Source organism: Lissotriton vulgaris, chromosome 2_1 (genome assembly GCF_964263255.1).
Source record: "Lissotriton vulgaris chromosome 2_1, aLisVul1.2, whole genome shotgun sequence".
Taxonomy (NCBI): Eukaryota; Metazoa; Chordata; class Amphibia; order Caudata; family Salamandridae; genus Lissotriton; species Lissotriton vulgaris.
In genome coordinates, this window is record NC_141687.1 from 1,339,664,646 (window position 1) to 1,339,736,734 (window position 72,089).

Here is a 72,089-nt window from a genome sequence, read left to right on the forward strand (position 1 = left end):
AGATATGACTGTTCCTCCTTAGAGCATAGCGACCGGGAGGATGGACTGACATAGAAACTTGACGGGTTAGTACTGTATGACGGAATTTGACTCGAACCAGCACGCCAGATAGTGCAACTATGACGTTTAACTAGATAGGGAAAGGACACGGAAAAGTCCCGGGGCAAGGGTTACCCAGGCACCACCCGTCTGGGAAAGTAGGAATGTTGTTAATGTTCAAAATGTAAGGATAATCAAGTGGATGAAATGGACACTTGTAACAGTTCTAAACCATTGGTTTAAAAATACTATGGTATCCTCAAAAAACTCAATGTGTGCTGGTAGTGCGGTATATATCTTTCATCCGCCCCTGCATTGTAGTTTTTGGCAGTTATCATCGGATACCATAGAAAGTGGTGGGTGCCTGCCTCATCCAGAGGCTCCTCTGGTCTAGATTGCAGTGTCCAGAGATGAAAATTGGGGGGGGGGAGGATAAGTGCAAAATAAGAAAAGGATAAAATAAGATCGACACCTAAAAAATTTTTTTAATGGATTGGTGAAGATCTTGTTAATTAAAAATAGATGAGTACTTGTACTAGATCGAGTTACTAGATCTAGAAGTGTGGATTCCCAAAATGTGTCGACATGTTTCAGCCCCCTCTGGCTCAAAGGAGTCTGTGGGGCTTTCGTCAGGACAGAGTAGACAAACAAAACATAGAATTTGGAATTTACTCACACATTTTGTGTAGTGGTATTGGATAGAGGGTAAACATTGACCACTCGGAACTTTTTAACCTGTAAAAGATATAAACATAGACATATTGTACAAATGTTATTATCCTCAAGACTCATTCTGCTGAGATGGGTAGGGGGGAAGGCTGCAGAGTTAGCTGTGGTCTAATCTGCTTGATGAAAGTCTTATTAACAATACGAGCATGTAAATTAACATGGTGAGGAGAACCGTGTCTAGCAGAGGAAAAAGCGGCAAAAGTCAACAATTGTCAGGGCACAAAATGGTTGCTGTATAGTAAGCAAACATCAGTAATAGAGACTTGGTGGCCTCAATTGTATCTATGTTCCTCCAAATTTCGCTGGTCAGAATAGAGGAGGAAGATGTCAACAACTCAAAACTCTGGTGGTGGTCTAGCGCGTGGAATCCCATGATGTAAAGTGATTCTACTCATGCGTCAAGCGCGTGGAATTCCCATGATGTCAACAAAAGGGATTCCTGTGTGGATAGAGGATTCTACTTATGCGAAATATCGAGAGGCTTCTAACTAGCAAATCAAATTGTCTAGGCAAATAGCTATCTCACATAAGGGGAACAAAGGTTCATAAATAGTCAGTACTGAACCCCACTGGCATAAATAGCGTCTAGTTGGAGGTAGCGCTATCTAGGTAGATGTTGCACTGGTACATATTAGAATAGGAGCTAGGAAATGCAATAGAGTCCCTAAGTGATGGGGTGCTCGCTGCGCGATTAAAAACTCACTCGTAGAGAAATTACTCTTAGGAAAAATAGAGCGTTAGACTCACTCGTGAAACACAACTTATTCAAATCTTACCCCGAGTAGTTTGGATATGCGCTTTCAACAGGGATGCCCAGAGCTGCAGAAAGGGGGGGTAAGGAAAATGTAAGCGTCTCCTTACCTATTAGGAAGAAAGTTACTTTCCTGTGTAAACGAAGCCGCCATTACCCGCGTGTATTGCTGTATTGCCGCTTGTGCTGACTCTGCCCCCGGATGTGAAACACACGTCAGGAGGGCGTTTTTAAGCGGTGTATTTTCTTGTTTAAAGTGAAACTGTAACTTTATTCGCTACGTTGAGGGATGAACAAACAAACGATGATGGTGAAACTTAGTTTGTGTTATAGGAAGACAAAAAGTAAGTCTTCACGATTTCTGTTTGTTAACTGGCAATAAAAAAGAAAGAAACATAGCGCTGATAGGTACGACATGAAATATCAGCAAAGCTCAGTATGGACATCTTTGTTATGTCCTAAAAAACCATCATGATTTTAAAGCGATATTTTAGAGCAGGGATGAAATGAACCTAGTGTGGTCAAATTAATGAACTGCAAACTGATGCCAGGGTATGTTATCGTTCAGACCCACAACGTTGGTTTTCAAACGGTCTACCCATCTCTGCTCTTTTTCGTAAAGCTTTTTCTCAGCATTGGCATTTTTTTCGGTGAGCATTTCAATTACAGTCCATCTGATGTCATCACAGGAATGGCCAGCTTCAATAAAGTGGGCGCAGAGTTTGGTGGTGGTCTTTTTGAGACGGATGTTACTTCTGTGTTCTCCTATTCTTGTTTTGACCTTCCTGCAGGTCATCCCTATGTACAGTTTTTTACACGGACAGTTGGCCATATATATTACATGGGAGGAGTTGCAGTTGGTGTGTTGTTTTTGGGTCCATAGGAGAGTCTCTGAAAGTTGTAATTGTTTGGTGTGAGTTGTATATTTGCAAGCTGCGCAATTACCACATGGGTAATGTCCGTTTATTGGTGACATGGTAATGTTTCTGGTTACCTCTTGATTTTGCGTAGTTTTAGGTCGTGTATGGACCAGAGTGTCCCGTAGATTTTTAGTTCTCCTATTCGCAAACCGAGGTTTAGGCCAGTTGAATTTCCCTGTGTTGAGGATATTCCAATTTTTGTTTATCAGTTTTTGGACCTCATAGGTGGAAGGGCAAAATGTTGTCACGCAAGTCATTAGATCTGGTATGGGATCCTTTTGATAAGTTTGAAGGAGGCATTCTCTGGGTTGATTATTCGCACGTTTCATGCATTTGTGAATAGTAGTTTGAGTGTAGTCTCTCTGTTTCAACTTCTCACTGAGTTCTATAGCTTGGGCCTTGTAGTCTTCAGGTTTTGTACAATTACGTTTTATTCGTAAAAACTGGCTATAAGGCAAGTTGTCCCTCAAAGGTTTTAGATGGTGGCTTTTGTAAGATTGTAGACTGGTTTTAGCAGTGGGTTTGGTGTATGTTTTGGTTTTCAACTGGTTGTCTTCAGCAAAGATAGTTAGATCCAGGAAATCTAAGGATGAACTGTTTGAAGTATATGTGAATTTCAGCCAGGGATCTCGTTCATTGAGCCAGTTTATGAACAACTTCAAATCAAGTTTTATGTCCCAAATAAGGAGGATATCATCTATGTATCTCTTCCAGTATAAAATACTGGAAGAGTACGGATTGCCTTCATTGAGTACATGTTGTTGCTCAAATTGGCTGACATACAATCCAGCCACCGAAGGGGCAAAAGCACTGCCCATTGAGGTTCCATGGTTTTGTAAGTATAGAAATCCGTTGTATTCAAAGAAATTTTCTTTGAGGGCAAGTTGGCAGCATTGCAAGATAAAATGTCTTGGTGTGTGGTAATGCCAATCTTCATTATAAAGGACATCTTCCAACATTTGCAGGGTCTCGTCTTGTGGTAGGCTAGTATAGAGCGACTCTGCAGCCTTCCCCCATACTCATCTCAGCAGAATGAGTCTTGAGGATAATAACATCTGTACAATATGTCTATGTTTATATCTTTTACAGGTTAAAAAGTTCCGAGTGGTCAATGTTTACCCTCTATCCAATACCACTACACAAAATGTGTGAGTAAATTCCAAATTCTATGTTTTGTTTGTCTACTCTGTCCTGACGAAAGCCCCACAGACTCCTTTGAGCCAGAGGGGGCTGAAACATGTCAACACATTTTGGGAATCCACACTTCTAGATCTAGTAACTCGATCTAGTACAAGTACTCATCTATTTTTAATTAACAAGATCTTCACCAATCCATTAAAAAAAATTTTTAGGTGTCGATCTTATTTTATCCTTTTCTTATTTTGCACTTATCCTCCCCCCCCAATTTTCATCTCTGGACACTGCAATCTAGACCAGAGGAGCCTCTGGATGAGGCAGGCACCCACCACTTTCTATGGTATCCGATGATAACTGCCAAAAACTACAATGCAGGGGCGGATGAAAGATATATACCGCACTACCAGCACACATTAAGTTTTTTGAGGATACCATAGTATTTTTAAAGCAATGGTTTAGAACTGTTACAAGTGTCCATTTCATCCACTTGATTATCCTTATATCCTACCCGGGGAAATAAATGGACATTAATTCCTCCTCCCTAACCTTTTGATTATATGTATACTAAGCAGCGGACAGCTGCGGGAGTCTATTTTTTGATATATAGTTACGCATTGTCAAACACCAAGTACTTGAGGAATTTAACCATGGAAGGCAATGTTGGATTAAGCTTTGGCGAAAGTGACATTGATGAAATTCTAGCAGGGCAATCTCTCCTTCATAATACGGAACTCACTGAAGCACTGGCACAAACAGACAGTTGCGACACGCTCTCCGAAAAAAAGAGAGAACAAATACGCACAGCAATCCACGGCATTATTATGACCGAATACCTCCGACAAAAAACAGCACCAAGAGGTCTTTGGGTTAACAATGCCCCACGCATTTTCCTACATGACTTAGCTTTTCGCAAAGACTGGTCTTCCATCTCTTGGAAATGCACCCTGGACTACCTTGTGCTGATAATTAAGACAGCCAAAAGACTTTCAGAAGCTTTGCTAACAGAAATCCAAGCACTAGAAAATGAACTTAAAAAGGGTATAAATCCATTAACTTATAAAAAGAAATTGGAAGAACTGACTAAAGAAATGGAAGAGACTAAAGAATTCATTATGCAAAGCAAGTTACAGAAACTTGGTAAGGATCTCAAAAAATTCAGTCAGGAAAAGATGCACCCTTACACCAGAGAAGACTATAACTCTAATGATCAAGGCTCAGACACAGAATCCTTGGGGAGAACCTCTTCCAACACTTCTGTAAGCAGCTCTGAAGACTACACCCCCAGAAGAGGTGGTTATAACAATCGATTCCACAGACCGAGAAGGGGTAACAGATGGCAAAGACCGTTTTATCCAAACATGAACATGCCTCATTTCCAACCATACATGCCACCATATGGCGGATGGATGACACCTTACAATTATGGGATGCAACAAATGCCACAATTCGAAAATGAACAACAACTAGGACAACAAATCCAACCACAACAACAACCGCCTTTTTTAGGGAGGGGCCGAAACCAACCCAGAGGAAAAAAGAAAACCATAGCCTGGCAGGATCAACAGAGAAACGTGCAGACGAGGAGCATGTCATCTGCCCAACCGAGCACGAGCAAGACAAACACTCGCTAGTAATTAATCTTGCAAATATTGAGTTAACTGAAGACCAAAAGAAGGTCCTGGAAAGAGGCCTAGGATTCGTCCCTACACCACCAGTTGATAATTTCAAACTGAAATGCGAATTGGCAGAATTCTGCCGCACTATAAAACTCAAGGCATTCTTTGTGGAAAAACCATCTTTACCACCTGAAGGAGACACAAACCTGAAAAGAAAATCTACCTTTAACCCGCCAGCAGGTAGTATTCCACCTGAAATTCAGACTTTTGAGCAAGCGCTACTAAAGGGCGTAGATGGAATAACAAAAAAGAAAAATTACTTTCAAAACCTGAGTAACAAAGAACGACAGGCACTGAAAACACTAGAGTCTAATGAAGACATAGTCATCAAACCCGCGGATAAGGGGGGAGGAATTGTTATCCTCAGCAAAGAAGGTTACAATTCACAATGCCTCTCACTCCTTTCAGATACAAAGTATTACAAACAGATCAATGAAGATCCTACTGAAAGACTCAGAAATACCATCTCCATAATGATCCATGAAGCAGAAACTAACAGGTGGATTACAGGTAAGGAGGCTGATTACCTGTGTGCAAAGGAACCCAATACTCCTTTCTTTTATTCTTTACCCAAAACGCACAAAAATAAAACACCGCCACCAGGACGCCCTATAGTGGCAGGTATAGGATCATTACTCGAACCCTTATCAAAATTTGCTGACGAATACCTTAAACCATTGGTGCAAAAGACGCCCACCTACCTTAAGGACACGAGAGACTTACTTGTACAAATTAAGGACACACCCTTTGACCAAAAGACAATGCTACTAGTAGGCCTCGACGTGGAGTCGCTCTATACTAGCCTACCACAAGACGAGACCCTGCAAATGTTGGAAGATGTCCTTTATAATGAAGATTGGCATTACCACACACCAAGACATTTTATCTTGCAATGCTGCCAACTTGCCCTCAAAGAAAATTTCTTTGAATACAACAGAGTTCTATACTTACAAAACCATGGAACCTCAATGGGCAGTGCTTTTGCCCCTTCGGTGGCTGGATTGTATGTCAGCCAATTTGAGCAACAACATGTACTCAATGAAGGCAATCCGTACTCTTCCAGTATTTTATACTGGAAGAGATACATAGATGATATCCTCCTTATTTGGGACATAAAACTTGATTTGAAGTTGTTCATAAACTGGCTCAATGAACGAGATCCCTGGCTGAAATTCACATATACTTCAAACAGTTCATCCATAGATTTCCTGGATCTAACTATCTTTGCTGAAGACAACCAGTTGAAAACCAAAACATACACCAAACCCACTGCTAAAACCAGTCTACTATCTTACAAAAGCCACCATCCAAAACCTTTGAGGGACAACTTGCCTTATAGCCAGTTTTTACGAATAAAACGTAATTGTACAAAACCTGAAGACTACAAGGCCCAAGCTATAGAACTCACTGAGAAGTTGAAACAGAGAGACTACACTCAAACTACTATTCGCAAATGCATGAAACGTGCGAATAATCAACCCAGAGAATGCCTCCTTCAAACTTATCAAAAGGATCCCATACCAGATCTAATGACTTGCGTCACAACATTTTGCCCTTCCACCTATGAGGTCCAAAAACTGATAAACAAAAATTGGAATATCCTCAACACAGGGAAATTCAACTGGCCAAAACCTCGGTTTGCGAATAGGAGAACTAAAAATCTACGGGACACTCTGGTCCATACACGACCTAAAACTACGCAAAATCAAGAGGTAACCAGAAACATTACCATGTCACCAATAAACGGACATTACCCATGTGGTAATTGCGCAGCTTGCAAATATACAACTCACACCAAACAATTACAACTTTCAGAGACTCTCCTATGGACCCAAAAACAACACACCAACTGCAACTCCTCCCATGTAATATATATGGCCAACTGTCCGTGTAAAAAACTGTACATAGGGATGACCTGCAGGAAGGTCAAAACAAGAATAGGAGAACATAGAAGTAACATCCGTCTCAAAAAGACCACCACCAAACTCTGCGCCCACTTTATTGAAGCTGGCCATTCCTGTGATGACATCAGATGGACTGTAATTGAAATGCTCACCGAAAAAAATGCCAATGCTGAGAAAAAGCTTTACGAAAAAGAGCAGAGATGGGTAGACCGTTTGAAAACCAACGTTGTGGGTCTGAACGATAACATACCCTGGCATCAGTTTGCAGTTCATTAATTTGACCTCACTAGGTTCATTTCATCCCTGCTCTAAAATATCGCTTTAAAATCATGATGGTTTTTTAGGACATAACAAAGATGTCCATACTGAGCTTTGCTGATATTTCATGTCGTACCTATCAGCGCTATGTTTCTTTCTTTTTTATTGCCAGTTAACAAACAGAAATCGTGAAGACTTACTTTTTGTCTTCCTATAACACAAACTAAGTTTCACCATCATCGTTTGTTTGTTCATCCCTCAACGTAGCGAATAAAGTTACAGTTTCACTTTAAACAAGAAAATACACCGCTTAAAAACGCCCTCCTGACGTGTGTTTCACATCCGGGGGCAGAGTCAGCACAAGCGGCAATACAGCAATACACGCGGGTAATGGCGGCTTCGTTTACACAGGAAAGTAACTTTCTTCCTAATAGGTAAGGAGACGCTTACATTTTCCTTACCCCCCTTTCTGCAGCTCTGGGCATCCCTGTTGAAAGCGCATATCCAAACAACTCGGGGTAAGATTTGAATAAGTTGTGTTTCACGAGTGAGTCTAACGCTCTATTTTTCCTAAGAGTAATTTCTCTACGAGTGAGTTTTTAATCGCGCAGCGAGCACCCCATCACTTAGGGACTCTATTGCATTTCCTAGCTCCTATTCTAATATGTACCAGTGCAACATCTACCTAGATAGCGCTACCTCCAACTAGATGCTATTTATGCCAGTGGGGTTCAGTACTGACTATTTATGAACCTTTGTTCCCCTTATGTGAGATAGCTATTTGCCTAGACAATTTGATTTGCTAGTTAGAAGCCTCTCGATATTTCGCATAAGTAGAATCCTCTATCCACACAGGAATCCCTTTTGTTGACATCATGGGAATTCCACGCGCTTGACGCATGAGTAGAATCACTTTACATCATGGGATTCCACGCGCTAGACCATCACCAGAGTTTTGAGTTGTTGATATCTTCCTCCTCTATTCTGACCAGCGAAATTTGGAGGAACATAGATACAATTGAGGCCACCAAGTCTCTATTACTGATGTTTACTTACTATACAGCAACCATTTTGTGCCCTGACAATTGTTGACTTTTGCCGCTTTTTCCTCTGCTAGACACGGTTCTCCTCACCATGTTAATTTACATGCTCGTATTGTTAATAAGACTTTCATCAAGCAGATTAGACCACAGCTAACTCTGCAGCCTTCCCCCCTACCCATCTCAGCAGAATGAGTCTTGAGGATAATAACATTTGTACAATATGTCTATGTTTATATCTTTTACAGGTTCAAAAGTTCCGAGTGGTCAATGTTTACCCTCTATCCAATACCACTACACAAAATGTGTGAGTAAATTCCAAATTCTATGTTTTGTTTGTCTACTCTGTCCTGACGAAAGCCCCACAGACTCCTTTGAGCCAGAGGGGGCTGAAACATGTCGACACATTTTGGGAATCCACACTTCTAGATCTAGTAACTCGATCTAGTACAAGTACTCATCTATTTTTAATTAACAAGATCTTCACCAATCCATTAAAAATATTTTTTAGGTGTCGATCTTATTTTATCCTTTTCTTATTTTGCACTTATCCCCCCCCCCCCCCAATTTTCATCTCTGGACACTGCAATCTAGACCAGAGGAGCCTCTGGATGAGGCAGGCACCCACCACTTTCTATGGTATCCGATGATAACTGCCAAAAACTACAATGCAGGGGCGGATGAAAGATATATACCGCACTACCAGCACACATTGAGTTTTTTGAGGATACCATAGTATTTTTAAACCAATGGTTTAGAACTGTTACAAGTGTCCATTTCATCCACTTGATTATCCTTATATCCTACCTGGGGAAATAAATGGACATTAATTCCTCCTCCCTAACCTTTTGATTATATGTATACTAAGCAGCGGACAGCTGCGGGAGTCTATTTTTGATATATAGTTACGCATTGTCAAACACCAAGTACTTGAGGAATTTAACCATGGAAGGCAATGTTGGATTAAGCTTTGGCGAAAGTGACATTGATGAAATTCTAGCAGGGCAATCTCTCCTTCATAATACGGAACTCACTGAAGCACTGGCACAAACAGACAGTTGGGACACGCTCTCCGAAAAAAAGAGAGAACAAATACGCACAGCAATCCACGGCATTATTATGACCGAATACCTCCGACAAAAAACAGCACCAAGAGGTCTTTGGGTTAACAATGCCCCACGCATTTTCCTACATGACTTAGCTTTTCGCAAAGACTGGTCTTCCATCTCCTGGAAATGCACCCTGGACTACCTTGTGCTGATAATTAAGACAGCCAAAAGACTTTCAGAAGCTTTGCTAACAGAAATCCAAGCACTAGAAAATGAACTTAAAAAGGGTATAAATCCATTAACTTATAAAAAGAAATTGGAAGAACTGACTAAAGAAATGGAAGAGACTAAAGAATTCATTATGCAAAGCAAGTTACAGAAACTTGGTAAGGATCTCAAAAAATTCAGTCAGGAAAAGATGCACCCTTACACCAGAGAAGACTATAACTCTAATGATCAAGGCTCAGACACAGAATCCTTGGGGAGAACCTCTTCCAACACTTCTGTAAGCAGCTCTGAAGACTACACCCCCAGAAGAGGTGGTTATAACAATCGATTCCACAGACCAAGAAGGGGTAACAGATGGCAAAGACCGTTTTATCCAAGCATGAACATGCCTCATTTCCAACCATACATGCCACCATATGGCGGATGGATGACACCTTACAATTATGGGATGCAACAAATGCCACAATTCGAAAATGAACAACAACTAGGACAACAAATCCAACCACAACAACAACCGCCTTTTTTAGGGAGGGGCCGAAACCAACCCAGAGGAAAAAAGAAAACCATAGCCTGGCAGGATCAACAGAGAAACGTGCAGACGAGGAGCATGTCATCTGCCCAACCGAGCACGAGCAAGACAAACACTCGCTAGTAATTAATCTTGCAAATATTGAGTTAACTGAATACCAAAAGAAGGTCCTGGAAAGAGGCCTAGGATTCGTCCCTACACCACCAGTTGATAATTTCAAACTGAAATGCAAATTGGCAGAATTCTGCCGCACTATAAAACTCAAGGCATTCTTTGCGGAAAAACCATCTTTACCACCTGAAGGAGACACAAACCTGAAAAGAAAATCTACCTTTAACCCGCCAGCAGGTAGTATTCCACCTGAAATTCAGACTTTTGAGAAAGCGCTACTAAAGGGCGTAGATGGAATAACAAAAAAGAAAAATGACTTTCAAAACCTGAGTAACAAAGAACGACAGGCACTGAAATCACTAGAGTCTAATGAAGACATAGTCATCAAACCCGCGGATAAGGGGGGAGGAATTGTTATCCTCAGCAAAGAAGGTTACAATTCACAATGCCTCTCACTCCTTTCAGATACAAAGTATTACAAACAGATCAATGAAGATCCTACTGAAAGACTCAGAAATACCATCTCCATAATGATCCATGAAGCAGAAACTAACAGGTGGATTACAGGTAAGGAGGCTGATTACCTGTGTGCAAAGGAACCCAAAACTCCTTTCTTTTATTCTTTACCCAAAACGCACAAAAATAAAACACCGCCACCAGGACGCCCTATAGTGGCAGGTATAGGATCATTACTCGAACCCTTATCAAAATTTGCTGACGAATACCTTAAACCATTGGTGCAAAAGACGCCCACCTACCTTAAGGACACGAGAGACTTACTTGTACAAATTAAGGACACACCCTTTGACCAAAAGAAAATGGTACTAGTAGGCCTCGACGTGGAGTCGCTCTATACTAGCCTACCACAAGACGAGACCCTGCAAATGTTGGAAGATGTCCTTTATAATGAAGATTGGCATTACCACACACCAGGACATTTTATCTTGCAATGCTGCCAACTTGCCCTCAAAGAAAATTTCTTTGAATACAACGGAGTTCTATACTTACAAAACCGTGGAACCTCAATGGGCAGTGCTTTTGCCCCTTCGGTGGCTGGATTGTATGTCAGCCAATTTGAGCAACAACATGTACTCAATGAAGGCAATCCGTACTCTTCCAGTATTTTATACTGGAAGAGATACATAGATGATATCCTCCTTATTTGGGACATAAAACTTGATTTGAAGTTGTTCATAAACTGGCTCAATGAACGAGATCCCTGGCTGAAATTCACATATACTTCAAACAGTTCATCCATAGATTTCCTGGATCTAACTATCTTTGCTGAAGACAACCAGTTGAAAACCAAAACATACACCAAACCCACTGCTAAAAACAGTCTACTATCTTACAAAAGCCACCATCCAAAACCTTTGAGGGACAACTTGCCTTATAGCCAGTTTTTACGAATAAAACGTAATTGTACAAAACCTGAAGACTACAAGGCCCAAGCTATAGAACTCAGTGAGAAGTTGAAACAGAGAGACTACACTCAAACTACTATTCGCAAATGCATGAAACGTGCGAATAATCAACCCAGAGAATGCCTCCTTCAAACTTATCAAAAGGATCCCATACCAGATCTAATGACTTGCGTGACAACATTTTGCCCTTCTACCTATGAGGTCCAAAAACTGATAAACAAAAATTGGAATATCCTCAACACAGGGAAATTCAACTGGCCAAAACCTCGGTTTGCGAATAGGAGAACTAAAAATCTACGGGACACTCTAGTCCATACACGACCTAAAACTACGCAAAATCAAGAGGTAACAAGAAACATTACCATGTCACCAATAAAAGGACATTACCCATGTGGTAATTGCGCAGCTTGCAAATATACAACTCACACCAAACAATTACAACTTTCAGAGACTCTCCTATGGACCCAAAAACAACACACCAACTGCAACTCCTCCCATGTAATATATATGGCCAACTGTCCGTGTAAAAAACTGTACATAGGGATGACCTGCAGGAAGGTCAAAACAAGAATAGGAGAACACAGAAGTAACATCCGTCTCAAAAAGACCACCACCAAACTCTGCGCCCACTTTATTGAAGCTGGCCATTCCTGTGATGACATCAGATGGACTGTAATTGAAATGCTCACCGAAAAAAATGCCAATGCTGAGAAAAAGCTTTACGAAAAAGAGCAGAGATGGGTAGACCGTTTGAAAACCAACGTTGTGGGTCTGAACGATAACATACCCTGGCATCAGTTTGCAGTTCATTAATTTGACCTCACTAGGTTCATTTCATCCCTGCTCTAAAATATCGCTTTAAAATCATGATGGTTTTTTAGGACATAACAAAGATGTCCATACTGAGCTTTGCTGATATTTCATGTCGTACCTATCAGCGCTATGTTTCTTTCTTTTTTATTGCCAGTTAACAAACAGAAATCGTGAAGACTTACTTTTTGTCTTCCTATAACACAAACTAAGTTTCACCATCATCGTTTGTTTGTTCATCCCTCAACGTAGCGAATAAAGTTACAGTTTCACTTTAAACAAGAAAATACACCGCTTAAAAACGCCCTCCTGACGTGTGTTTCACATCCGGGGGCAGAGTCAGCACAAGCGGCAATACAGCAATACACGCGGGTAATGGCGGCTTCGTTTACACAGGAAAGTAACTTTCTTCCTAATAGGTAAGGAGACGCTTACATTTTCCTTACCCCCCTTTCTGCAGCTCTGGGCATCCCTGTTGAAAGCGCATATCCAAACAACTCGGGGTAAGATTTGAATAAGTTGGGTTTCACGAGTGAGTCTAACGCTCTATTTTTCCTAAGAGTAATTTCTCTACGAGTGAGTTTTTAATCGCGCAGCGAGCACCCCATCACTTAGGGACTCTATTGCATTTCCTAGCTCCTATTCTAATATGTACCAGTGCAACATCTACCTAGATAGCGCTACCTCCAACTAGACGCTATTTATGCCAGTGGGGTTCAGTACTGACTATTTATGAACCTTTGTTCCCCTTATGTGAGATAGCTATTTGCCTAGACAATTTGATTTGCTAGTTAGAAGCCTCTCGATATTTCGCATAAGTAGAATCCTCTATCCACACAGGAATCCCTTTTGTTGACATCATGGGAATTCCACGCGCTTGACGCATGAGTAGAATCACTTTACATCATGGGATTCCACGCGCTAGACCACCACCAGAGTTTTGAGTTGTTGACATCTTCCTCCTCTATTCTGACCAGCGAAATTTGGAGGAACATAGATACAATTGAGGCCACCAAGTCTCTATTACTGATGTTTGCTTACTATACAGCAACCATTTTGTGCCCTGACAATTGTTGACTTTTGCCGCTTTTTCCTCTGCTAGACACGGTTCTCCTCACCATGTTAATTTACATGCTCGTATTGTTAATAAGACTTTCATCAAGCAGATTAGACCACAGCTAACTCTGCAGCCTTCCCCCCTACCCATCTCAGCAGAATGAGTTTTGAGGATAATAACATTTGTACAATATGTCTATGTTTATATCTTTTACAGGTTAAAAAGTTCTGAGTGGTCAATGTTTACCCTCTATCCAATACCACTACACAAAATGTGTGAGTAAATTCCAAATTCTATGTTTTGTTTGTCTACTCTGTCCTGACGAAAGCCCCACAGACTCCTTTGAGCCAGAGAGGGCTGAAACATGTCGACACATTTTGGGAATCCACACTTCTAGATCTAGTAACTCGATCTAGTACAAGTACTCATCTATTTTAATTAACAAGATCTTCACCAATCCATTAAAAAAATTTTTTAGGTGTCGATCTTATTTTATCCTTTTCTTATTTTGCACTTATCCTCCCCACCCAATTTTCATCTCTGGACACTGCAATCTAGACCAGAGGAGCCTCTGGATGAGGCAGGCACCCACCACTTTCTATGGTATCCGATGATAACTGCCAAAAACTACAATGCAGGGGCGGATGAAAGATATATACCGCACTACCAGCACACATTGAGTTTTTTGAGGATACCATAGTATTTTTAAACCAATGGTTTAGAACTGTTACAAGTGTCCATTTCATCCACTTGATTATCCTTATATCCTACCTGGGGAAATAAATGGACATTAATTCCTCCTCCCTAACCTTTTGATTATATGTAATGTTCAAAATGTACCACCTCCTTCTCGCACCCTTATAGATATAGCCAAGCTGTCCGACTGTTCTCCCGATCAATACCCTCCGTCGCCTAAGCCTGAAGAACTTCTCACCAAAAGAAGAAACTCAGAAGTGGTTTAAGATCCAACCGTAGGCAATAGCCCGACCAGGTTAATTTCTGACCGGCTGACCGATGTGTAAGTATTAGCAATCGAGAACGCTCGCAAAAATAGCAAGCGAGAGGAAAAAGGAGGAAAAGGTAAAAAGAGCTCAGCCCGTAGATTAATAGGATATTAAAGATACGCAGCATGCAAAAAGATATCTTTTTTGGCCAATAACTGTTCCATGTTTTGTCGTGAATCTCTTTGTATGTAATACATGTACTGTCTTCCTTCGTCTGAGTTTGTGTGTATGTACTGTATGGGTTTATGTCTCCCCTCTGTTCGCGTCTCTTTGTTACCTGACCCCTGCTGTTCTGTGTTGTGAGCGCACTAAATGACTTATTTCCGTACACGTCTCTCTTTCTCTCTCTCTCTCCCTCTCTATCTATCTCTCTCTCTCCCCCTCTGTCTACATGTCATACGTGTACCGAATGGCTTGTTTAGGTTGCGGACGACCCTCACTCTCTACGAGAGTCCCCCTGTTCCATCTTCCTTTTTGTGGTAAAATTGTGCCCCGTTAGCACCAGTCTGATTGGATACTTATTGGACACGAAGGTGTTCAGCGAAATTGACAGAAACTAAAACGATTGTAACTCGCCATATTACTACCTCTCTTTTCTGCAAAATGAATGAACTCGAATTGGCTAAGAAATAAAGGACAGGTAAGACGACTAAGGTCCCCTAATCTGGCCTTTTATAGGGGAACTATATGTCAATGGCACTCTATTTTTCAATTCGTTAGAGACAAGCGCCAACGTCCAGATTGACCCCCAATGCCCAGATTGCCCCACCCCTTTGCACTCAAGCACGAATACCCGAAGCGTCCCTGCCCCACTTGATTGACCCCAGCTGCTGTCCCTGATATATAACTGATGACCATGAGTAACTGTCGCCCCTCGAGAAAAGACTTGTTTAACACTGTCTTTCGTTGATTGCACCCCGCTCTGTTTGAAAGAGTTAGCCAGCTCTAAAGGGAAATATAAGACTGTTAAAGCTCGGGTTAGAAGGACGAGTCTCCCCTGAATGTTGCCAATTTTGGAGTTTTTTTTAATGAAATACGCAAGTGATAGGAGACTGACCTCTGTCCATATGTGTCATGAATGAACGCCGATTAGACTTGGTGCGAACACAGTAGAAATACCCACCTACTTACTTCATGGTAATAGACTTCTGACTATGACCAATGAGCATAACCCCCAGGTGCTAGGATTGCGAGTGGAATTCAAATGTAAAAATCTCTTCTCCTGTCAGTTCTCTAAAACTTGTTTTTACCCATTCAAAGATATACGATCACCGGAGGAGAAGGGTCGGACGTGACGCACAGCCTGGCTGCAGATCATGAGACACATGCGACCTCGACCAAAGGTGGAGCCACAGCGCAACAAGATACGGGACGAGGCCGCACTCTTGAACGCGGTAAACGAAAGGATGAAGGGCTGCCCTGAAGCTCTCTGTCCGCTAACCCACGTGTGCCTGAAGCCTCCTTCCCCCTTTTCAAGCCCGATTGATGGGCCTGCTTGCTTGTTATCCTTTGCTCCCTTGGTCCCTTTGGTGTGTCCCAGGAAATCTGACCCCACTCCGCTCTCTCTCCCATCGACTATTGAACAACACACCCTCTTTTCCACGTGACTTTTTGCCGAAAGGAAGAACAGCATTTAGGTGGAAATGGGGTTATGCCACGGAAATATAGGTGCCAAGCATAAGGTGCCACTAAAAGGATTGGTTAGGGAACAGGACTGTGGTCTAACAGCAGAGGACAGACTGCACCTTGCAATGCGAAAGGTTAAATCCGAGCTGGACCTATAGCTCCACCGCCGGTGCTCAACAGCGCCAACGAAAGGACACGGACTAGAGCCTACCAGTGATGGCTCACTGCTAAAAAGACACTGTGACGAAGAGATATTGTCGGACTGAATTCCTCCCTCAACTACTTGGTCAAAATGTTCATTGGTCACATTTTTTGAGAAAGTCAGAAGCATTTATGCTATGTAGTACGTTTGAACGTTAGGAACCCAACAAATGCAATTTCCTATGTGCTGCATTCTGCCAATCGCATCGACTGTTCATGGTTATATGCAATATGTTAATATTGACAAATGCTATTTCATCAACAACACATGTTTATATGTACGCCCATCAATTAGGAAATGAACTTTGTTATGTAAAAAGCGGCGACTGTGGAAATTCACAAAATTGATGTACATAAGCGCGTTCATTTGTCTTTTCCCATTCCCCTCCCTGTACGCACCACGAATGTCGTGAGACGTTGACCGCATCACTCCGCCTGTAAAGGCCCGTGCCCGCATGTACCTGACAGCCATTTTAGGCACCATGGCCTCTTTGCCCGCTCATTGAAATCCCCGGCTTCCCTCCTGCGCGCATTTGAACACCCCCCCACTCTCAAATGACCTTCTCCCTCCGCGCACCCTGGCTGCCCCCTCCCTCACATGCACAGGTCCGCATGACCCTGTCCTTGGGAGCCACGGCCGCGCCTGACCAACACCTCCTTTCCTTTCATGAATAACCCCTCTGTTAGTAAACCCTCCCTCCGCGATTGACTGTCCACACAGGTCCGAAGCCATCGCCTAAGCCGGGAGATACGGTTTACTGCCCCTTATTGTATGGAGTCACCCCTCTTCAAAGGACCCACTATTGATCCTGGCCTCCCCACCCCCTGGGGTACGATCAGGCGCACACATCCTAAGAATCGGCGGAACACTCAGCTGCGTGATTGCCCCCTCCTCTTATCGGCAGGTTAAGGGCCTCTATTGTGGATATATGTGGGGTGGGATTGACACGAGGATTACGGGGATGTCTTTTCCTTGTTTCACAATGTCGCTATTGTAATAAGGAATGTTTTGTAAGGTATAAAAGGCGATGTCTCAGAGAACTTGTTAGAGCACCTCCCGAAAGACACTGTGTTTCGTGTCCGAAATGACAGGCTCTCCTCATGAGTAATAAATCTTGTTCTTGTGATTCCTGTTTCCAGCGCCCGTCTCTTTATTTGGTAACTATTCAGAATGGGAACTAAGAGGCGTCTTGCGCCAGCCGCCCGGGCATCGATAGTAATATGGGCTCACTTTCCACAATATACTAGAGTAACTCAGTCGTGCTTTTCACACAGACCCCTTTTTCCGTAAAAACTCCAATAGACGCCTGGATTGGGTAAAAGGTTATTATCCGCCAGAACTAAGTAGGACGAGAATCCTATGTATTATTTTTTTGGTTTATTCAACGTTGAAGGATACAGTGTTCCAAAATATTGTGCACCTAATCTTTGTTTCCTTGAAAACATACTCTGCAAACTTTCTGTCAGCAAAATTACTGAGACTGACGACGAAAGGGAGAGAGCTAGAATAGCAACTCAACTATTAGCAGAGGACACAAGTCTTCAGCAAAACAACCCAGATGCAATAATCATCCCGGTAAATGTAAGAAAGAGTGTAACTTACAAACTAATAAATAGTGGTGTATCATCGAGAGGTGGTACAGTCATATTTGTGGTAGAGGCACATGAGTATCGGCAGACAGAGGTATTCCATTCATGGATAACTTTTCCAGCAGCAAATGCTGTCACACACGAGTTCCACTACTACAACGCAGAGGAACCCCTAGCGGAATACGTTCCTCTCGAGGACGTTGAAATTCCACTAAATTACCAAGAGCATCAGCTCTGGTTTAATGGCGCCCTAAAACATCAAAATCACATTACCAGGCTCGGTCCACTAGGTAGACCAGGAGCCACATGGCCGGTTCTAGCCAGCTATACACCACATCCTGACATTGAAGAAATGTCAGACAGAGAACTGTTAGTTCAACTAAAACAATTAACAAAAGAATATAGACAATTAGTTCAATTGACAATTGACCGTACAACCTGCCGCCAAAAATTAAAAGAAACAGATATAGCAGACCAACCTTTTGAACTTGCCAGAATAATTGAAAAATCCTATGAAGAATTAGGTAGAGATAGTTTGGGTGGGAAACCACTAAAACGACAACTAACAGAAAATCCTGAAACAACTATCTTTAAAAATAGTTTAATTACTCCTAAAAAGAAATGGGAAACTATCAGATAAAGTCTTCCTAAAGAGAAACAATTTCAGTCCAGAGGAAGGTCTCCCCAACGGAGAGATAGATCTCCAGAACGGGGGGTAGGTCTCCACAACGGGAAAAGATATAACCTCAGAAATAGGGATAATTTGAAAAAACCTGACAGATATCAAGATAATGATACATGTCCCTCTCGATCTTTTCAGACTTCCTCACAGAAATCGGAAAGAAGAGGACGTCAGAACATAAAGAAGAGCGCGTCAAGTCCAAAGACAAGGAACCCGCTCACCAAAGTAAAAAATCTCAATTTTCCAAAAAGAATCATAAAGATAAAACATGCTGAGGATCCTGAAGACACAACTCAAGAACGGAGAGTGGGCCCAAACAGTGCTAGACAGCGCAGCAGAAGTGACCATAGCTCACAAGACCTGATGAATCTTCTGGAGACACTGGACAAGAATGAGTACACTCAAGTGGAAACTGCAGACACCAGAGTTAGTGTACCCCATAAATTATATGAAATAACATTGCATATTGAATGGGACATAACTAGGAAAATAAGAACTTTTGGGAGAAGCTATCTAAAGGCTATGATATTCTTCTAGCTGAGAAAGACTGGCCACCAGAATTTGTTAGGGAGTGCCCACATGGTGAAGAAATTATTATGCCTGCCTTCTCAAATCATATTCCAATTCATAAAAAATATATATATGCAAGAAAATGGGCAGTGGCCTAAGCCCCTGCATTATATAAAAATCATGTAGGATGGGATGAGGAATCCCCTCACCATAAAATCCAGTTAAAAATTCAACCTACTGCACAAAGGCAGTATCATGTTAAGCAAGAAGCTAAAAAACAAGTCAGGGAGATCTTAGATCAACTTGAGTACCAGGAGGTGATTGAAACATGCCCCTCACAAATGAACAATCCTTTGTTTCCTGTCTCCAAACCAGACAATTCATATCGTCTGGTATTGGACTACAGACACTTAAACTCTTGTTGCGAAACATTTGCAGTACAAAATTCACACAGTGCAGCACTGATGAATAACATCGTACGCAAAAAATATAAAGCGACATTAGATATTTCAAATGGTTTCTTCTGTCAAAACATAGCACCAGAAAGCAGGTATTTGACCGCTTTCTCAAGTATGGGGGCCCAAGGGCAATTTTGTTGTCTCTCCCAGGGATTCAAAAATAGCTCAGGAATATTTTCAGCCAGAGTAACAGAGTTACTACAAATGTATGATGATGAGGCATTATCTTATGTCGATGACATCTATCTAACAGACGATGATTTGGACAGGCACTTCAAAAGAGTAAACACCATTATGCTTGGGTTCAGAACTGAAGGGTACAAATTCAACTTTAAATAATCACGGATTGCCCACCTCACTTTCCTATTTCTAGGATATGAGTTATCAAGTGAAGGGAAAAGCCTAGCAGCCAATTTCTTAGAGAAATGTGCACTGCTCCAGGCACCACAAACGCTGAAAAAATTAACTTTGGAAGAACTTACATTCTGAATTATGCAGAGAGGGTTAAACCTCTCTACAAGTTAATAAAACCTGATTTCAAACCAACTAATTGGACTCAGAAATCCACAGAAATTTTACGTTCAATACAAACAGACATGTTAGCTAAAACAAAGCTGCAATCACACGTAAACGTACGCAACCTTGTAATCCGAGTCATCCCAGGAAGATGCGGATTCACGTACCTGACCTATAACGAAGGTGAAACGGTACCAATAGCTTACAAATCACACTAGTACACAGAAGCCGAAATAAAATTCACTTCAACTGAGAAAAATCTGACAGCAGTTCAAACTGCTAAAGCAAAAGAAAGAGCCCTCGCACAGGGAAAACGCATATCGGTTGTTACACCTGTACCTGCTTTAGCAGCAGTGACAAGAGTGAGCATTCCAAATGTTAAAGCTTTACATCCAAGATGGATACAATGGGTTAATTCTCTTGCTGCAACAGACGTTGAATACGTTTTTGACCCTACCTTGAAAATATAAGAATTTCTCCAATACGAGTACGAATGTCCTCTGCCGACCGAAATTCTGCCTCTTGAACATTACGGCTGTATAATATATACAGACGGATCAGCATAGCCCGCAATTGGGGGTAAACAAGCCTATAGTGCTGCGTGCGTGATTGTAAAAGGTCGCTGGCTCGAAGGTAAATTCAGACCTATGGTCACAAAAACTCAATCACTCGGAGACTGTACAGCTCAGCGAGCTGATCTACAGGCTTTCAAGATGGCGCTTGAGAATACCGATCGCGAATTCTCCACACTAATAGTGTGCGATTCGTATTACTGCATCCAGTCTTACAATGAATACTTGCAGAACTGGGTTCAAAACGGTTTCAAAGATGCGAAAGGTGGCACAATAAAGTATAAAATGCTTTGGGAACAAGTAGTTCTTTAACAGAAAAAACTACGAAAGACTCACGTGATCCATACACTGAGTCATTAGCGTGATGGCGTTCACGTTGCAGGGAATTCATTGGCTGATGAAGCCGCAAAGGCAGCCGTCCACACGGCTTCCGTAGCTGCAATCACTCGTTCAAAAACAAAAATAGACAGGGAAATAATGCAATCAATCAATGCTTCAGTAAAAAACAGTGATAAGACCCTCCAGAAAGGCTTTCCAGTAAAATACTTATATAAAACTGATGCAAACAATGTTCCTTTTGCTCAAATCCCTGGAGTGGGGATAGGGCAATCCCAAAGGTGGAACATAGGTTAGGACTAATCGAAGTAGCACATGAAGGGCTCGCCTCTGCACACGCAGATGTTTCCGCCACAATATATTAATTAAAATGAAGATATTGGTGGCCGCGCATGAGGAAACAGACTAGAAACTATGTTCTAGAGTGTGACATATGTCAAAAAATGAAAGTATCAACAGTGAAACGTCCTGCGCAGACGCCCCTTCTGATCACAGATAAACCATTAGCGTGTGTTTACCTGGATCACTGCGGTCCCTTACAAAGGGATGGTAACTATAAATATATCATGGTCGTAGTGGATTCCTGCGCAAGATTCATTTGGATATGGCACAGCGCTCGGCTGACGCCAGAACTGTTATAAAAGATTTGCGAGTCTTTATCGGCACATACGCAATCGGCACTCTAGATTCTGACCAGGGTCCTGAGTTTAGTTCTCTGGCTTACACGGAGGCCATGGCCAGCTTGGGCGTTGAATTTGCAGTACTCTAGTCCCTTCCATCCTGAGGGTAATGAGGTAGTGGAAAGAAAAAACCATGACATAAAGCAATCTATAACAGCGAGGGTATTAGGTTCGGGTGATGGGTGGGTCAAACATCTAATAAGTGTCCAACGTAGTCTAAATAATCTGCCAAGAAATTCTCTGGGTGGAATCACTCCTATGAACTTTTGTTTGGTACTAGAATGATAATCGAAGACCTCGATAGTCAGACTTCAGTGGTGGAACTAAAAACCTTTGATATCAAAGATCGTTTGGCTGTTTTACAGGACTTAAATGAAACAAGAAGAAGTCTTTCTCTGATGATTGGGACTTTGAGACTATTAATATTATGATGTCTGATTTAGAAATGTCAGCAAAATTTACAGATCTTGATTATTTAGAAGGTTCCTCTGATTATGAAGAAATGTATTGCTTTAATCATTTTGGGCACCACTATTTGCATAAATGTGCAAAACCTAGAAATGTTTTAACTTAAAATCAATGGGAACATTGTCCAACACCGCCAAAAGGTAGCTCAAAAACATTTTATGAGAAATTTCCATACTTCTGAGGGTTTAATGGCACAGATCCAGAAACGTTTTATTTAAAAAATGTGAATAAGACAGGAATAAGAAATATGTTGACTAATACAAAACAGATATATTCTGCAAAATGTTATGAACAATTGTCTACATTTGGTTTTGAATTCTGGAAAGATAACATTGAAACAAAAACAATCTGGGGTTCAAAAGATTGGCAAGTACAGGGATTAGAATCATTTTTCAGAGCCTGCATGATCCCCGAACAAATAATGTTCCTGAATGACACCATTCAACAAAGAATCTGGCTTGGCCTAGCCAAGATAAAAGATTTAAACAACCCGTCTATACCAAAGCCTATGCCTGATAGAAACAACACTACAGATGCGGGGTTAGACGTGTCCCATATTTTACACCAAAACAGAACTAATCCTCGTTGGAAAGAATGGTTGATCTGGCCCACAGACACTAATAACTGTCAAGATAGATTCCTGGACAAAACACAGGGGTTCAAACAGAACAAGCTAGACCCAAGATATTCCCGGAGACAACAACCAGGGATAATAACAACATACAGTGTAGGAAAACTATGCCTCGAATGGCTACAGAAATCCACACTACCTGAAATTAAGCAACACTTGACTTTACTTAAAGAAGGTGCTGACTTGCGGGATTTCTTATTGGGACCTCACAAACAGCGTCAAAAACGTTTCATATACGCCGGTATATCTGTTGCTTACAACAAAGCTTGGAAAATAATGCAAATTGAAACTGCTGAAAAAAATATGAGAAATTGATCGTATTAATTTGGAAAAATCACTGTCTGTAGTGGACAATCGGTTAACGACTCTGTCCTCCAGAATTTATTCTTTGGACAGCATTGTATCATCTGCTATTGATATAATAGAACAGGATATGCTAATGTTACAACATGGCCAGTCCCAATTACGTTCTATTGTACAGTTAGGGTGGACGTTACAAAATCTGCGTTCAGGCTACGTGCCTTGGCGTCTAATCAACACTACGTCATTATTTTCTATCTTTAACCTTACAGATAAACAAATCTCTTTGGCACAAAAAGGAGCAGACTATACAGTGCTGAGCATTGAAAAACCAGAAAGATTACCATTAACAGTTTCCGAAAGGCCTGTCATTGAATGGATAATACATGGTACCACAACAACACCAATAAGGACATTCTGAGGTTCCGTGACGATTCGAACCCGTGTTTTCGACATCGTCGTAAACCTATAATTTCGGTACCAGTGAACCGTAAATGGTCCATATAGTACATCCAGGTGTTTTCGCTATGCTACGAGCAAGAGCACTCCTGTTATGAGCACATTTCCGGTACACCGATGGCATCCATTTTAGATTATGGCATCCATCTTGTTTTCTTGCCCTCACATAGTCAATGAACAAACAGTGACCTCTGATCAATTCATTTCACTCAAAGGACACGTAGGCTTTAGCCGGCGATTCATTTTGTTGATGACACGTACACCTTAAGTCAGAAACGCTGTGGCCGCATGACTCGGCAGAAGCTACCTCCTCTGCCTGAGGCCAGTCCTGCTATACTGGTTCTTGTGTTCGTTGGCCTGATCATGATTAGGCGGCCGAAGTCGGTAGCCTTGCCCATTTACGACCCACAAACATCTCTTATCCTGTTTTTCTATCTTCTACACCTGGCTCTGCTCCTTTCCTTCTGGGCCTTTATTAGGGGGAGGTAACGAAATTTACGATGAGGCGGTCCGGCTCCTGAATGAGAAGATGACATGGGATTATGATCGAACAGTGGGAACCCCTCATTCGTAATGTTTGACATCAGAAATTCGTTGACGGTTCCTGTTTGACGCCAAATATTTATTGTTTAGGATACAAAGTTTAAGAAATGTACTAGTATGTGAAGAATGTTGCCTACAGCTAAAAAACTTGTATTTAAGGAGCAACTCACTTAGTGCAAATCGAACAGGCTCCTAGAATCTGCCCGTGTGTAGTTTCTGTGACTTCTGTATCCCTGCAGTAATAAACCTTTGGTCTTTGACGCCACCATCGAGAAGCCCGTGTTTCTGTTTATTTGTGCACCGAGACAGGTAGAACTCAGGGGTCTTCGGGTGTTGTCCCTGACACCTCTGGACCTTAATAAAGTCCAGAACTCCAATTGGCGCCCACCGTGGGGCGACGTCATTCGGTACCGGTCCAAAAGCCTGAAGAGTTCGAGAAGCTTCGTGTGAAGATTCCAGAGGGAGGCGCCCCACTTCATCGATCCCTGTATATCGCAAAAGTGGCCCGAAGTTCTCTTCCACGAGGGTTCCCGTTCGGACGGCTGCAGAGGTCCGCTGCCTTGACTGTCGCCCTGTCTTGGACCCGAGGTGCAGACCTTAGTACGGCGAGACGTAGACGGGTTTCTCCTTGGTGACGTCTTCAGTGCCTCAGTTAAGTATTAAGTGGTTGCTAGTTGTTTTTGGTTACTTCGTAAGGATTTATCAATTGGTTGCTCCTGTTTGGATAATCCTTCTAGTTCTCTGGTTTGACTTGGTTTTGTAGATTATCACTGGTTGTTCTAGTTACGATAATCTTTGGTTTGGTTTGGGTATCGATACATTTGTTCATTTGGTAGGCCTAAGTTCTAGGTTCGATTGCGCATCTTTGGTTGTGTTTGTTCTGTGTTCCGGTTTGTAAAATGGTAAGTCGGAAAAACTGTATGTTTTCATGTTTTGGTTGCAACAGGGATTCCCGGTTGGAGGACTCATGTCCGGTTCCTCCGATTGGAACTCCTATTTATGAACTCTACTGCAAGCATGGTGTGGGTCCTATATCTTATAATGAGGTGTGGGTCCGTTATACGAAAAAGGATGGTGTCCTTAGTTGGCCACTACATGGTAGTTTTGAACCTGAAATTCTTGATAATTTGGAAATAAAACTGTTTAAGAAGAAAGCCCGGCCGGCAATGTTTGATTCTTTCCGTTGTTGGCGAAAAGAATCTAAACAAAGAGAGATTAAAAAATTGAAGAAAGAGCAGAAAGAGCAAGAGTTGACCTTAATACAGGCTGCTGAGCAGCTGCAACTCAATAAAACTGAGAAAGCGATAGAGATAGCTGATAGAGAACGTAATTTGGCGATTGACAAGTGCTACCCTGCCTTGCCATCGAGTACTGTTAAGCCAGTAGAGGACCCTGAAAAGGATCCCCTGTTGTCTTACTTGTTGAGGTCACCTCCACCGTATGCACAAGGTGCTACGGCTCCACCTTTGCCAAATGTTTTGTTACCGGCTGCTGTCCAGCCTGGTATGCCTGCTCCTGCTCCCTTGAATCTAGCTCCTGCACTCCCTGTGGTTAACAATATTCCTCCGGCACCCCCTCTTCCAGGGTTGCCCGCTCCTCTGCCTATGCCTGTTCCGCTTATACCTGTTGTTTCGCAAGTTACTTTGCCTGCTACCCCTACTCTTGCTGTTTCATCTGTTCCAACTACTACTCTACTCAAAACTGCTGCCAGCTATATGACTCCGCTTTCTGTTTGTCGGAGAATCACTGAATCTGTCTCTAATATTCTATCTCCTTTTTACAAAACTCTAATTAGGAGTCCTGCCTCTGAATCTACTCAGAGACGTAGTCAGCTTCCTAGTACTGAAGAATGAGGAATATTAGATTCCACAGCCCTTAGGTGGATTTCGAAAGTTGGAAGGTATGATGTACGAGATGTATTAGATACATTTATGCAATGGAATGAACCAACACAGCGCTATGTGTTCGATGTAATGTGCTCCCTTTTGCGTGAGGATTGGGAGGGGGACAACTCTGAATCAGTTCCGGATGAATTAATTCATGTTCAACAAAAATTTGCTGCAGGTATGATAGTAGGTCAGGATGTAAAAGAAGCGATGGAACTGATCTTAGGCTATAGGTTTGATCCTTCTCTCCGCTCACCAAAGCACAAAACAAGGTCGTCAATATCCTATGAGGGAAGTTCCGCCAATATGGCGCGAAGCCGTTCAAGCTGATGCAGTGAATGGTATTTTAGCCGCTCCAGCACAATTCCAGAGAGTGTGGATACACATTCCGTGGAAACGAGCTGAAGTGTTAGCAGTAAAACAGGCTTTGCCAGATCCGCGTAAAAATCCCGCCGGATATTATAAAGAGCTGACTCAGACGGTTCAAGCTTGCGTAATGAATTTAGCAGACATCGACATGCTATTTGGCAATGTAGTGCCGCAACCTATTTGGGCTAAAATTCGTACCGAAAATCATCCAGTTGCCCTTGGTGGTGATTGGCCAGCTATCATAGCGGCAGATGGTCAACAAATTGGTGGTTCTAAGCCCGAACCTCTAATTGCTAATTTGCCTGGTAGGATAATTGATTTAATGAAAACTTTGATGCCAGCATTGCGCGTTAATTGGGACAAATTGTCCGCATGCAAGCAGAAGAAAGACGAAAGCGTATCCGACTTCTTCACTAGATTTGAAGAAACTTTTGTAGCTCATAGTGGTCAGGATATGAGCACGGAGGGAGGCCAGAGATTATTTGTTGATAAATTTGTGCACAATTTATTACCAGAGCTTAGTAATAAATTAAAAGATTCTGAAAGTGCATGGGCTGTCTCTACGACTGCGCAAATACTTGCAACTGCTCAGTACTATGAAAATAGGGATAAAGAAGAGAAAGAAAAGTCAGAAAAGAAAACTAAAGATTTAAAAACTAAAGTCCTTTTGCAACAAGCATATCCGCCTCGCACGAATCAGACAAACTCACAGAAAGGGCCATATCAGAGGGCCGATTATGGTTCTCAGAGACCGCAGTACCAATGGAATCAGTGTGCTTACTGCAAAAAGGAAGGTCATTATAAGAATGAGTGTCCAGTCCTAGCACAAAATGCGCAAAATAATGGTGTTCCAGCTCAGAGAGGTCGTGGTGGTTTTACGCAGACTTCTAGAGGCCGAGGACGAGGTACTATGCCTCCACAGACTAATGATCGTCCTTCTAATTACTTCGATCAACGAAATGGACAATCTGTACAGCCTGGTAGATCTCAACAGTACCATGTTGAAGACTACTGTGAGGTTAGCGAGGAAATTCAACAAAATGAGTACTAGGACAGCCATGGACAAAGAGAGGGAGTAGTATCAGTTCCAGTAGATCAGAGTGGGCCTTATGTCGCAGTAGCTACATCAGGTGTGGTCGAACCGTTTCTGTTGGATACTGGTGCAGCAAAAAGTTCTATCATGCATGCGAAACTCCCTGGCGCACCTTTGTCCGGCTTAACAAACGTTTCAGTAGGTTTTTCAGGCGCCCCTGTTCACAACCCTGTTTCTGGTCCTTTGTCTATTTCTGTTGGACCTCGTCAATTAAAAGCACCCCTGATTTTGACGACCGGTTGCAATGAAAATCTGCTTGGTTTAGACCTGTTAAAACGCCTGTATGCGACACTGTACTGTTCTCCGTCAGAAGTACAGCTTACGTTGGGTAGAAGAGTCATCTCCCCGATGTACTTGTCAATGGATGCGCTCCCACTGGAGCTGCGTTCTCTCCCTGATACTCTTTGGGCGACTGGTCCTAACGATGTAGGTCTTTTGGAAATTCCTCTTTATGTAGTAAGTTTGAAAGCAAATGTCAAATTCCCACGAATCCCACAATATAGGATCTCTAGTGAAGGCGAACGTGCGCTTTTATTGATAGTGCAAGATTTGATCCAGAAAGACGTAATAGAAGAAACTAGAGGAAATGTCTGTAACAGTCCTGTCTTGCCGATTCTAAAACGCACTGATCCTTCAAAACCTCCAGTCTACAGATTTGTAATTGACCTTAGAGAAGTTAACAAAATTGTGATTCCGCAGTTTCCTGTGGTTCCAGACATTACTGCATTGTTGACGCTGATTCCTGCTACAGCCACATGGTTTTCAGTGATCGACTTGAAAAATGCCTTTTTCAGCATTCCGATAGCCGAGGAAAGCAGAGATATTTTCGGCTTCTCTCTAGGAGGTCGAAGTTTCAGGTTTAAACGTGCTCCACAAGGCTATTGTGAAAGCCCATCCATTTACAGTCAGGCATTAAAAAGTCAGTTAGATTCTTTTGTACTTCCTCCTAATTCTGCTTTGGTGCAATATGTGGATGACCTTCTAGTGGCTGCTGATGACAAGGAAACTTGCAAAACAGCTACAATTTCCTTACTGCATCATTTGTCTAATTTACATCACAAGGTGTCACCTTCCAAACTGCAATATTGTTGCCAAGAAGTGACCTACTTAGGTCATCTCTTGTCAAAGGAGGGAAGAAGGTTGACCCCGGAGAGAATAAAAGCAATTACGCAGATTAATGTTCCTAGCACGCAGAGAGAAGTGCGCGCGTTTTTAGGTATTACTTCATACTGCAGGCAATGGATCCCAAATTTTTCTCTCTTGGCAAAACCATTGGTGGCCCTGACTGGAAAAGGTGTTCCAAGTCCGGTGCCATGGTCTGCCGAATGTCAGCAGAGTTTCTCTGAGTTACGAAATGCACTGTGTTCAGCTCCGGTGTTGGGTACACCTGACTACAGTAAGCCATTTACACTCTATGTTCACGAGAGAGAAGGTTGTGCGTTGAGTGTTTTGACGCAACGATTTGGTGATAAACAACGTCCTTGTGCGTATTTTTCATCAACATTAGACCCGGTAGCCAGAGCGTTGCCAAGTTGCTTAAGAGCTACAGCAGCAGCTGCAGTGTCCATTCGACAATCTGCTAGTTTGGTCATGAACAACATGCTGGTGGTCATGGTTCCACATGCCGTGGATACACTCATGAACCGAACGAAGACTCAGCACCTCACCAGTGCTAGATTATCAGGGTATGAGCTGACACTGCTAGCGAGTCATATTCAGATTAAAAGATGCAATGCATTGAATCCAGCAACACTGTTGCCGACTAGCCAGGAGTCGAGTGATTCTGAACCTCATGACTGTTGTTTTAGAACCGAGGAGGAGACAAAAGGACGGATTGATCTTAAGGACACTCCGTTACCAGATCCAGATGGCACGTTATATGTTGACGGGTCTTGTTTTAAATTGGAGAATGGTGATGTGACAGCTGCCTACGCAGTAACGACTTTGAGTACGATTGTGGAGACTGCAAGAGTGAGTCAGAATTCTGCCCAAGCTGCAGAATTAATTGCATTGACTAGAGCGTGTGTCTTAGCAAAGGGAAAGAGAGTGAATGTGTTCACAGATAGTCAGTATGCGTTCAGCGTAGCGCATAGTTTTGGTCGACTGTGGAAGGAAAGAGGTTTTATTACGTCCCATGGGACTAAGATCCAGCATGGTCAGCTAGTCAATGACTTGTTGGAATCTCTAACCTTACCGACTGAAGTTGCGATTGTGAAGTGCAGTGCTCATCGAGCGGTTACGGATGATGTCGGTCGTGGAAATGCTTTTGCTGATGAGATAGCTAAACAGACAGCTAGGAATATGATGAGTGGGATGTATGTTGCAACGTCTGCGAGATGGGTTGCTGAATCGGGAATGTGTGAGGACACAGTGGAAAGTGTGAAAGCAATTCAGGAAGAAGCGACTGAAGAGGAAAAGATTGCATGGAAAGAGAAAACGGGTAAATTGGACCAGAGTGGATGTTGGATTGACTTGTCGGAGCATCAGCGTTGGATGTTGCCTGATGCGTATGTGCTTGCGGTGGTAACGATGGCGCACGGAGCAGCGCACATCAGTTCTAAAGGGATTTGTAAGATGTTGGCCCCAGTCTGGAAGAATGATGGAATCAGTAAGTGTGCAGAAAGAGTGGTTAGAAACTATATGATATGCCTGATGCATAATCCTGGTAAGGGAACCCCCACACCCGCTGGACATTTCGCTCCTCCTTCTTGCCCCTTTGAAGTGATTCAGTTGGATTTCATCCACATGGACCGATGTAATAACCTTAAATATGTCCTAGTGGTAGTCTGTGCTTTTTCGAGATGGATTGAAGCATACCCGCTAAAAGATAACACTGCCTTGTCCACTGCTAAAATCCTCCTAAAGGAATACTTCCCCAGATATGGTATGCCACGGATTGTATGGTCAGATAACGGAAGTGAGTTCATAGGGAAAGTTATGCAGAGTGTGTGTGCAGGCTTAGAGATCAAGCAAAAATTTCACAGTGCAAACCACCCCCAGTCAGCAGGTTTAGTTGAAGGATACAATGGTACTCTTAAACTAAAACTCGCTAAGATCCAAGCCTCCACGGGTTTGTCCTGGCCAGATGCACTACCACTGGCCTTGTTATCCACTAGAGCGACTGTACACTCTCGAGTAGGGCTTAGCCCATATGAGATTGTGTTCGGTCGCCCTGCAAATGTCTGGGGGGTACCAAGACCTCGAGAATTCAAGCAGCTAGAGTACCTAATGTTAATTGATTACCTTTTTGACTTGACTGCTAAATTGAGTCTCATTCACCAACAGGTTTTCGATGCATTGCCAAAGCCTCCGGAAAGTCCAGGTCACCAGCTGAAACCCGGCGACTACATCGTCATCCGAAACTTCGGACGGACTAGGAATCTCCAACCGAAGTTTGCGGGCCCCTTTCAAGTGCTTTTGGCGACAAGGACTGCTGTACGTGTGGCTGGTCGGAAAAACTGGGTTCACGCTACTCACACTAAGTGTGTACCCCTTCCACTCCCTTATGACAACTGGGTTAGACAAGGAATTGGTGCCTCTGATACAGAACCTGTTCCTAGATATGTTCCTTTCAGTGATGCAGAACTGACTACTGATTCACCGAATTCTGGCTTCCCCCCTGAAGCTGCTTCTTTGATCGCTGACCAGAACACTGCATCGAACGAACATTTGTCATCTGCAAATTCGAACATTGTTGCCCCTGCTGGAAACAGACTATTCCCGGATCAAACAACGCCAGGAAAACTGAGATACAACCTGCGTTCTCATTCTAAGGACAAATAAAGCAGGAAACTGCCTATTTTTCATATTTGACCCATTACATTGCCTCCAGCCAGGAAGTTTGCTGAATATTTTGTATTTCCCTGTGTATTTCTGTTGTTTCTATTACCTTGCCGTCTGGGTCCCGTAGGGTCGTGGCTTTGTGCCTAGTTGAATCTGCGGGGGCCAGACACAAGGTTGGTCTTTCTGTTAGTTCTGGGAACTCCCAGGGCTGATTGAGGCATTTTCAACTACGTACATATCATCAGTGGTCGCGAGCGGTTGTAGAAGATGGAGCTTCCTGGGCTGCACCGAGAGAATGTAATTTATGTTCGCAGAAATAGATTATACAAAATCCTACATAACAAATGTTTTCTGATGCAATGTGCAATTACGTTTTTGATTATTTTAATAACGTTTGTGGGTGGAATTGCTTTTGGTATTCATTTAATCTTTGCACCGATCACGACTACAGTACCTTCCCCTGTTCTTGTTTCTCCTACTGTTGCTTCTTTTCATTCCTTTCATCCGTTTCCTGAACATGAGCAAGCTCGACGCTCAGAATTCATAAATAACACTTTTGTACAGCTCTTGCACCAACACCAACTGGTAGTTAACACAACGGACTGCTGGGTGTGCGGTTTGATACCACACACTATGGATAAAGGCATTCCCTACCTGGTCTTGCCTTTTAGCTACAATGGATCATGTCGGGCCTTCCAGACTGTATTTGTCTATGCCCTCGAGACCTATCCCCCGCGTCCTCCACGTTCCACCAAGTATAACTCCGCTAATAAAGCCTTGCTAAAGGGAATAACTGACATGATTAAAGACGTCAATAACACCCCATTTATCCCTAAAGATGAGCTACGAGTTTATTTGAGTTGGAATGCAATGGAGTATAGCATTAGTTTGGGTGAAAACAAGCGTAAAAGCTCCACTCCAGTTTGGGTCGTACCTCACCGAGGTCAATTCTGCTTGCAAGGTAATGGGAGAAATCCAAGAGCTCGGCTAGGGAAGAGTGACTGTGTTGAAACTTACGTGTATCCATCGAACTCTTCCCCTGCCTTCCTAACTGCTAAGGGCACTTACTTCATCTGTCGAGACGGGGCATATACATGGTTGCCTGCTGACTTTTCAGGTTCATGCTATATTGCTCGACTGTTGCCTCCAACATACACAGCTGCCTCAAATTATCACAAAACCAGAGTAGTAAGAGGTGTTTTCAGCAAGGAAGACACCGCTGGTCAGGAAGCCGGAGACTTCTTCAAAGGTTTCCTTCCGTTCTGGGGGCCTATGGCCAATAGTAGAAATCTACGTCAGCTAACACGGGTAGTTGAATCTACTATTACAGAAACTGCTGGTGCCCTTAGTAACCTAACAGCTGAGCTCCAGGCGGATCGTCTCATGACATTACAAAACCGTATGGTTCTTGATGTAATACTTGCAGATCGAGGTGGGGTAAGCAGAATGATCCAATCGAGCTGCTGTGTTTTTATCCCCAATAATGCTCCGACAGTGTACGAAGCGATCTCTAAGCTACACAAGATTTCCGACAAGGGAAATTGGTCGTTAATGGAATGGCTTGGGACTCTATTATCAGCGTGGGGATGGAAGGTTCTGATGGTCGTTGGTATTGTCTTAGTGTTCCTATTCTCGTGCTGTCTTGTTATCCAGTGTGGCCCTGCCTTGTGTAGCCTCTGTGCTGCAACCTGTTTAAGGAAACCGCCTGTGTTGGGAGACAAGGTGCGAGAAAGAATAATGCTACAACAACATATCACTGACCTGATGAACATCGAGATAGACCCTGACATAGAGTGAGTAATTGCCTATGTTAGGGCAAAAGGAGGGTCTGAGGTTCCGTGACGATTCGAACCCGTGTTTTCGACATCGTCGTAAACCTATAACTTCGGTACCAGTGAACCGTAAATGATCCATATAGTACATCCAGGTCTTTTCGCTATGCTATGAGCAAGAGCACTCCTGTTATGAGCACATTTCCGGTACACCGATGGCATCCATTTTAGATTATGGCATCCATCTTGTTTTCTTGCCCTCACATAGTCAATGAACAAACAGTGACTTCTGATCAATTCATTTCACTCAAAGGACACGTAGGCTTTAGCCGGCGATTCATTTTGTTGATGACACGTACACCTTAAGTCAGAAACGCTGTGGCCGCATGACTCGGCAGAAGCTACCTCCTCTGCCTGAGGCCAGTCCTGCTATACTGGTTCTTGTGTTCGTTGGCCTGATCATGATTAGGCGGCCGAAGTCGGTAGCCTTGCCCATTTACGACCCACAAACATCTCTTATCCAGTTTTTCTATCTTCTACACCTGGCTCTGCTCCTTTCCTTCTGGGCCTTTATTAGGGGGAGGTAACGAAATTTACGATGAGGCGGTCCGGCTCCTGAATGAGAAGATGACATGGGATTATGATCGAACAGTGGGAACCCCTCATTCGTAATGTTTGACATCAGAAATTCGTTGACGGTTCCTGTTTGACGCCAAATATTTATTGTTTAGGATACAAAGTTTAAGAAATGTACTAGTATGTGAAGAATGTTGCCTACAGCTAAACAACTTGTATTTAAGGAGCAACTCACTTAGTGCAAATCGAACAGGCTCCTAGAATCTGCCCGTGTGTAGTTTCTGTGACTTCTGTATCCCTGCAGTAATAAACCTTTGGTCTTTGACGCCACCATCGAGAAGCCCGTGTTTCTGTTTATTTGTGCACCGAGACAGGTAGAACTCAGGGGTCTTCAGGTGTTGTCCCTGACACCTCTAGACCTTAATAAAGTCCAGAACTCCAATTCTAGTTTCAATACTGCCAACAGCATATACCAGCGGGCCTGTATGAAAGGTTGGGTAAAGGATACATTAAGTCGACCTGGAATTTACCTTACACACATAGATGTTGGAGTGGGCATAACAAAGAAGTATTTCTTAGTGCAAAAAATGTTGAAAACTCGCTAAGTGGTACACTTCTGTGTCAAGAAATGAATTTACAAGGAGCCTCAGAGGGTTCATCTAATAACCGTTCTTGCCACTTGCACGGCACCCCAGCCACAAAATAGAACCTGTTTTCAGGCAGCTTTCCAACGGCAGCTACGTTATGTTAAGTGACGACAGCTGTTGTGGCATGTTGCCAGGAACGGCCTATCTTGTCAGTGTTACATCCAGGGTCACTTGTTGTATGCAAGTATTGTATTCAAACAGCAAGCCAGACAAGGAGGCAACGATTCGGCCTTCATTGAATATCTCTTCTATTCGAATTGATACATTAAGCAGAATGAAAGCCATTCTTTTACAAAAAAACTGTGCCTTTCACCTCGTCTAGAGAAACGTATGATCTACAAGTTGCAAGGGCCTCAGCAGAGATACATACATTATTATCAACAAACTTCCCCATACATTTTGTAGAAATGTTAGGTCAATTTTTAAACATTGAATCCAAATCAACAGAAGAGTGACTAAAAACGAAAAAACACACATCAGAAGGTGGAGGTAAAGGCATTCAATTACTGCCACCAAAACATGAGTTCAAGAAAAAGAAAGAGCAATAAGGTAGGTTTTGCAGACGCAGTACAGAAAAAGAACCCTCAGGCACCAACTGAAAGTTGGTTGCCAGTTGTCTTCATTGGGTTCTTGTTTTGAATACGTGAAGTAGTACCCAACAGTGGTGAAAAGTGAGTTAAAAGAAGTGTGGACTACTCCCCAAACTAGAATGATTCATTTAATAAAGGGGTAGTTCTAACTCCATTAAAAACATAAGTGAGAGGCGGACGTAAAGATGCTTGTGTTCATTTGAACCAAAAAGTCCTATACATAAAAATACAAATGTTGACATGTTTCTGCTATGGTGAGCCACTAGTCAGCTCAGCATTCGTCAGGACCATACAAATCCTCGCCTCGTGGGTAGCGCACGCTAAGGCGCCAAAACCACCTGGGGCGGGAAGGACATAAAGATTACAAACTTGTTTGTAACCGGTGCACAGGAACTTCCTCCTGCAACCCCTCCAGTGCGTGAGGGATTGATGAATTCAAAAGTATCAGGAGCAGTTCGCCATGGGCTCGTGGCAGGGGAAAATATTCACGCCCGGAACATTTCTTTCCCAGCGACTGCCCTCCAAGTAACTTTATCTGTTCACATCCACGGCCCGGAAATTTTTAAACATGTCAGATTCCAGTGGCATCGCACATGTATTTAAGACACTTTTTCCGGGACTATTAGCACCCTTTGAAGCAGTCCTGAGCATTTTTACAAATTTCGTGCACTCTGTGTTCGGTGGTCTGCCTCTCATTTTGGGACTGGTAGCAGGAATTCTATTTTTGTTCATTCTGCTCCGATATGGCAAGTCCAGTCACCAGCGATACCCACATTACCATGGAACAAACGATCCAGGCAATGCGGTACCAAAATAAGATACTACAGGTTCTCGGCTTCGCTCGTCTAAGAGATCTGAATATCACATGGTTTCTATCATTCAGACCAATCTGGCAAGATTGCATCTTACCTGTTCTACGATGCCTGCTCTGCGGAGAAGAATGCATGTTAGATATCTGTCTCTCACTTCCATCAGCAGTACCTATGGATGTCGTTACTTTCCTTGGTTCGGTAATGGCTCATGCAACGTGTTGTCCCCAGAGGTTACCAATTCTGATGAGGGCATTCATTGAGACCTCACCATTACGACTAGGTGGCGGTGAGGTACGAGATGAAAGCAGCACACAGGTACAACCTTCTGTGAACATTGCTGATCCAGATCATGCTGACAGTAATGCATCTCACATATGCACTATTTCTACTTTTTCGGAAATGGCCCAACTTTCACCTACTGTGGTAGACAAATTCTTTGCCAGCCTATCTGAGTTAATGTTTTCTCCTAACATTGAGAATAACTCTTGAGAAACAAGCACACAGCGTTCCCTGAACTTTGATTTCGGCCTTCAGTTTTGATAAACAGAACTTCTAATATTTGGAACAAATTTTTACTACAAGGAAATTATTTTTGCTCAATACCAAAACATTTACTTTTTTTGGGCACAGAGTAATCTACTTAATGTAGAACTATTCTTAGAGAACAAGATTTCTATTTTTTGTTACCTAGAGACAATATTTAAACTTAGCCTCTAGCACATGTAAAGTATTATATAAATCTGTGATGAAATGGCCTCGACCTTCTCTTCTGTATTAAGAGCCATTTCATAAAATGTAATTTCGTGAATCATTCAGCCAGCATTTCAAATGTTAAACTATATGCATTATTTGAATGATACCACTACTTAGAAAACGTACAGTACAGTACTCACTTTTCGTTAACAACCATTTCAAATGCATTTTATGTATTTTTGGGGGTGGGATTGTAAACACATGTTTAGAAATGTTATAAATGCTTAGTATTTAGTAAAGATGGACATTCTACGTGGAGTGGGTGTTGAAACGTATCTAGGGCTCTAGTGTAATTTTCCCGATTCATGCACTTATATAGGTATATCTTATCATATCCTTATATAGGCATAAGAACCATAACCATATTTAGGCACAGCCAATGCAGTCCAAATACGGCATGGCTACTTCCACTAAGCTCCTAAAGTACAACGAGTTCTTGAAAACAGCCAGCCTTCAGCAGTACGGGAATTCCCCTTGCTTCAGTATTGATTTGTCCCAGAACTCCTGGAGCGTGTAAAGAACTTGGAGTTCTTAGTGACATTATTATGTCCACCCTTAAGTCAAACTCGGCACCTTCCAGGTATAAATATACCCACATCTGCCCTAACAAACACACAGTGGTTTGGAGCAAATCGACTAACTACTTACCCGATGCCCTGCTGTTGCGAGTGCCGAAGGAAGCCGACCCTCCAGCTGACGCACTGAGAGAGACGCTGTCTTTTCTCCTGCCGGGAAATCCAGCTCCAGTGTTTCCCTGCTACCCTTGCGGGTTACTGGGAGATCGAGTCCTGAGAGAGAGATACAAGACCTCCTTTATTCTATAACCAAGGTACGGAGCTGATTAGACCCTTAGAGAATTTGTGGATAGATTCTTGGGAGAAACTATTTAACTCAAGCTACACCTCACTTACTTCTTCCCTTGTAGTAGGCTTAGGTTAGGTACACCAGGGTAGGCGTATTTTAGATGCACCAGTTGAGTACTTTTAGTCATTATTTATTATTGTATGTATTTTATCTATTTTAGGTATCTTATGGCTTAGAAACCATATAAATGCTTTTACAGTATTATTTCATAATACTCCTTTTACTGTACGCACTTTACTTGATAGCAAGTATTATGATTGGTGCAATTAACTACTCTTGCATGAGAAAGAAGACTGCTCAATAAATAACATTTTTATTGAGAATACCCGTCTCTCTATTTCTCTGCAAAAACCCTGGTGAAACGAAGCATGCACAATTGACTCAGTGAAATAGCCATATATTGTTTCCGCGACTCTGAAGATATATTTCTTATTCTTGGGGAACAAAGTTATCTTGTTATATGGTTGTCAGAAACTAATCCCTTCTTGTTTATTCGAGAAAGTTTCTAGTGACCTCTGAGCTAGCTGGCATTCACAATTAAGTCTAACATACTCAATAGAGACCTAGTCGACTTCAGTCCTATGTCTAAACTATCATTTATGTTATTCCAATGCACAGAGCCTATTGGGAATATAGGAACTACACTACAGGGGGCGGGTGCGGGAACAAGTTTGGCAACCAAAAATTGGAAGCCAAGGGAGGGAAAGGGAGAAAGAATCGCTAAGTGATTGAGGAGCAGAGTACATACACAAAGCCACAGTTTCTGAAAGCTAATAAGGATTACAAGGACAGCGCTAGTAATAATGACAATGAGAAATCATCAGGTAATAATAATCAGGTAACAATATACACAACGATGAATCATTAGGGATACAATTTAAAAAGCATTCTAAGCAAAATACATAGAATGAGAGCAAGAAAGACTAACTTATCTGCTTGCGAGCCGCATTTAAAAGAGGCAGCTCTGTTATTGCTCATGCCTTTTATTGGTCATATGTTGCCACTGCATTCTAGATCTTTCTTTTTATGATATAAGTGTGGCTGCTTTAGGCTGCATTAAAAGATTAATGCATCATGTTAACCTCTTGTCTTGTAATGAAATTTGAGAGTATCAAATCAGTTCAGTATTTGTGAAGTGATAAGTACTTATTCCTATGGGTCTAATGGCGCTGGGGGAGTAAACTGAGTTCCTGACAGACTCGGGGTAAAGCTGTTGAACTACTGACCCCTACCAGTCTGAAAGTGCTGGGTACGGAAATTAAGTGAGGTATTGCCTAGAGTGTCATGCTGCTAAATTGAGCTGCTGCTGGAGTCGGGAATGAAACTGTTGTAGCAAGCCTCAGCAAGGCCTACCAGTGCAAGGGATTCGCTCGTCTTTGCTCAGAGTCCTCAGAACAATATTAAGAAGTTTGCACAGAAACTGGAATAGAAAACAAAGTATTATTTAACCTCATGAGGAGGAACCACAATCATACAACACCCTTCGGTAGCGTATGAAGTAGCACACTGACTAGAAAGAGCTTGGTCCTTTTATAACCACACAGGGGCTGAAATGAAGGCAGTACAAGGCACAGAGTGTTGGTTTCAAATACATATAAGGTCATACAGAGAGTGTGCTAGCAACAAGTGGGAAGGGCTGACAGTAAGCTAATTCTGGTGGACACATCTTGACAGTTACAAGTTAGGAACAACAATAAGCTCTACTGAACATGTGCAAAGCAAAGGAGGATAAATATATATCATCTATAGGCAGATTTCAAGAGCAGTTAACAGGAAGGTAGGACAGAGCACATGGTGAGCACATGGCAAACAGCATGGCTGACAGAAATACAAAATGGATTCCATAAACGGACAAGATAATCTCTAAATACAGGATGTCTTCTGCTAATGCTTAATCTAATCGCTGTTAATTTACAACAGACGACCCTTTCAGCATTAGCTGAAGACATTTGTCTGTCTAGGGTAATCTAGATTTGCATCCTGTTCATTGATGTTCATCATCTCAGTAACTTCACTATTTAGCATGTGTTGTTCTTTTGTAATACCTCTTTTTGCAGGTATGCAAGCAGTAATGCACATGGAGCAAGTCATAGGACCACATTGTATACACGTACAGCATGTAAATAGTATCACCAGCAGTATACATAGAATAGTCAGTGGCTTCCAGCCCCAAGTAACAAAGACTGTCCATATCCAGTTTGAAAATGTCCATGTACCAGTCTCTGGGTGAAAGTCTGCAGCAATCTTATGTAACTTAGAGATTGCATCATAAACTGAAGGTGAGTGGTCTGGGATGAAGACGCAGTAACTGCTACCGATGATGCGGCATGCACCACCTCGATCAGACAAAATCACATCAAGCACCATTCGATTTTGGAGTGCTACAATTCTTGCAATTTGCAGTTCTTCTGTAATGTTCCCAAGTGCCATAGCTGTCTGATTGGTGACAGCTTCCACTACACGAGTTAATAGTCTGATTTTTCTGCTATTCAATGCAGCATCCACAAAGAAAAACAAACCCAAGTTGAAATCAACATATTGTTGCAGAGTGGTGTCTGTCTGATCAATCTTGTTAGTACTTGTTGTCTGCTTATATCTATTCTTAGAAATATCATTCTACAGTTTCAGGTCACGATGATATGATGCAGGTGCTAAAAACACAGGTGGTAACAAAAATGATATATAACATACCGCACACAAAATAGGTGTTGTTATTATTTATACCCTCAATGTTCAGTACAGAAATACATTCACTTCGTCCTACGGGAATTCTCCCAACACTGCCAATACATAAATCTGGTTTTGCTCTGGTTACAGAAATCTCAAAGGGTCCAATGTTCTTCATATTCCTCACATTTGTGAAGACATATGGTGTCGAAATATTGTCTGGTTGGAATTCATCCCATTCCCATTTAGTCCCTTTAGCTTGAGGGTAACTCTCTTTATCTTGGTAACATTCTTTATTTAATTGAAACATTATTCCACCTACTGAAGGTTTTAAATAAGCAAACAAAAGGGCATACCAAGCTTGACATGAACCATTATGGGAAAACTGTTGAGGAATAAAAGGCATTCCTCCTTTCTTTGATGTGCAGATGTCATCCCACACACCCAACAATTGGTGGTATTCGTGGCATTATGTGTATGATGCAACATCTGGATAAAGGTGTTATTTAGGTAGGATTGTCGATGCTTCTGTTCATGATAAGGAAGCATAAAATAGTTGTGTTCCACTGGAACCGGCGTAGTGGCTACAAAAAGCTGTCGAGCAGGACCCCCTTTCTCAACAAACCAGGTGATTATCGCCATAACCACCAGAGCGACAACAAACCCTACAGCACAAATGATTTGCTTGTTGAGCATCTTAGCAACAGTGATAATGTAATATTTCTGCAAACTCGTTGAAACAATCGTTGGAGCTCCTATCCCGTGGGCAGCCACTGATTTCTTCACAGAATATCAAGACGCGTGTCCCTACACTACGCAGGGCTGATCCCCCCCCCTTGTCATATTGGCATTCCGTTTCCGCTAACCCAGGGCGGAAGCTCAACCTGTCCTTTTCAAAACTGCAGATTATTTTTTTAGTCTCAAGTCGTATTGCTATGCTCCAAGAATCGTGTGGTCCGGGAAGACATCCGCAGATTCATCCGGTAAAATAGTTTGACCTTTCTCCGTCTCCAAAATCTCTCGATGATCAGTCAGCACAGTAGGTTCCACAAAGGCGCGGGATACATGCTTGAAGTGCGTGGTATGGAACCAATTCTTTCTGTTTGTCACTCAAACCGCTGTCCTTGTAGCCAACAGTACCTGCTCCGGACCTCGCCACCTCAGCTCCAAGCTGTTCGATCTGTTGAAGGCTTTGATCATCACCTGGTCACCCGGACGGAGGTCATGGGTCTCACCTGTAGATCGGTCTGAAAGAGCTTCTTGAACCTGTTGATGAATAGAGATCAAACTGTCAGTTAACTGTGCCAAATAATCATTCAACAGAACACAAGGTACATCATGCATGGGGTGTGGCTTAGGAATTCCCAAAATATTCATTGGTCTTCCAAATACCACCTTAAAGGTGTGAGCCCAGATCGTGAGTGTGGCACCGATCTTATGGACAGCACTGCCAGAGGTAACCCATCTGGCCACTTTAAGGATGTGGAAGCCAGAATTTTTGCTAACTTGAATTTCAGAGTAGTGTTGTACCTCTCCACTAATCCTGCTGATTGTGGGTGGAAGACTGCATGGAATTTCTGTTTGATCCCTAATCCTTTTATGACATAATCAACAACTTGCCCAATAAAATTAGGTCCGTTGTCACTCCACAAAAGTTTACAAACACCATACCGTGGGGAAAACTCCTTTAAAAGCACCTTAGCTGTAGCGAGCGCTGTATTATCCTTTGTAGGGTATGCCTCTACCCATTTACTGAAGACACATACCACTACTAGGACACACTTTAGATTGTTACAGCACTCAAGTTGGATGTAATCCATCTGTAAAACTTCAAAAGATGCTGTTGGTGTAGCAAACCCTCCTGTGGGAGTTCGTGTCCCTTTTCCAGGATTGTACTGCCAACAGATCAAACAGAACTGTACTACTCTTTTAGCTGTACTGGCAATCTCAGGATGCTCCCAAACTTGTGTAAGTAGTTTCATTATTGCTAGAGCTCCAACATGTGCCAGCCCATGCGCCATTTGAACCATAGGTTGCAAATAGGCTGCAGGTAATTTCCATTTGTTCATTTCTTTGTTACGCCAACAACCCACATCGTCTAACATTCCTTCTTTGGATCACTGCTCAAGTTCTTGCACAGAGGCAGATCTCTGTATGTCCAATACTCCCTCTCTAGCATCATGCCAACGTTCAGCTTGTGATTTTACTACGTACACAGATGTAGTGTTTCGCTGTATTACAGTTTCACGAGCTACACGATCTGCAAAAGAATTTCCTTGTCCTATCTTGTCAGTGATCTTCTTGTGTGCGCTACACTACATAATGGCGATTTAATTCGGATATGTAAGTGCAGTCAAAATATTATGTACTAATTCTCCGTGCATTATCTGCATCCCATGGGATGTAAGAAGGCCTCTTTCCTTCCAGAGTAGGCCAAAATCATGAACCACTCCAAAAGCATAGCGGCTATCTGTGTAAATGTTCATGCATAAATCAGTACTAAGCTCACACGCTTGTGTCAAAGCTATTAGTTCAGCTGCTAGAGCCGACTTCTGTGGTATGCGAGCTGTTTCCACTACTGTCTCAAGAGTGGTGATTGCATATGCAGCTGAGGTTTTGCCATCCGGTAACTTCAAACAGGACCCATCAACCCACAGCTCCCCATCTGGTAAACAGACATAATATCGATTCCAAAATATCGATTGGACAAAATATCGAGTAAAAAATATAGACTGGACAAAATATAGACTAGATAAAATATAGACAACAAAAATATCGAAAATAAGGTAAGTTAATAATATTTAATAATATATGTGTAATATAAATCTGTAGCGGGTTGTGTGTTTATAGGGGAATAGGGTGGGAAGTAATTTAATTATAAATAATGAATTATGTAAATTTAATCTAATTGTTAATTAAATAATAATTGGTAATTAATTAAAATATAATTGTTAAATAATTAAAAATGAAACATTGATAAATAATTATTTTTTAGTAATTTATTTTCTGTAGCGGGTTGTATGTTTACAGGGGAATAGGGTGGGAAGTAATTTAATTATAATTAATTAATTATGTAAATTTAATCTAATTGTTAATTAAATAATAATTGGTAATTAATTAAAATATAATTGGTAACTAATTAAAAATAAATAATTAAAATTTAGTAATTTATTTTCTGTAGCGGGTTGTGTGTTTATAGGGGAATAGGGTGGGAAGTAATTTAATTTTAATTAAATAATTATGTAAATAATTATATTGTTAAATTAATTATTAATTGGTAAATAATTATAATATAATTGGTAATTAATTTAAAATAATTAATTGGGAATAGTAATTTTCACCCCTACGCTATCCAACGCTTTCCCTACTGTTGCACCCACTGGAGTTGGAATAGTAATTTTTACCCCTACGCTATCCAACGCTTTCCCTACTGTTGCACCCACTGGAGTGGGAACAGTAATTTTTACCCCTACGCTATCCAACGCTTTCCCTACTGTAGCACCCACTGGAGTGGGAATAGTAATTTTTACCCCTACGCTATCCAACGCTTTCCCTACTGTAGCACCCACTGGAGTGGGAATAGTAATTTTTACCCCTACGCTATCCAACGCTTTCCCTACTGTTGCACCCACTGGAGTGAGAATAGTAATTTTTACCTCTACGCTATCCAACGCTTTCCCTACTGTAGCACCCACTGGAGTGGGAATAGTAATTTTTACCACTACGCTATCCAACGCTTTCCCTACTGTTGCACCCACTGGAGTGGGAATAGTAATTTTTACCCCTACGCTATCCAACGCTTTCCATACTGTAGCACCCACTGGAGTGGAAATAGTAATTTTTACCCCTACGCTATCCAACGCTTTCCCTACTGTAGCACCCACTGGAGTGGGAATAGTAATTTTTACCCCTACGCTATCCAACGCTTTCCCTACTGTTGCACCCACTGGAGTGGGAATAGTAATTTTTACCTCTACGCTATCCAACGCTTTCCCCACTGTTGCACCCACTGGAGTGGGAATAGTAAATTTTACCCCTACGCTATCCAACGCTTTCCCAACTCTTGTACCCACTGAAGTGGGAATAGTAATTTTTACCCCTACGCTATCCAACGATCTCTTTAATGTAGCACCCACTGGAGTGGTTACATTAAATTTAAACCTTTTGCTATGCTACGGTAAATATATTCTATATGTTTTATTATTAACATGTATTTATATATATATGTATTATTATTATTATTTTTAAAGTTACATTAATTATGTAATAATGTTACATTTATTTAATAATTTTAACAATGTTTATATTAAATATATTTAATATTATAACAGTTTTAACTTATTTTAAAGACATAAAAAAATCGATATTTCGACAGTCTATATTTTTAACACTCGATATTTTAAACTCGATATTTTTGTACTTACCTTAGTGAAGATAGAAAGTCGATATTATGTCCCTCGATATATTTTCATCGATATTATGGGAACTCGATATTTTGGTAGTAGATATTATTTCAGTGATCCCCCCATCTACATCTGTCAGGGGCGTATCTTGCAAGTCAATTCGACCCTTTGTCTTTTCCTCAGTAAGGAATATGCAATCATGAGGCTCCTTTGATTGAGATTGAGTCGCTGGATATGGTAACAAAGTGGCTGGGTTTAATGTTGCACACCTCTTCAATGTAATATGAGGTGCTAACAGTGTCAATTAGTATCCTGTCAGGCGAGCATTAGTTAGATGTTGCGTTCTAGTCTGATTCAAAAGGGCATCTACTGCATGGGGTACTAGCACCAATAGTTTGTGTGACAAAACTATCCCTTCACTCTGATGTATGGACACAGCTGTCGCTGCAACTGAACGGAAACATCCAGGCAACGCACGAGCGACAGGATCAAGAACTGCAGAAAAATATGCACAGGGAAGCTGCTTGTCACCGTGTGTCTGTACTAAAACTGACAATGCACATCCATCTTTCTCGTGTACATAGAGTGTAAAGGCCTTCGTATAATCTGGTGTGCCTAAAACTGGTGCAGAGCAAAGAGCTTGTTTCAACTGGTGGAAGGCATTCTGACATTCATCTGTCCAAGGAAGAGGAAGAGGAGTGTTCTTAGTCAAAAGTGCTAGCAATGGTTTAACAATGTGTGAAAAACCCAATATCCATTGCCTACAAAATGAAGTTAAACCAATAAATGCACGGACATCTTTCTGTGTGGAAGGTACTGGAGTGTCTATAATTGCTTGAATGCGATCTGATGTCAATGCACGCCCCTCCTTAGACAGAAGGTGCCCTAAGTAGGTCACCTTTGGTCTACAATATTGTAATTTCTTCCGTGATACTTTATGGTTGTGTGTAGCAAGGAAAGAAAGTAAGTACATTGTTCACACTGCTCAGGTGTATCGGCTGCCAACAATATGTCATCCACATATTGTATGAGGGCCACTCCTTCAGTCAAACTAAAGGAATCAAGTTGTCGTTTTAAGGCTTGACTATAGATACTAGGACTCTCAGTATAGCCTTGAGGAACTCTACAAAATCTGTACGATCGATTTTTCAATGTAAAACAAAACAAATATCGGCTATCAGACACTACAGGGTACTGTGGTACTACAATCTTGTTGACTTCTCTCAAACCAATGATAAATCTATACATTTTAGTGTCAGTATCTTTTTTCAGAATGGGAAGAATAGGACTATTGCAGACATTATAAGGAACTTCTTCCACCACCCCCACTTCAATTAGGTCCTGTACAATACGTGTAAGTGCTTCTTCTCCTTCTCGAGAAATGTTATACTGAGTCAATCTCTGCAGTATAGCACCCTTCTTGACACTAATATGTACTGGCAGAATAACCATTTGTCCTACATCAGTATCTGTAGTAACCCACAGAGAACTAGGGAGTGAAGCTAGGGCGATGTCCTCTTTAACAATACAGGATCTCTCAATCATGGGGTGGTTGTCATTCAAAATAACCTGTACTCCTTCCGGAGAACATCGTATTGTGGCCCTGAAATATTTGAGCATGTCAAGACCCACAATATTGTCTGGTGTTTTTGGAGAAAGCAAAAATGGACATGGAGCAGTAAACTTATCAACAGGAAGTGGTAGTGGCTGTGACAATGGGCTAAGGGATGATGTTCCATCGAAACCTATTGATGTAATAGTTAAGCCAGACATGGGAGCCCTTGGAATCAAGTGTTTAGACAAGGTGCTACGAGTAGCTCCTGTATCAACCAGAAACTGATCAGTAAAACCCAAACATGTGCTTGAACATTAACATAGGGACCCTTCTGATCTACTAGAACTTCAACTGATTCCTTACCCCATCCTAGGCAATCCTATGCATAAGCAGAATCTTGCAAATTAGACGGCTCATAGTCGGACATTTGATATTGATTCCGTCTGTCAAAAGTGTTAGCCCCCTCTTGTCCACGTGTATTAGCATCAAATTTAGCACAATCATTTGTATTTCCTCTAGGTCCTGAATATGCTGACCGATTTCTCACTTGTCCCCGACCAGGTGAACCCTGCTGAGCACGTAGCACTGGAACATTAGAAATCTATTGTCCGAATTGTATACAATTTGCACACTGATCAATAGACAAATCTACACGAGGATAGGGAAAAAGACGAACCATAAGATCTACCACCACCTCTATTATTACCTCTAGAAGGAGGCCATAAGCTTGATCCATCATAACCTTTATTTTTAACTCTTTAGATTTTTTATCCTCTTTACCTTTAGCTTCTAATTCTTGTTGTTCATAATACTGTGCCATAGTTAAGAGAGAAACCGGAGAAGAGGTAGTCCATGAACTTTCACTTTCCTTTAGGCGTCTACCTATTTCTGGCAAAAAGGTTTGTAACATATTTATCGACAAACAGATGCCTACCCATGTCATCTGTCAATGTATGACCACTAAAATCGTGGAATGCTTCTTCAAAGTGTGTGAAGAAATCTGAAACTGATTCATCTATCTTTTGCTTACAAGACGCTGACATAGTCCAATCTATCTTTTTAGGGGGAATAATCGTCTTTAATTTAACCAAGATAGCTGCTGCAAGATCTAAAATTAGCTGACATGGTTTTTGTGCAGGTCTCCTATCTTTATCTACTTGTTCTATATCTGACCACAATGCCCCAAATACTGCACGATCATTGAATTTACGCACAGTTCTCCACATATCAGGCGGTAATATTAACCCAAAAAACAAATCAATGTCAGACAAAGTCATTGTACAAGAACTAATGGCACCCTCAATTTCTTCATAAAAGGCTGTCGGATTCTTTCGCGGTTCAGGCAATGCATTTTTAAGAGCCGTGACATCTGCTCTATTTCAAGGAGTGTAAACTCAATTATAAATAAAGTACCCTTTCGCGTCGGCAGAAGTCTATTCATCACTCGTACCTGCTCCTTTAGGAGGAACATACAAAGGCGCTGCTTCCCGCATGGGTTTCACATTGACAACATTCTTATCTGTTTCGAGCGTCGGAGCTCGTGCCATGTTGACTCGAGATGTTTGTGCAGCTGCGTCTGCTGCCTTTTTCTCCTCTCGCAAACAAACTGCTTTATCACGTAGTTCAACCAGACGTCTGATCGTGTCAGCCACCTGGAAAAAGACAAAAGAACCTTCACTTAATTGCTTACAATCAGCTGCTATATCAGCTGGCTCTATTTCCACCGAATGTTTCCTAAATCATTCAACAACCTCTGTAGCCAATATCTCAGTAAAATATTTCTGTTCCTTATCTGACCAATTCTTGATAGTATCTAGAAGTTCAGAAGCAGTGAGAGTCCCACAAACGGTTTTTCGCTCCGCAGATCTAATCTCAGAGGAACGTTTGGTAGTTAACATCGAGCGAGTGTCTCGGGCTTTATCCTAATCTGTAGGAGAGTCCTCATCTGACTCAGCAGGCACAGAAGGGAAAATAGACGGAGGTGGAGAACGCTATAATAACAAAAAATCATCTTGAGCTTTATTAAGGATAGGATAAAGAGGCCTACGAATAGCGTATTGGCCATTTACCTGTAACTGACGCTCCCTATCTTCCCTTTATTTAATTTCTTTAATCTCTTTATCTTTCATTTCTAATGCTTTTGCATGCACACTTTTACGATGTTCTTTTTCAAACAAGGCCTGTTCATGCTTCATTTACTGACGTACTTCTTTCTCCTACTTTCGCACACAGTCAAACATCTCTTGCCTAGCCTTTCGCTTGAACATCCGTTGCTCCACATACTGAATTCTTCACAAATCAAATGACCCATGCATAGACCAACGCAACTCAGGGTCCGTGTGGGTGTATTTATTCCACAATGTGCTGTACATTATGGACAAAATACCATATTTAATATACATATCCCTATTAGGCGTCTTCTCCGGGGGGGGGGGGGCGTTTGTCTTTCATCGAGTTTAAAATTGGTACCACTACAAAAGCAACATATCCTACGAAGTGTGCTGGAAACAGGCATGTCAAAAATAGTGCAAAATATGCAGTATTATAATCAAAGTAGCGTTTAAAGTACTCTTTGTACGTTGCGCTGTTCAAATGTTCTCAGAAGTAGAGAAGAATCTCCTCATTACCTGCCTATATGTATTGCAACACATATATGTTCATAATCATAGGACAAGTTCAATATTTGGCCAATACAAATGCCACAGTAAGTGTTTCTAAACTACCTTACCAATCCAAGGCTTCAAACTTACAGCAAGTGCTGTAAAACGGCTCTTACCAATCAAATGGTGTCCAGGTTCCTACTGCCAAGTTCTCTAATCGACCAAACGGTCAATGCACGGCGAATCAACAGAAGAGATCTCAGTTGAGGACCGGCGCCACCTGGTTGGTCAGATCAGAAAGAAAGGAAAAACGCAGTATATGCCAAGACTCGGGTCTCCTCCGGCAGTAATCACGTCCAAAGTGGGATTCCAATCCTTTGTCTTGACCAGTCCTTCGGGCATCCAAATCGCCGATGAGCACCACACGGAGCGCCAATTTGTCATAGCAAGCCTCAGCAAGGCCTAGCTGTGCAAATCAATTCAGTATTTGTGAAGTGATAAGTACTAATTCCTATGGGTCTGATGGCGCTGGGGGAGTAAACTGAGTTGCTGACAGACTCGGGGTAAAGTATTGAACTACTGACCCCTACCAGTCTGAAAGTGCTGGGTACGGAAATTAAGTGAGGTATTGCCTAGAGTGTAATGCTGCTAAATTGAGCTGCTGCTGGAGTCGGGGATGAAACTGTCGGAGCAAGCCTCAGCAAGGCCTACCAGTGCAAAGGATTCACCCGTCTTTGCTCAGAGTCCTCAGACCAATAGTAAGAAGTTGGCACAGAAACTGGAATAGAAAACAAAGTATTTATTAAACCTCATGAGGTGGAACCACAACCATACAACACCCTTCGGTAGTGTATGAAGTAGCACACTGACTAGAACGAACTTGGTCCTTTTATACCCACACAGGGGCTGAAATGAATGCAGTACAAGGCACAGAGTGTTGGTTTCAAATACATATAAGGTCATACAGAGAGTGTGCCAGCAACAAGTGGGAAGGGCTGACAGTAAGCTAATTCTGGTGGACACATCTTGACAGTTACAAGTTAGGAACAGCTGTAAGGTCTACTGGGCATGTGCAAAGCAAAGGAGGATAAATACATCTCGTCTCTAGGCAGATTTCAAGAGCAGTTAACAGGAAGGTAGGACAGAGCACATGGTGAGCACATGGCAAACAAAATGGCTGACAGAAATACAAAATGGATTCCATAAATGGACAAGATAATCTCTAAATACAGGATGTCTTCTGCTAATGCTTAATCTAATCGCTTTTATTTTACAACAAAACCGTGAGCCTAAACTGTGTGTGGTATGCTGGGAAGTCATGTGCTCTGGGAGCTGTGTCACACCTATCCAATTTGTAAATGGTGCTTAGGTGGTGATGTACAGGGAGTGCAAAGGTAAATCCATACAGTATTTGTAAAGTGCAAACTATTCACCTCTATCGGTGAGTAGAGCTGGGGATCAACATGAGAGCTCTGTGCTGCAAAGTGAGATGGTCTGGTTGCTGCGCCACAGCTGTGTGGAGAAAAATGTTGGTGAGGATCCGGGAGTTGCCGTTATGTGGCCCTAAAATAGCGGGCCTAAGTTGTAAGTTAGAGGGGGGCTAAATAGACCTTGTGTTCCTTAGTTGGAGCTACATATAAGTTCAGATGCACAGCTTCAAGTTATTCAGGAAAACTCAGTTTCCCTGATCTGTGAAGTTTCCATTACTTCTGTAGATATCTGCCATATCAAAACGTATGTTGTTGTTGTAGATGGACCCCATTTTGTGGTCTCTGAGGTATGCCAACACAGCTTTGTTGACTTTCTTCTGAAATTTTTCAATCTGAGGACAAAATTGTTTGGAACATTTCCACTTTTGTCTTTGGGATATAATGGAATATACAAAGATAGTTTGAGGCAAAAGTAACATTAATTGTACAAAGGTGTCTTTCATAAGCATTTCCAAACCTACCCCAGTCAATGTGCCAAGGTCGTTTCCACCACTGTGCACAATCATGAGGTCAGGGTGTTGGAGATGCAAACAGGTTTTAACCAAAGGGAACAGTTGGTGCCACTTCCATCCTCTCTGTGGAAACCATTTAATGTCCACATTTTGTAAACCTAGGTCTAAGTCAATACGTCTCTGTTCTGCATACCTCTTGCATCAGAAAACATAGCTATGTCCTACGATCCACACTAGCATTTGTTTAAGGTATGGCTGGAAGGTATGGAAAGATGTCTGTAGCTCATGCAGATCCTTCGTAGAATAAGAGATATGTTTAAAGATGGGGAACTATTTTTTTTCACATACAAAACGGTACTTGATTGGGAGATGAAAAGGATTGTTTTTTAAAAGTAGGGTGCACATTCGTTTTGTTAAAAAGCATCTTTGTGATTGGGTAAGAAAAAGCAGTTTGAATGTGGAGTATATATTATAGGATAACATTTGGTGAACTCAACTACACCTACTACTTCCATTTGGAATGCAGTGTTCGAACTTAAAACAATTGTGAACGTTTAACCTGCAGGTGCCGTTAAATGTTCAAGAAAATGTTACAAAAAAATATCGTTAGGTTTAAAAAAATTGATGAACTTTTAACCTCCACGTGTTGTACAATGTTCCAGAAAGTGTGTTGATAGAATACATTGCATTTTGACTTCTATGTGCAATTGAACTTTAAAAAAACAGTTTAAATGAAAAATTAGAAAAACAGTAATAGAGAGAAGTTTTGCAACCTAAAAGAATCAAGGACCTATTCTAATTTTTTCTTCATATGTATTTATGTGTTTAGGAGCAAAATTATAGAAAGAAGAGCAACAGGAAGAGGAAAAAGCAGGAAGTGGGGGGATGGGGGAGATGGGTACAATGACATACATCTTCAATGAAGTACAGCACAAGTATAGATAAACAATGACCAAAATGAAACACACCAACAAGGAGCATAAGTTACACAACCCGGCAATATCACAGCACTGAACGAGCATACAAGTGAAAACCACGCTGCATTCACATAGGCTGTGTACAAAGGCTGGTTGTAAGTGTTGTTGGATGTGTGCGACTGTGGTCATCATGGATGAGCTGTCCAGCACGTGGCACATGGGCGGGTTCATTGTGTGTTAAGTTGCCTAACAGCTGCTCCTCCTTCCCTCGAGCCTCCATACTTTTGTACGGTGCGCTGATGAATCCCATGCACTCATGCAGCACAGAATTGTAATGTGTATTTCGGCATGTTGTGCGGCATTCAAACTATACCATGAGAGTGCCGTTTGGTGGTTGTGGATGCCACTTTACAACACTGTGGCAGGCTACATCAGAACACAGAGACACAGTTACCGAACTTCCTGCACACGGAAATGTGGGAGACACCCTGTTTCCCTTGTTGGATAGTCACACCCCTGTGCTGACTTGTGTAGGCCGGATCAGCACATGTGTGTTCCGCTTGCAGGAGGATGCATGCGTAGCTACACCTCCATGGTCACTGCTAACACTGAGGTGACATGGTAACGTCTGCTGAAGACAGCACATTGTGATGTTGCAGGGCAATTGCTTATCATCCTAACACAATGACCACACGGACACACTTGCTCAGATGCTGGTTTGGGGGAGTTGGTGGTCCTGGGGTTTTTGTGTTGAGTCTTGTGGCCCTCATGGGTATTCCTGTATCGTGGTCATTGACTCTATGGCACCAATGGGTGATCCGGTGTGTCTCTTAGCTGTGTTTCCTTTCATGCTGCAGGTAGTCGTCCTGCTTAACACCAGCAGAATGCACGTTTATAATTCTTGGTAGTAGCATGGGTTATTGCCGGAATTAATTTTGTATTGTATTTGGGAAAGTTGTGATGTTATTTGTTCGTGTGTAGAACAATATACGGACTGGGTAGTGAATTCCGTCAAGATCCAACATTATCTACGCACTGTTCCTAATCAATACGAATACAATGAGATTTCTTCATTGATTTTGTGTGTACACTGTAAGTGCAAGGACTACCTCAGTGCAATTCAATACAGGATTTTAGTACTTTGAATAAATCGCAAAGGTGCACCTCATATCTTTTTGCACGGGAAAGGCTACTCTGAATTTCATTATTAGCACTTTGTTATTAGTACTTTAATGCAACTAAAGTTGAGATAAATCTAATACAGTATTTAGAAGTTGGTGCTAACTGGAGAGATTAATAGTATTCCAGCGATAAGTGCTCGAAAATTTAACACCATGGTGGATACCAGCAAATAACAGTATAAGAACAAGAAAGAGTCACACAGCAGTTAAGAAAAAACTTTTTTTTATAAAGTTATATAAATCATAAATTATTCTCAAATTAATTTTTTTTATTAATAAAATTCAACAAATATAATAGAGAACCTTGGAAAATAAAGCACAAAATAAGGATGTGTGTAATGTGCATATGAAAGTACTGAGAGAGAAAAAAAGAGAAGTAAAAACAAGCCAGAGAGAAAAAGAGAGGGAAGAAAAGAAAGAGAGTGAGAAATGGATGAGGGAGAGAGAGTTAGAAGGAAAGAAATGAAGAGAGTGAGACAGAGAGAGAGAGAAGAGAGGGAAGTCAGAGAGAGAGAGAGAGAGACTGCCTGCTCTGCACATCGATTAGCAAATAATTACTTGGTGCTATCGGAGTGTGAAGCAGTGGGCGGACTGTACGTGCCTTTCAAAACCCCGCCAATCTCAGATGTTTTGCAGAGTCCTGAGTCCTGAATGGGGGACACCACATCACATTGTGCGTGCATCTAACAGATGTCATTCAGTCTTGATTGGCGGAGACCACATCAGCTTCTTCGCGGATCTGATAGATGTCGCTGAGTAGTGTATGGTGGAGACCACTTGAACTTCTGCGTGGTCTGGCATATCTCACATATGTCTCCGAGTCCTGAGTTGTCAATGGCAGAGAGCACCTTAGGATTTGGTGCCGCTGAGCTTGTGGAACTCAAGTTAGTGGCACATGGTGGTAGGCTCCTGATGGCCACATGAGTTTGGGGTGGCAGTAACTCTATGCATATGAAGTCCTCGCCAAGGGGATGGTAGGCTGCTGATGGCCATATAGTTGAGGGTGTGACTAACCTTATGTGCAAGTTTTGGTGGAGTCTTTTTGGTTGAGACCCGTGGACCGTTCGCCAGCTAGTCAGCACCGGCAATAAAGGATGTGAAGTCGTTGATCTATTATATTTGCGTGGTCACATGGCCTTTGCCATATGTTCCGGATGAGTGTGGTGTGTGTGCAAACTTGACCTCATGGATTGGCTGTGAGATGTTGAGAACTAGACCACTGACCTGCACACCAACAGCGAGTAAGCCTGAGACAGGTAGCTATGTGGGGCCAACGTTGGAACATAATCGGAGTGGCATGGCGTACGACGGAACAGGGCAGGGATAGACACAATGACGCAGACGGCTCGTAGTTCTGCATCTGTGAGTCGAGCGGACGGGCCCCAGCTGTCGCTGTGTGAATCTGGGTCTGAACTGTTCATAGTTCACACTACAGAAGTATTCAAAAACTATTTTGTGATTCAGTCCGTCAGCTGGTATCTGTCCGAGGCATTTGTGAAAAACAATCAGAGTTCTTTCTGTGAGTGATACCCCTTTGGACGCTCCCTCTCCCCACATTAGGCGGTAACGTACCCTTTTTCTACATTACCAACATACCCACAACAACCTTCTTGGGCCCAGAAGTATCCCTGTGTGGTTGAACAAAGAAGAATCTTAGTCATGTATAGATTTACATATAAAACATTTATTTAAAGAAAAGAACAACAAATAAGACTGAAGGGAGTCTGGTGCTCTGGTCGCTGCCACAAAGTTGGGGTCACTGATTTTAGAACTCAGGACACAGTTATATATGTGGGATTTGTTTGTGTTAAATAGGGTTAGTAATACGAGAAGCATTGAGAGTGTAGGAGCTTGTGATGATGTTTCATGTGGACGGGTCGCATTGGGAGCAATGTGTCTTGCCTACTGGACTGCATCATGTGGAATCGGGACAGTATCTGAATTGTGAGGACTGCTGACCATAGTGTAGGTCAGAGGTAGTGATGAGGAAGGGCATACAGCCTTGTGCATATGTTGGTAGGCCTACCGGCCTGCATAGTGCAGGTTCAGTGGCACCACTTGTCGGCAGACTTCAATCTGTAAATATCCTCACCAATCGTAGGGAGTGAGGTGCTGTGTTCGCTAACACGGAGTTGGGGTCACTGCTGTTCAGGACTCAGGACACAGGTAAATATGTGGGATTTGTTTGTGTTGAATAGGGTTAGTGTAGGAGCCTGTGATGATGTTTAATGTGGACGGGTCACACTGGGAGCAATGTGTCTTGCGTACTGGACTGTGTCATGTGGAATCTGGACTGTATCTGAATTGTGAGGACTGCTGACCGTAGTGTAGGTTAGAGGTAGCGATGAGGAAGTACCTACAGCCTTGTGGGTACGTTAGTGGGGTCACCAGCCTGCCTGCGTAGTGCAGGTTCAGTGGCACCAGTTGTCTGCAGACTTCAATCTGTAAATACTACTTACTAATCGAAGGGAGTGAGGTGCTGTGGTCGCTGCCCCAAAGTTGGGGTCGATGCCATTTAGGACTCAGTTACACATGTGGGATTTGCTGGTGTTACAGAGGGTTAGTGGGACTACATATCGCCAGCCTTCCATATGGAAATATGCCTCACTGATCGAAGGGGGTCTGGTGCTGTGGTCACTGCCACGGACTTGGGGTCACTGCCATTCAGGACTCAGGACACAGTTACACATGTAGGATCGGATTGTGTTGAACAGAGTTAGTGACAGCACGTGTCTCCAGCCTTCCATATGGAAATATGCCTCACTGATGGAAGTGAGTCTGCTGCTGTGGTTGTCTCAAGGAGTTGGGGGTCACTGTTATTCAGGAAACAGGACACATTTACACATGTGGGGTCGGCTTGTGTTGAAGACGGTTAGTGGCACCATGTGTTGACGGTGTTTCACAGTGTAGGTCAGAGGTAGCAGTGAGCAAGGGCCCATAGCCTTGTGCATATGTTTGTGGCCCCACTAGCCTCCGTTGTACAGGTTCACTGGCACCACTTGTCGCTGGCCTTCCATATGCAAATATCCTTCACTGATTAAAGAGAGTCTGGTGCTGTGGTCGCTGCCATTCAGGACTCAGGAACCAGTTACACATGTGGGATCGGCTTGCGTTGAACAGGGTTAGTTGGCACCACTTGTTGCCGGTCTTCCACAGTGCAGGACAGAGGCAGCGGTAAGCAAAGGTCCACAGGCAGGTGATGCTGACTTGAGCTGCACAGATTGGGAGCATTTGGTCTTCTAAACCCATTATAGTCTCTTACACAGTTTGCATCGGTACTAATCTTGAATAGTAAACCGTGTAACCCCAGTGTAGGGCGCAGGCAGCGGTCAGGATGGGCGCACAGCCACGTGGTGTTGAATTTAGCTGCACAGTTCCTGTCACCTGGAGTACTGGGCATGTGCATACACTGCGATGATACATGGTTTCGGAGGTCCGGGTTGGGTGCAATGTCTTGACTTGATAAGGCCATATGGAGATGACTTATGGTGCAGTGAGTTATTTGCACCTGAAACACACAGGGTAAGCATATCCCTCGATGGGTGGTGGTCTTGGTGGGCCGCAGTAGGTGCAATGTGTGTTGCAAACTGGACTGCGTCATATGCCATTGCCACTGCATCTGAATTGTAAGCCCTGCTGTCCGCAGTGTAGATCGAAGGCAATACTTAGCATAGACATTGAGGAATGCTTTTTGTCACTTCTTGACAAAATCCGAGGACATAGAGTACAATTCTCTGTGCAATTAATAAATCAAGGCTGAATTGAAAGTGTAAACCCTGCTGTCCGCAGTGTAGATCGAAGGCAGTAGTTAGCATAGACATCAAGGAATGCTTTTTGTCACTTCTCCTTTAGAAAATCCGAGGACAAAGAGTATAGTTCTCTGTGCAATTAATAAATCAAATTGTTCATCTTGATAAAATCTCGGATAAAATCCGAGGACATAGAGTACAGTTCTCTGTGCAATTAACCTGTTCAGTGCTCCCATTGGCCTTTGGCATCTCCCTGGTGCTGCGAACGGCCAATGGCCACCGCAGCCCCGCTCACCTTTTAGAACGCCCGCACGCGGCAGAATTGCTGCCGCGGTTAAGGCGTTAATAAATCAAGTCCGAATTCAAGTTGTGAACCCTGCTGTCCACAGTGCAGATCGAAGGCAGTAGTTAGCATAGATATCGAGGAATGCTTTTTGTCACTTCTTCTTCAAAAAATTTGAGAACATAGAATACAATTTTCTCTGCATTTAATAAATCAAGGCTGAATTCAATGCTGTCCGCAGTGTAGATCCGAAGCTGAATTAAAGTTGTGAACCCTGCTGTCCGCAGTACAGATCGAAGGCAGTATTTATCATAGACATCGAGGAATGCTTTTTGTCATTTCTTCTTGACAAAATCCGAGGACATAGAGTACAATTCTTTCTGCATTTATTAAATCAAGCTGAAGTCAATGATGTCCTTAGTGTAGATCGAAGGCAGTAGTTAGCATAGACATTGAGGAATGCTTTTTGTGACTTCTTCTTAACAAAATCCTAGGACATAGAGTACAGTTCTCTGTGTAATTAATAAATCAAGGCTGAATTCAAGTTGTGAAACCTGCTGTGCACAGTGTAGATCGAGCGCAGTAGTCAGTACAGACATAAGTCTGCCGTGTTGTGGCACTGGGTTCGGAGGGGGCTTGTGTGCAGAAGGCCCGCGGTCATTATAGCAGCCACGTGCCAGGGTGAGGGCCGCTGCTCTGGCTGACTCGTTTGTCTTTGCACAAGTGAACCATGCCCACTTACACTGGAGTTGCGTACATTGGACCAGCCCACTCCACTTCCCCTTCAAGGGGGGGACAACACAGCTACACTACCGAGATCTTACCCACTGTCTGAGGTAATATGGTTGCGTCCACTGTGCAGTACACTACACACATTAATACTATATCTCCTGATGGAGAGGTTTGTGCTTTGGATAGTGAGGTCTGTGCAGCACATCACTAGTACACTTCGAATTGTGTAAATTATTGTTGATTGGCGACTTGCCTCCTTCACGCATAGTTTGCTGCCACATGTCCGAACATTCAGCTATTGTGCGGCTGAAGGGATATGGTATTTTGAGAAGTTCCGTTGTCCTGTTTTGAGCTGCCTCAGTGGTAGTAGCAGGGGAGTGGTCCGGGGGGAGGTTCTGTTGCTGGTGGCACTGGGTGTTGTGGCCTTGTTGGGTGTTGGGGCTGCATGATTAGTACCTCTATCACCTATTGGTCTTTGGATTTAGGTGTGAGTTGGGTGTAATTCATGCAGTAGATAGTTGAAGCCTTTACATCAGTTGAAGGTTGATATTAATTTGTTACTGGTAAGTATGGCTATCGTCTGTTTTTAGGTAGCATTGTAGATTTGGCTGGTTGTTGAATATATGGGGAAGTAGTGTTTTCTTGTTTTTTTGCACCTGAACGACTAGTTTGTATATTATTAGCGTTAGTTGTGGATCTGGTTTGTGGGAGTTTTGTTGGTGGAATGTATTGATGGAAGAGTGTTGAGATTTGCAGTTTTTACCAGGTTGAGAATGGGATGATAATTGAAAAAGTCAGAAAAAAAAGATATGCAGAAGACCAGCTAACCACCACCCTCGCCCAGAGCCCACCCGCCGACTCCACCGACCCCGCCACCGCCACCCGCAACCTCAGACAATGGATCAATGACTGCGCCAACACTCTCACCATGCTCAAGACACCCTCTAACAGTCACACCAACAAGAAATCCACCTGTTTCACCGAAGACCTCCAGGCCTCCAAACGAACATGGCTCCGCGAACGAACACCGGACAGCTACGCAGCCCACAAGAACGCCACCCACAGACACCATCAACTCATCAGAGCCGCTAAGGGGGCCTCATTCAAAGACCGCCTAGATAACAATGCACACAACAGCAAAGAGCTCTTCAATATCGTGAAGGAACTCTCCAACCCCAGCTCCAACGACATCCCGCCTTCGTAAGACCTATGCGTTTCGCTGGCCACCATCTTCCACCGCAAGATCGTCGACATCCATGACAGTTTCAACGCCATGACTGCCCGACAACCACCGCCCCCACGACCACCATCTGCACCAACCGCTTGCTCTCCTGGACCACCATCAATGACAAGGACACCATCGAGATCATGAACACCATCCACTCCGGATCACCGTTAGACCCATGCACTCACCACATCTTCAACGAAACCAGCACAGCCATTGCACCCCATCTCCGTAAAGTAATCAACATCTCCTTCGAGGCAGCAACCTTCCCGGAAAGCTGGAAGCACACCGAGATCAACGCCTTACTCAAGAAACCAAAGGCGGACCCCAAGGAACTCAAGACCTTCCGACCCATCTCCCTGCGAAGGACATAGAGAAAATCGTCAACAAACACCTGACCCACTTCCTCGAGGAGAACAGCATCCTGGAGCCATCCCAGTCTGGGTTCCGCAGCAACCACAGCACCGAAACCGCCCTCATCGCCACCATAAATGACATCAGGACCCTGCTTGACAATGGAGAAACAGCAGCCCTCATCCTCGTGGACCTATCAGCTGCCTTCAATGCGGTCTGCCACCGCACACTACGAATATGCCTACACAACACCGGGATCCAAGAGAAGGCCCACGACTGCACCAAATCCTTTCTCTCCAGCAGAACTCAGAGCGTCTGCCCCCCCCTTCCGCTCCATTGCCACCGAAATCATCTGCGGCGTACACCAGGGCTCTTCCCTCAGCCCGACGCTTTTTAACAACTACATGGCACCTCTCACCCAAGTTGCCCGACAGCATGCACTCAACATCATCACCTACGTCAACGACACCCAGCTGATCATCTCCCTCACCAAAGACTCTCACACTGCCCAAACCAACCTCCCCGACGGAATGAAGGCCGTCGCCAAATGGATGAGAAACAGCTGACTGAAGCTGAACTCGGACAAGACAGAGGTCCTAATCCTTGGCCCCACCCCTTCAGCCTGGGATGACTCCTGGTGCCGACAACACTAGGAACAGCCCAGACAACCACCGACCACGCAAAAACCTAGGGGTCATCCTCGACTCCACTCTCTCCATGACTAAGCAGATCAATGCCGTCTCTTCATCCTGCTTCAACACCCTCCAAATGCTGCGCAGGATCTTCAAGTGAATCCTCACCGAGATGAGAAGAGCAGTCACCCAGGCCCTCGTCACCAGCAGGCTGGACTACGGAAACGCCCTCTACACAGGAACATCGGCCAAGCTCCTGAGACAATTGCAACGCATCCAGAACGCCTCGACCTGTCTGATCCTCGACATCCCCCACCGCAGCCACGTCACACCCGACCTGAGAGACCTGCACTGGCTCCCCGTCAACAAGAGGATAACCTTCAACCTCCTCATCCACACGCACAAAGCTCTCCACAAGACCGGCTCATCATACCTCAACAGACGTCTCAACTTCTACACCCCCACCCACCAGCTCCACTCCGCCAGCCTCGCCCTCGCCACAGTCCCCTGCATCCGAAGAACGACCGCCGGCAGCAGATCCTTCTCCCACCTCGCTGCCAAGACCTGTAACACCCTACCCACCAACCTACGGCAGACCCAGGACCTACTGGCCTTCAGAAGACTCCTCAAGACCTGGCTCTTCGATCACCAGCAGCACCCCCCCAGCGCCATGTAGTGCGCTTTATAAGTGTCATGATTGATTGATTGATTATGCTTGATGAACATTATAATTAGAAATTAGCATTTAAAAAACCTTTGAAATTCAATGAAAAAACATAGGTTTTACAGACATTATAGTTAGGATTTAGCATTTTAAAAACCTTAGAAAGTCACTAAAAAAACCCATAGGTTTCAGGGACTTTATAGTTAGTTGAACATTTGACTCATACAAAACCAGAGAAATTCGCCTGTTATAGTAAGTTGAGCTAACTATAACTCGCGCGCCCGCAATGCACTGGTGATTACATCACATATTACATCACTCATGACATGGTCCATAACATCACTGATGACATCACTGATGACATCTCAAATGACATCACGGATGACATCATCCACTTGAAAATTTGATGCATATACTGATGACATAATATAAACTTTGATACACGCACTCTAAAATATAAACTACTATTCTTGAAACCATACACACAACCATGCCACATACTACATTCCACCCACTATTTCCTAGGTCTATACACACATCCAATCACTTATACATGTGGTTACTCTTCAAAACAGTGCTGTAATATGCACTCATACACCTATACATACAGTAACTCTCCGCCACTGATCCATAGAGTTACTCACACACCTAGTCAGTCATGCAAAGAATCAATCACATACCGATTTACTCATGTATACAGTTATACACACCAACTCTGTTATTTAAACACACACCACATCACTTATTTATGCAGATACTACCACATACTTACTGTCTTATACAATCACTGATACAAGCAGACACTCATTCATACACACGCTATTCAAATAACTTACTCTCACGTATAGTCATTTATATATTCCAACACTCACATATACTGCCTTAAAACATATGTAGTTACTCACACATATACCACTGAGACATTCATTCACTCACCAACACACTTATACACACACTAACTCACCCATACAGCCTTTCCCAGATGCACTTTTGAATCCATACAACCAGTGAATCACCCAATTAGACATGTGTGCAGAGAGTCACCCCCACGCACCCACCCACACAGACACTCAGGCACCCATACAGATACTCAAACAACAAATCAATAACCCAATTATGCTATGGTATCCTCCAAATTAAAGCTAATACAGCCAAATGGGCATGTAACAAAGATTGCATGGGAAATGATATGTCAGGGAAATGTGAATTTTGTGCCATGGATCTAAGGGAGGACGAGGCTCATGTTTTGTTCATATGTCCTGCATATCACCATATTAGGAAGAAGTGGATAAGACCTATTTGTCGCCTCTTAGGATTTAGACACATTAAGGAAGCAGAAAGAGTGTTTAGAGGGGACACAACTCAGGCTATTGTATTCAGCATAAGTCGATATATTTTTCCTGTAGAAGGCAACGTCTGAAACTGTTATAGACTATGATGTAGAGTGAGCTATTAGTCATAATAATAATGTTGAAGAGGGGCTATGGGATTTAGAAGCGATGTAAAGATATTGCAACCATCCGTAAATAATGTCCTTTAACTTTTGTCTTATAGAACGAAAGTAATACTACATATACTATGTATGTTTTAATACAGTTTTTAATGTTTATTGGCAATATTAATTAATAATAGTACTCCTGGTATTTATTTATTTATCTTTCAATATTGCAATTACCTCGTATAGATCAAAATAATGATCAACTGATTACAAAAAATGGACCCGAAAATTTGGAAATTGTTTTGCACCCCTGTTTTTAAAGATTATATGTGCTATGTATCTTTTATGGTTTGTTTTGACCGAAATAAATATTTTGATGATGATGATGAATAACCCAATTAAACACTCATGTAGCTACTCACCAACCCATGCAGCCGCTTACACACCAACTGAGAGACTAATATAGTCTTTCACACGGTTTAGTCACTAACCCATGCATTCAGTAAGACACGTTCAATCACTCACTTATACAGTCATTCATGCACCTATTAAATAATCCATTCAGGCACTTGTAAATCCACTCATTCTTCAATAAACGTTGGCATAGATATATATGAAAAATATTTAAACTTTACAGAAATGCACATTTACTGGATGATGTCGTCAGTGATGTCATCAGTGGTATCACTGACCATGTCATGAATGATGTAATATGTGATGTCATGACCAGTGCATTGCGGTCGCGCGAGTTATAGTTAGCTCAACTAACTATAACAGGTGAATTTCTCTGGTTTTATATGAGTCAAATGTTCAACTAACTATAATGTCCCTGAAACCTGTTTTTTGGGGTGAATTTCTAAGATGTTTTAAATGCTAATTCCTAACTATAACGTCTGTAAAACCTATCTTCCTTTCAATAATTAAAAAAATTAAAGGCTCGACCCTGGACCCAAAATGAATTAGGGAAGAGGAGCCACACAACTTCTCTTTCTAAAAAATAGGGGGAAAAAGGCAGCAAATCACTGAGGCCCCACCCCCTTTCTCCACTACTCTGAAAGATGCCTTCTGCCCCATTACTGGTTGAAGAATGAAGTCCCCATTGCTGCTGAGGGTCCGTAGGTACCAACAAGGCCTCCTGTTACTGCCAGTAATCCCCACACAGTGGGATTGCTGAGAGGTGGTCGGAGGCCATGCCCCCTTTCTCCACCACTCTGCAACCATGCCTCTGGGCACACTGCTAGTGGGGGGATGAGTTCCCCTTGCCTCCTGAGGGCCTCAGGCCTAAAGTGGACTTACTTCATCCAACAAGTAGCAGTGCATCTGGAGGCGTGTTTTGCAGAGTGGTAGAGAAAGGGGGAATAGCCTCTGACGACTTCTCAGCAATCCAACTGTGTGGGTCTTACTGGAGGTAACATTTGGGTTAGTTGGCCCCAAGGACCCTCAATAGCCAACTGGACCTCATCCCTCGACTAGTATTATGCCACAAGGCGTGTTTGCATAGTGGTATAGAAGGGGGCATTACCTTCTACGACGTCTGAACAATCCTGCTGTGTTGTACTTACTGGAGGTAACAAGAGGGGTAAATGGGCCCCTCTTGTTAACTCCAGTTAGTCCTACTCAGAGGGATTGCTAAGACTTCTTTAGAGGCCATGCCCCCTTTCTCTACCACTCTGTAAATGTGGCACCGCTTGTGGTGCACTATTGGTTGGGGGATGAATTCTACTTTACTCCTGAGGGACCTTAGTGGCCAAGAAACCCTCCTGCTAGTCCTACACAGCGGAATTCCTGAAAGCTGGTTGGAGGCCCAGCCCCTTTTCTCCACCACTCTGCAAATGCAATCACTAGTTAAAAAACCTTAGAAATTCACTGAAAAAAGCAAAGGTTACATAGACGTTATGGTTAGCAAATAGAACTTAAAATACCTTAGAAATTCTCTGAAAAAAACAAAGGTTACAGGGATGTTATATTTAGCAAATACAATTTTAAAAAACCTTAGAAATTCGAGGGGCCTGGTTTAGCTGGCAACGATGGCGGTCGTGTAGTGTGAGAGCTCCAACCAGCCGAACATTATCCTGAGCAACTATTCTGGCCCTAGGCATCCAAAGTGAAGATGCTTATCCTCCCGAGATCGCCTACCCCGGGGGGATCCTCCAGTGGGAGCTGAGGCATGACACCGGCTCCAGTGGGGTGCACAGTGGTCTGGCAAAGTGGAGCGGCCTGCTGGGAGCCGGCGGAGTGTAAGCCGGGACCTCCGTTTCCACCCTAATCTGGCGAGGCGAGCTTGGTGATCAGCGCGCATGGGGAGGTGAGGCCGGTACGGAGGGAGCGCAGATTGATCCAGCGCCCCGGAGGCTGAGTGCCCCCCCCCCCCAGCCTGCAGACCACAAGGAGACATTGCCGTGGTGGTGGATGGGTAAGTGCAGCGGCGCCTAACGGAGTCGGGCGGTGACATTCTCCAAGAAGGCCCGGCGGGAGCGGCCCCCATTTTGGGGCTCTTCAAGCACCCGGAGGAGGCATTGGAGGAGGGTGCCTGTCATATCCTCGACCAGTGGAGTGTACCTCTCGATGGCGGCATGGAGCTGAGGGGGCCCCCTAAGGGCTCTGGAGGTGGCGGATCGGTCAGACTGGCCGACCCAGCGAGGTCTCGGACTGTGGTAGCCTGCAGGGGGCACCCTGAGGAGCGGACGAGCTCGGCCCGGACCCCATTGCAGTGTGGTGAGCTGGATAGGGCCCACGTGGGACGGCAAGAGCGCCTCGACCTTCCCTCGCCCTGCCCCCCCCTCCTGGATTGAACTCTCTTTGTGGCTGCTGTCAGCGGAGGTGGGGAGGATCAGTGGCCGGAGCGCGCCTCGGTGGTGGTAGAGGGCGGAGGAGCTTCGTGGTCTGGCGGCAAGGTTCCCGAATGGAGGTGCATCAGTGGCAGCATTCCGGGCCTGATGGCCGTGTTCCTCTTGCGGGGGGCCCCTGTGGTCTGCGGCTGGGACTGTATTCTCACCTGGTGGTCCTCAACGGAGTTGGGCTCGGGCGCATGGCCCCTATACAGTAGAGACTAGGGGACCACCCCTGCGACCCGCCGCGCTGGACACAGTCCATCTGGAGACCATTGGAAAGAGTCTGCTGGTGTGACTATTGTTCTGCCTGACCTCTGTGTTGCTGGTGGCGACGACCCTGTGGTGAGGAGTACTATCGCTTGGGGGGACCGACTGTGCCACGATGATGCGGGATCGTATGGGTGGCGGCCACACCAAGCAGGGGACCATCGATAAATTCACGGAGGCGGGCCTTGCAGCCGGGGCCACGGGGTCGCAGAACCAGGCACCTGACAACGCGGTGCTATTGGCAGGAATAACCCAGTCCAGAGACATGTTGGACGCCAAGATCGGGGCGGTGGAATTGGACGTCATGTTGCTTCGCCAGGACCTGAGGAACGCTGTTGAGCGCATCACTGTCACAGAGACCCACATATCGGAGGTGGAAGATGACGTGTCTATCCTCAAAAAGAAGGTTGCGGACATGGAGAAAATACATAAGGGCCTGGCCATGCGTGTCAAGGATGCCGAAGGGCGGGCTCGGCAGAACAACCTACGCTTTGTGGGATGTACAGAGGGCTGTGAAAGGGACAATGTGGAGCGATTCCTTACCCAGTGGCTGGAGGGTTGGCTCCCCCCAGACGTGCTATCTCTCTGCTTTGTGGTGGAGCGATCTCACAGGGCCCTGATGCAGAAGCCCCTTCCAGGGGCACGCCCGCGGCCGATCATCGGCAAATTCCTAAATTACTCAGATCGTGACACCATCCTGCGGCAGGCGGGGGTCAAGGCCTCCCTCATGTGTGGAAACGCGACCAGCCTCATCTTCCTGGACTATACATGCTTGGTCCAGTAGCAGCGACAATCCTTCCTTGCAGCAAAGGCCCGCCTCCGAGGCCTCAAGCTTCAGTATGCCCTGCTTTATCCGGCGCGGCTGAGAGTCATCTTCAAATCCCGCACACTGTTCTTCGACTCCCCAGAGGAAGTGTTTAAATAGACAGATGAAACGGTGAAAATTCAGGTCAACACGCCCCCGAGTAGAGACTCAGACTTCTCCTCGAGTGGAATGGAATGGCCCGCGAGGACCTCAGGAGCCAGCAGCGACGCAACAGGAGATCACAGTCTGGACGCAGCTCTCGCTCCGGTTCCGCACTCTGACACAAGGATCCGTCACTGGAGCAGAAACCTGGAGTGAAATGACGTATGGGACTTCCGAACAGATCTCAAAGTATGGTATGAATGGATGTCTAGATGGGCTAGTCTCTTTCAGGTCTGTGAGCCTGGCCCCGCAGGAGTAGGTGGGTGGGATTGAAGTCCTAAAGATGTGGGTTGTCATTTGGGGATCATTGGAAGGGCTGGTTCTTGTTCCCCCGTTGGGGACTAGGCTACGGTCCGACCACGACAGGTGCTTCCATGTTAGTGAGGTACGGGGTTGGGGGTGGAGGTTGGGGGGTGGCGAGGGGGTTTGGGGTTGGGGGTATTGTTTGCACATGTTTTGATGCTACATTTATGCCACACTGTTAGCACGCTGAGTCACAGAGACACCTCCAGCTTACATAGTGTCTTTCCATCATGTCTAATGCAGAGGGGGAAGGGCGGGTAGCCCCCGGCTCCCTGCGCATACTTAGTTGGAATGTGCATGGGGTGCTGGATAAGGTGAAACGGGGGACGGTTCTCCAGTTTGCCAAGAGAGCAGGGCTGATGTACTCCTGCTCCAGGAGACTCATTTGCTCAGTAAGAAGGCACTATGCCTGTAACGGTTTGGGTTCCATCAGGTATTCCACTCGGGATTCACAAGGGGCTCCAGGGGGGTTGCTATCCTTATACACCGCAGGGTCACCTATACACACGAAAAACTCTGGACTGACACACAGGGGCGATATGTTATTGTACAGGGCAGGATTGGGGGGATAGGGTAACTCTAGGTAGCGTTTATGCTCCACCGCCATTACAGTGGACCCTGGTGGAGAGACTTGTGTCACTTTGGAGTGACATGCCGGATATCCTCTCTGTGGTTGGGGGGGACTGGAACGATGTAATGGAACTGGGTAGCGATAGGTGGAGGAGCGAGGCGACTGATGGGGAGGGGGGCCCACCCACTAAACTTCGCGCCCTGGCCACAGGACTCGACTGGACGGATGTATGGAGACACATGCATGGCCCACATAGGGAGTACACCTACTTTTCCACGGTACACAACTCATTTTCCAGATTGGACTATACCTTTGTCCCCAGGGGGCTGACACATAGGATACTATCGGCTGCTATTCTGCCGAGAGCCTTGTCCGACCATTAGCCAGTAGCCCTCAAGTTAAGAATAGACCTGGGCAGGCGGCCTTTTAGGTGGCATATGTCGGGGTGGCACCTGCTGAAGGACGAGTACAGGGAGCACTTGACCAATCTCCTGGTGTGCGGCGGTGTGTATGGAGCGGCAGCAGGACCTGGTGCAACAGGAGGCGGATCTGGAGATGCTGGAGTTTAGGGGTTGTGAAGCGGGCGGTTGACCTGCCAGACGACAGCTCGTGCTGGCTCAGCAGCAGTACACTGCGGTACTGACTGAGGAGGCATGGCAGGCATGGCTAGACACTCATAGTCGGGTGCATCAGTGGGGTGACAAATCTAGCAAGATGCTACACCGCTTGTGCCAGGGCACACTCCACGCCCAGCCGTTGCCCCAAATATTGGACCCGGAGAGGGTGCCTGTTCTTGAGCCTCCGGCCATCGCGGAGAGCTTCGCGGCATACTATGAGGAGCTATACGCACCCAGGGAACGCCTGGCGGACGATGTCATCCAGCGGTTTATTGATGATCTTCCCCCACGGTCTATTAGATAGGCCCCTGTCCGATGACGAATTGGGTGAATCTCTGGGAGAGCTAAATCCCGGAAAGGCCCCGGGCCCCAACGGCTTTCCGTGCAAATTTTTCAGCCGGTTTTATATACAGCTGGGCCCACACCTCCGTCCAGTTGTGGGGGAGGCGTATGGGGACGGCTTGCTCCCCCCGGTTTGGAGGCATGAGGAGGTGGTGGTCTTCTTGAAACCGGCAAGACACCCCTGAGAGCCAAGCGTCCTACTGCCTTATCTCCCTACTCAATACTGAGGCCAAGGTCCTAGCTAAGGCCTTGGCCAATAGGCTCAAGCCCCACATTGCGGATTTAGTCCACCCCGATCAGGCGGGGTTCATGCCTCGGAGGGCGACAATATTAGACACGCCCACATCGCGATATCGGCTTGGAAGACTTTGGGGGAGCAGGCAGCGCTATTTCTGGCAGACATGGACAGGGCCTTCGATTCCCTGAGCTGGGTATATCTGTTCGCCCTACTGCGATGCCTCAATTTTGGCCCGCGCTTCATGACCTATTTACAGCTGCTATACACTGACCTCATGGCGTCCGTACAAGTGGGGGGGTGCAGTCTCTCACCCATTTCAGGTCCGGCGGGGTACGCAACAGGGCTGTCCCCTCTCTTCCTATCTATTCGCGCTCGCCTTGGAGCCCCTAGCAGCGTGGGTGCGTATAGACGCCGAGCTCAAGGGCTTTAGGTGGTCGCCGGGCCTTACTGATAAAATAGCACTCTATGTTGATGATGTCTTGTTGTTTCTCACTGACCTGGATCGGTCGGGACCGCGGCTGCTACGTATTTTGCAGATTTTTGGTGAAACCTCTGGCCTCTATATGAACCCGGGCAAATTGATGTTGTGGGTACTGGGTGGACAGCGGCGGGTGGGAGCATGGGCCTCCGGCCTTCAGCTGGCATCTGGAGGGATGAAATACCTGGGGGTGTACCTGTCGGAGGAGGCGACTGCCTCCTGAGATCACAACCTTACCCCGGTATGGGACCGCACACGCGAGGACTTGAAGGTTTGGTCCCGTATGCCACTAACGATATATGGCAGATCGGCCATCTTTAAAATGGTGGCGCTCCCTTGTTTATTGTACCAACTACAAAATCATCTATACTGGAATCCGCCCCGCTGGTTTCAGCAGGTCAACTCGGCGCTGGGGGGGTTTCTGTAGGAGGGGGGACCGCACGAGTGACGTTGCGAACCTGTTTTTTATCCTCCTATACTGGGGGGCTTGCTACATCTGATGTTCTCTCCTACTATCAGGTGGCGTACTTGCTGGTTTTCAACGAGTGGTGATATGGCGATAGGGGTGATCCGGCCTACGCGGTCGAGCGGCACCTAATGGGCTCAGCATCCATGCATATACTGTTGTACTCCGCATAGCTTCGGAAGTGCCTTCCTTCCGCCACGCAGGTGGTAATCTATGTCTGGAGGCAATCACTGGGCAGGATGGGAGTGTGGAATGTGCTTACCTGAGAGACTCCTCTCTGGCGAAATGGTTGTCTTCCCCGCTTGGATGCTTTGCAGGGTTTCCGGGGTTGGGACGCAATAGGAATCTCGTCCCTGGGGGACATAATGTTGGGCTGTACCCTGAAGTCCTTTCAGAATCTGCAAGATGAATATGGGATGCCTCGATCCCAGTTCTTTAAATACCTTCAGTTTAGGCATGCATTGACGCCATACCTGACGGACGTAGGACCCCTCCCCGAGTTTAGTCCGCTAGAGGCCGAAGTGATTATGGGCGAATTACCAGATAATAAAATTTCACATATCTATCAGATGTTAGTCCACCATTGCTCCAGTGACCTACACAGACTTAGGACTGCATGGGGGGGACGTAGGGGACTTGGAGGAAGAGGATTAGGCAGAGGCCTTGGCAAGCCCGAGGGGGGCAGCAATTTCCACATGCGTGCGACCAATACAATTTAAATATCTACATCGCACATATTTTACCCGAGAGCGCCTATGGAGGGCGGACATGATTGGCTCCCCGACTGTCTCCGCTGCTGTACAGAGGAGGGTACGCTTTTGCATACTGTCTGGGGGTGTTCGGCGTTGCATAGATTCAGGAATAGGGTGTTCGCATGCATGTCTGAGGTGTTGGCATGGGAGCTTCCGTACGTGCCGAAATTGGCTTTGTTGCATGTGATGGACGGGATTGGGGGCAATAGGTACAAGTGCCACCTGTTATTGTTGGACCTTACACTAGCAAAGAGAGACATTGCCAAGGCGTGGAAGGCGCCTCAAGCTCCGCTATTGACTGCTTGGAAAAATGGCATAGACTTTTGCATGGGACTTGAGCAACCTATATTCATGACTACAGGGTGCCCCGTAAGCACTTTAAGATCTGAAAGAGGTGGACGGACTACCGTGGGCTGGACTTGGACCCGCCGCCAGAGAGGGCTGCCCCCCCGACGATCTGACAGATGGTTCATTAGCGGAGAGAATAGAGTGTCTCGATGGACTTGGCATGCTTTTTTTTCTTTTTTTAAAGATTGTATACTGTAAATAAGTGGCAGCATCAGCTCAAATGGGGGAGGGGGTGGGGGGTGTTGTTTGTTTATCTATAAAAGTCTAAGATGTTATTGCCGATCTATTAAGACTCTGGACCCTGAAGCTATGCAATATATGTGAACTATGACAAATAAAATCTGTTTAAAAAAAAAAAAAACCTTAGAAATTCACTGAAAAAAAGCAAAGGTTACAAGGACGTTATAGTTAGCAAATACAATTTAAAAAAAGCTAGAAGTTCAGTGGAAAAAACAAAGGTTACAGGGACATTATAGTTAGGCTAAAGGTTCAGTCGTACAAAACCAGAGAAATTCAGCCGTTGTATTTCTCTGAGTTAACTATAACTCTTGCCCCCACAATGCACTGCTTAGGACCTCACATATTGCATCACTCATGACATGGTCAGTGACATCACTGATGACATCTTAAATCAGTTGTGATTTGCAATTGCAAGGCAGCCCAGCAAATTTAGGGTCAGTTAAGACCCTGTCAGCATACTACTGGTTCGGACAAAGCATCCACGTATGATTGGCTTACTATTTGCATAGACCTGGAAAATATCCCAGTGTCACAATCTATCATACAGGTATCACGCGATAATAACTCTCTCTGATTGGTGCCGCAGATATTGATTTGTGCAAAATGTACCATCTGAATATACACATGTGATATATTGGTCCCATTATGATTGAGAAATTCTGCTGTGCTTATGATTTTATTGGATATGAATGAAATGCGCCTTGCGGTTCACAACAATAAAAGATTGTGAGGTATTTCTCTGATATAGGGCATTTAGCTTTCAGGTTAACTATCTCTGTGTTGTGTTATCTCCATGTGATCTCAAGGGGTCTGCTCCTGATGTTTAGTTAGACTTGCACAGTGTATTGCTAAATGGCTGAAGTTGTAAGGCATTTAAATATAGTGATATATTTTTTCTCAGTATTTTTAGGAAATTTCGGGGGTTTTCATGGAAGAACTAAGGTATATAGTGATGAAAAGTGAGAGGCACCCATAGATAGACTTGTATTGATAAGTTCTATATATTTCTTTTAAAATATACAGTACCGCTGTACCGCCTCTGGAGTACTGCAAGACTTAAAAAAATAATATTATAAAAAAATACCCTGTACTACCATATATTGTACAAATATAGTGTACTACAGTGTATTTTCTATTCTTAACATTTTTAAATCTTCACAAAAACATCTATGGAGTACCAGGGTAATTACTACAAATGACTGCACTACTCAAGATAATTTTTCTTAAATGAGCCATTCTCCCTAAACTGCTGTAAAAAAATCGTAAATTATAAATAATTGTTTTCTACCTATTAACACTTTCATAAAAATGGAAATAGGAAGGCAACAGTAATAAAATCTACCACTTAATGTACTGAAAGCGACATGGTTGAGTTTTACATTAGGTAAATACATCCATTAGCCAATAATATACTGCTTAATCATGTGCAGGTACCTTGGTTTGCCTTAAGTTGGCAGGGTATGCCCAGACGTGGGTCCCTTGCTCACTTTGCCACTGGATTCAAGCTAGTCTGGCTGATGACGTCTGATTAGCCAGAAACCAGTCTCAGGATGCCTGTTTCCGGTCCAGAGAAGACATGGCTTGGCAGTTTGGGCTGGACTGTTCCCATGAGGTACAGGGTCAGACTGATTTGCATATGGCCATATCTGAACTGGGGTGGCAGAGTGAGCTAGAAAATTATGATGGATTAAACCCAGATCAGTTGACTGGAGGTGAGTGCTTGCAATGTTCAACACTCCGTCCATCATCCCTTTTGGTTTTGCCATGTACCATGGTATACCATGCAATTACTGCAGTTTGCTGCAGCACAATAAATAACTAAGTATTTTAAAACATAACTTTAACACTACTTGCACTGTTCACACATACTGCCAAAAATTACCATTTGCACCTGGTAATGTATTTTCCTGCCAGATTACCACTAGATCTATTCACACACGTTCA